This window comes from Aquarana catesbeiana, linkage group LG13 (genome assembly GCF_042186555.1).
Source record: "Aquarana catesbeiana isolate 2022-GZ linkage group LG13, ASM4218655v1, whole genome shotgun sequence".
Classification (NCBI taxonomy): Eukaryota; Metazoa; Chordata; class Amphibia; order Anura; family Ranidae; genus Aquarana; species Aquarana catesbeiana.
In genome coordinates this window covers 45,150,787-45,221,778 of record NC_133336.1, presented here as the reverse complement: position 1 = coordinate 45,221,778, position 70,992 = coordinate 45,150,787, and the positions used below count along the sequence as shown (strand labels likewise).

Below are 70,992 nucleotides of genomic sequence, written 5' to 3'. Positions count from 1 at the left end.
ACAATGAATGTCAGTTTTCCCAGCAGCCCATCAGGAATGCGGTATGCTGGACCAATGATGGATGAAGGGTTTAGCACTGGGATGCACTCTGAAATGTAAATAGTGTATTTTATATACAACTATACAGATCAGAACAAAATGAGGGAATAGGAAAGAGGGACAGAGGGACTTGGTTCCAAATCAGGTACAGTCCCTCAAATCAGGGACAGTTGGGAGCTTTAGTAATCCTATGCTGACCTGGATATAGACAGCACAGGAGGCAACAGCCATCAGAGAAGGTAAGTAAAACCTGTAAGGGGGGAAGGAGGGTGTAACAATTTAGTGTGTGTGTGTGTGGGGGGGTGGGCGGGGGGGGGGGGGGGGCGGTTAATACGTCATACCATATTTATTTAATATTCCTTTTCTGAATGAACACAGTGAGCGATCGGTTACTGATCACTTATGTTGTCCATCCATCACTGAAGCATAGTAAACTTACTATGCTTCAGTTTGTGAATGAACAGGAATCCGCTCAGCACAGCACTTCCCATTCATTCACTGTCCACTGAGGATGCAGGGAAAGGGACTGATGAATCTCTGTCCTCGGTCCCTTTCTCTGTCTCAAATGTGAGACATCAGGGTTCTGTTTAGACCCCTGATATTTCACCAAAGGCCCCCGACAGGGGAGTTTAAAAAATGTAAAAATAAATAAATTAAAATTAAAAAAAAAAAATGTAAAATTAAAAAAGTGATTGTAAAAAAAATGACCTGTTCAAATGTGCTTCGCTCTCTGGAGAACAGTCAGCATTTGAATTGCTCTTCAGAGAGCATTTGACCAGCAGTGACCGCTTGCTTTGACCCCGCATTGATGACGATGAAATTTCTGCCATGGCTGCGAAGCATAGAATCGCACCCGTGGTTTTTTAGTGAAAATATTATTTGATATTTTCAGAGGGAGGGGCGGTGCTGTCAGGTAGGTTGCATGGGGTCCTGTGATTTCTAACACAGCAGCCTAGCAGGGAGAGGGTCACTACAGCCCAGTAATGTATTTAGGTTTTGTGCTGCCCTAGGCCTGACTAAACTCGTGCACCCCCTAATTTAGTTATGACCCACCCCTTCCTGTCAAGGCCACGCCCCTTGCTGTTTAAGACCCGTCCTGAAATTTTCGAGTGGGGACACTAGTTCTGAGGGCCTGGGGGGGAAGGGGTGGGCAATGGATTCCGTTAATTTGCATAGATTTCATCTCACTTCCTGTTTGGCTATGGGGCAGGAAGTGAAGGGAAATCTCTGCAATGGGACAGGGATGGTAAAAAATAAACTGACAGGGGCTATAACCCTCCCTTACTCTATCCAAAATGAAAAAAAAAAGTGTTTCCTATAGTTCTACTTTAAGCACAAATTTCTGATAATTTTATGGAGAGGACTAAGAAGATATAACCATGCCAAGGGTGCAGCAGAAAACATATAGCACAGTGAGGAAGGTTTGTGGTCCAGGATGATAGGACATCAACATTAGAAGCAGCGCCCCCCCCCCCAGTTGCGGAATGCCGGCCGCCCGCATATCGGGAGCAGTGAGGCCGCTTTATGGGGCCCTAGACTGATTTGCCTCTCAGCCCAGTCCGCCCCATAAGACTGGTGCTACACTAACAGTGTAGCGCAAGCCGGCGGGGACTCTTTCCGTGCTGCTCCCCTGCAAAGTGCTGCCTTAGGCCTGGGCCTTGTTGGCCTAGGCCAGGATACAGCGTTGCTACAGCCGTTTTTACGGGAACAGTTCATTAAAACTGTACACAGGGAGAGGATCCCTACAACCGTGTAGAACCCTCTAGTGTGCTAGAGTAGGAAATGTTAGGTTTTTGTTAGTGTAGGTAAAATGTTTTGGCCTGGCTGGCAGGCAAGCCTGTGTCTGGGTCGGGTGAGTGATCGAGGGAGGGCGGCTATGATACCTCCCTCTACTTCTGGAACTTGCTGGAAACTTCCAAAAGAATGGGAGGGAGGTTAGGAGAAGCTTCCTGGAGTATTAATGAGGGCCCTGACCAATCCCCAACAGATGGGTTGGCAGGGGGCAGGCCTCCTCAAATACTTAAGGTCAGCCCAGCTGGGCAGTAGAGTTCAGGTGGAAGTTGGAGATGGAGTGCTAGGAGGCTGTCGGTGGGCCCTTGAAGGTAACCCCCTAGTCTGGAGAGGGGGGACCTCTGGTCTAGGAGCTTGAGTGCAGGAGGGATCCTCTGATATCTCAAGGAGGATTCCTGTCTAGTGGCATGGGAGCAGGTGTGAGGATAGCAGGAGCAAGTGAGAACGTCCGGCAGATCTCCAAGGGAAAGATAGACAGGTGGGCTGGTGAGTGTTACCGTCGGGGAGGACTGAGAGGACTGGGTGTGAGCAGTCCAGGATGGATGCAAAGTCAGTCTGGGAGGAATGTTAAAGTTTAGCGAGGAGGGCTAGAGAAAAGGGGCAGCTGCAGGACTGTTTCTTGATTCAAGAGTACTGTGGAAAATTCTGTGTGCCTGGCTGTGCAGGGTGGGGGGATGCCTTATTCACTAGCAGCTCCTGTGGGGGGAAGCGCTACAGCCGTATTCATGGGTGCAGGTGACTACAGCTGTACACAGTGAGAGGGTCGCTACAGCCATACACAAGGAGAGGGTGGCACCAGCCGTACACAAGGAGAGGGTCGATACAGCCGTACACAGTGAGAGGGTCCCTACAGCCGTATACAGGGAGAGGGTCGCTACAGCCGTACACAAGGAGAGGGTGGCACCAGCCGTACACAAGGAGAGGGTCGATACAGCCGTACACAGTGAGAGGGTCACTACAGCCATATACAGTGAGAGGGTCCCTACAGCCGTAGACAGGGAGAGGGTCGCTACAGCCGTAGACAGGGAGAGGGTCGCTACAGCCGTAGACAGGGAGAGGGTCGCTACAGCCGTAGACAGGGAGAGGGTCGCTACAGCCGTAGACAGGGAGAGGGTCGCTACAGCCGTAGACAGGGAGAGGGTCGCTACAGCCGTAGACAGGGAGAGGGTCGCTACAGCCGTAGACAGGGAGAGGGTCGCTACAGCCGTAGACAGGGAGAGGGTCGCTACAGCCGTAGACAGGGAGAGGGTCGCTACAGCCGTAGACAGGGAGAGGGTCGCTACAGCCGTAGACAGGGAGAGGGTCGCTACAGCCGTAGACAGGGAGAGGGTCGCTACAGCCGTAGACAGGGAGAGGGTCGCTACAGCCGTAGACAGGGAGAGGGTCGCTACAGCCGTACACAGGGAGAGGGTCGCTACAGCCGTTCACAGGGAGAGGGTCGCTACAGCTGTTCACAGGGAGAGGGCCGCTACTTCCGTATACAGGGAGAGGGTCGCTACAGCTGTACACAGGAAACAGAAGAAAACAACTTTTGCTTGAGAATATTAGCGGAAGATCCCTGAGTAAAGGGGATACAGCTGAGTTTCAGCAGAGCTGGGTTTAACCACACAGGAAATGCGATGTGTGTGTGAGTAATGAGCCGGTCACCTGACTGCATCTGCGCTAATTACAGATGTGGATAAGCAGCGAGATTTAAAGGGATAAAGCAGGGCGTGTGAAGCATTGTATTAGGGCTGTCTGTGTTTTGAGGCATCTACAAAAGCACGGGGGGTAGCCTTGTTTTAGCGCTGGTAAATCTGACCTTTCTCAAAGTTACTGAAAAGTTTCAGCAGAAAACAATACTTTGTGTGATTGTGCATTCAGGTTTCGTTTTTATGATTTCACTTCCAAAATGTAGTTTTATGACCATGTGCTGCTTGCCAAAAATCACCCTGGTTTTGTAATGACTGATTGTTCCTCTGGCCGCCTATCTGACACAGTCAGTTAGGATTTTTTTTTTTCATCTTTTTAATTTACAGATTTTTCTGTTTTTACAGTAAAGCATCACTGGATGAGAATAAAGCCATAGCATAATAGAAAGCAGAGCACAGCAAATTTACTATGAAATGTAAAACAGATGTACAACAATAGGCGTAAACAATCACAGTTTATTTACACTGAATTTCCTGCTCCACCCAAAATTCTGAATGGAATAGACTACTGGTGGTGTATAGAACAAATAACTAGGCATTTATTCATAATGCAAAAAGTGAAATATTGCACATGTATATTATGTAATCTTCTACCAGCCATTAGGTGGCGCTCTAGCCTCCTTTTCGCATGTTTCTCTTCACCAGCCACTCTAAAATGCTTGTTGTTTCAACAGCTCAAGCTGAAATATAAAAAAAAATAAAAAGGGTTATCCATTCCTTTTTGGATGGATGGGAAAGAAGCAAATAAAACTCCAAAACTGTCAACAAAATTGCCAAGTGTATGGATAGCACAAGGGGTGCAGCTTACCTGGAACCCGAGCAAAACTCCCAAATTTTTGAGATGGTGACACCTTTTAGGGCCATGTCACACTAACATTCCCATCACTGACTGAAACTCATCCACAACAGAACCACTCACAAAGAGAAATGTAGTGTCGATAGAAAGATACAAAACAAAAGAAAATGTCCCTAGCAGGCATCATCCCAACAAGTATTAGTATAGTACCAGATAGAATATGTGAGGCTGTAACTTTGCACCCCTGGGAGTATCCAGTATTGATAGATAGCACAAAGGTATCAGTCAAAAAGTAGCATTTGTATTATACAAAATGTATTAAAAATCCACCAAAAAGCGATTAACAATAATAGATAAAACTCTTGTAACATCAAGAAAGCTATACAGTCAATATACAACTCAGTCTACACGTTTCGCTGTGTTTTCTGCTTCTTCAGGACTAAAACAAAAGCATTCCTGTACAGAATAGTGAAAGATACAAATTAATCTCACACATGCATTAGATGCTAACAACACATAAGAGCAGGCATGATGGTTGACCCCCCCCACCACCGTTTTCTATCCCCGGCCTGTGGGGGGGACACTGCAGGCACTGGAATATATAATGAACTCTACTCACAATTTGGAGATATAAAAACCCATAGGGGTAATGCTGGACTTCCAGGGCACCACATGTCAGGATGGACACACAAGCCATAAATAGAACATATGTCCAACTGGGATCCTATTTGCAGGTTAATCCAGAGGCACCCCTTGCTCATCCAGCTCAAACATACAACACCTGGGTGGGCGACCATCAAGACAGAACACTTACCTGTGGCCAAACCTGCTTCCTCACCAGAAGAACAACTCCGGCCGTTCTAGTTTTGGACACACTTGAGAAGCGTAAATACTTGTCAAGATTTCATTGCTGTCTATAAAGTTGGGTGACAGCAGGGCAAAAAAATAGGGGAGCAGTTGTCACTGGGACAGGAAGGCACAGGCAGTAATAATAAACAGACAGAGGTTCTAACCCATTCCCATTGTACAGAGAACAGAAGACCCTTACTAAAATTTAAGCCAAGGTCTAAACGCACAGATGTTATCTTCCGATATCTTCAGATTTCAGTACCCAAGCTAAATCCATTGAACGTTTCTGTTCCATAAAATATTCTGACAGATACCAAACTGGATTTAAGCGATGCTGGGCATCACCCAACAAAATTAAAAAAAAAGTAGTTTCCTGCAAAAGAAGGGGTATTATACTTACCTCTCTGGCCATTGATATTCACTCCACTGAAGCACTACAGACTCCATCAGAATCATCAGACTTTCTGGTTTCCAGGGGTGCTGGATGCCTGCGTCCCCTGCCTCATGCCATGGTTCCTTCCACTGGCCCCTTACATCAGTATAGGACACAGCAGTGACATAGGTGTCAGAGGAAGGAACCACAACATGCAGCAGGGGGCGCAGCCAATCAACCTTATCAGAAATGTTCTGTAGCACTTCAGCAGAACCAAGATCAGAGGCATGGGCTGCTGTTTTTAAGATTTATTTTGGGTGACAACTGTGTATTTTTAAAAAGCAGTTCAATGAAATATCAGACCATCGGTATGTTTAAATATATCCATTGCATGCAAAACTTAGTTCCTGTTTAAACAGGAAGATGACTGCTGGGCTGTGTATCAGTGAACCAATTAATTTATTGTAAAAATGATCGCATATAAATGGAAAAACATCATGGGACAGTTTTTTTTTTTTTTATAGGTTTTTTTAAGTTCATACATTTTTAAACTGACGTTTTATATGCTTTAACACGTTAATTTAATTTCAGAAGTCATTTTCTATGTTTTTAAATCTGCAGTTTTCATTAAAATAATATCTGCTTATCCTGTCATAAAGGGCCTTGTTTAGGTACCTCTTGTTATAGGGTGACAACACTCTGCCCCCATCTCCCTGTAGTGCTCCTAAGTTGTCACCCTGCCACACAGGCTTCAAATGGAGACTACAAGGGGGCATTTCAACACAAAATACACATGCATGGTCCACTGTTGTCACCATCCGGAAATCTGCACTGACAAATGCGATCACTGGGGTGCATGTGGAAATAAAGTGGCTGTTATGTGGATGCAGGAGATCAGCAGCGCTGAGGTGCAACAAAAGATGAAAAAAAGGTGAACAAAACCTTTTCTTTTAAAACACGGTGATTCATGTTGGAGACCTTCCTGGTAAATATAAATAGACCAAGGGGTCTCACTTAATTAGCCCCAAGGTTAAGGAGGCCGTGTGACATGTTTGTGTTTTATCACAGCAGGCAAAGGTCAGGTGGGAGGGAGGTATTTGTATTCTTGTGTCAATAAAAATTTGCTGAAGTTTACACAGAACCTCCCAAACCGAAGACATTCATGTCAGCGATGATCCCAGCATGGCCGGTGACCCTTCTCTGAACAACAGTGAGGTTTCAACTAAGAAAAGGCAACACTTAACTAAAACTGGAATGTTCCATAAGAAGTGTCAAACCAAATAAATCATTCATCAAGAAAACAATGCAAATAATACATCAAACATATTGCATCATCAAGTGATGGCAGTGAAAAATCAATAATTGCTAAAGTCCATAATGTGCAAATTATTGGTAGGCCATCCCACGCCAGATTTATTTCCCATTCCAATAAAACGTGGCTGAAATAGCAATCTGCTGATCATACAGTATATCCTTAAAGTTTATATAAGGAATCTCTGCACATACAGTGGGGCAAAAAAAGTATTTAGTCAGCCACCAATTGTGCATGTTCTTCCACTTAAAAAGATGAGAGAGGCCTGTAATTGTCATCATAGGTATACCTCAACTATGAGAGACAAAATGTGGAAACAAATCCAGACAATCACATTGTCTGATTTTTGGAAGAATTTATTTGAAAATTATGGTGGAAAATAAGTGTTTGGTCACCTACAAACAAACAAGATTTCTGGCTCTCACAGACTTGTATCTTCTTCTTTAAGAGGCTCCTCTGTCCTCCACTCATTACCTGTATTAATGGCACCTGTTTGAACTTGTTATCAGTATAAAAGACACCTGTCCACAACCTCAAACAGTCACACTCCAAACTCCACTATGGTGAAGACCAAAGAGCTGTCGAAGGACACCAGAAACGAAACTGTAGACCTGCACCAGGCTGAGAAGACTGAATCTGCAATAGGCAAGCAGCTTGGTGTGAAGAAATCAATTGTGGGAGCAATAATTAGAAAATGGAAGACATACAAGACCACTGATAATCTCCCTCGATCTGGGGCTCCACGCAAGATCTCACCCCGTGGGGTCAAAATGATCACAAGAACGGTGAGCAAAAATCCCAGAACCACACGGGGGGGACCTAGTGAATGACCTGCAGAGAGCTGGGACCAACGTAACAAAGGCTACCATCAGTAACACACTACGCCGCCAGGGACTCAGATCCTGCAGTGCCAAACTTGTCCCCCTGCTTAAGCCAGTACATTTCCGGGCCCGTCTGAAGTTTGCTAGAGAGCATTTGGATGACCCAGAAGAAGATTAGGAGAATGTCATATGGTCAGATGAAACCAAACTAGAACTGTTTGGTAGAAACACAACTCGTCGTGTTTGGAGGATAAAGAATGCTGAGTTGCAACCAAAGAACACCATACCTACTGTGAAGCATGGGGGTGGCAACATCATGCTTTGGGGCTGTTTCTCTGCAAAGGGAACAGGACGACTGATCCATGTACATGAAAGAATGAATGAGGCCATGTATCATGAGATTTTTAGTGCAAACCTCCTCCTATCAGCAAGGGCATTGATGATGAAACGTGGCTGGGTCTTTCAGCATGACAATGATCCCAAACACACCACACAGGCAACGAAGGAGTGGCTTCGTAAGAAGCATTTCAAGGTCCTGGAGTGGCCTAGCCATTCTCCAGATCTCAACCCCATAGAAAACCTTTGGAGGGAGTTGAAAGTCCGTGTTGCCCGGCGACAGCCTCAAAACATCACTGCTCTAGATGAGATCTGCATGGAGGAATGGGCCAACATACCAGCAACAGTGTGTGAAAACCTTGTGAAGACTTACAGACAAAACTTTGATCTCTGTCATTGCCAACAAAGGATATATAACAAAGTATTGAGATGAACTTTTGATATTGACAAAATACTTATTTTCCACCATAATTTGCAAATACATTCTTTCCAAATCTTCTCTGAGAATGCCTGAGAACTGAATCGCGGTATTTTACCGCAGTTTCATAAAAGGACACCCTAATTGGTAAATAGAGTCCATCTGTGTGTAATCTAATGTCAGTATAAATACAGCTGTTCTGTGAAGCCCTCAGAGGTTTGTTAGAGAAATGTAGTGAACAGACAGCATCATAAAGGCCAAGGAACACACCAGACAGGTCAGGAATAAAGTTGTGGAGAAGTTTAAAGCAGGGTTATGTTATAAAAAAATATCACAAGCTTTGAACATCTCACGGAGCTCTGTTCAATCCATCATCCGAAAATGGAAAGAGTATGACACTACTGCAAACCTACCAAGACATGACCATCCACCTAAACTGACAGGCTGGGTAAAGAGAACACTAATTAGAGAGGTCAGATGAGACCAAAATTAAACTTTTTGGCATAAAAGCGAAACGCTATGTGTGGCGGAAAACCAACACTGCACATCACCCTGAACACCCCATCCCTACCATGAAACATGGTGGTGGCAGCATCATGTTGTGGGGATGCTTTTCTTCAGCAGGGACAGGGAAGCTGGTCAGAGTTGATGGGAAGATGGATGAAGCCAAATACAGGGCAATCTTAAAAGAAAACCTGTTAGAGTCTGCAAAAGACTTGAGACTGAGGCGGAGGTTCACCTTCCAGCAAGACAATGACCCTAAACATACAGCCAGAGCTACAATGGAATGGTTTAGATCAAAGCATATTCATGTGTTTAAATGGCCGAGTCAAAGTCCAGACCTAAATCACATTGAGAATCTGTGGCAAGACTTGAAAATTGCTGTTCACAGACGCTCTCCATCCAATCTGATAGAGCATGAGTTATTATGCAAAGAAGAATGGGCAAAAATTTCTTTCTAGATGTGTAAAGCTGGTAGAGACATCCCCAAAAAGACTTGCAGCTGTAATTGCAGTGAAAGGAGGTTCTACAAAGTATTGACTCAGGGGGGCTGAATACAAATGTACCCCACACTTCACATATTTATTTGTAAACAATTTTGAAAACCATTTATCATTTTCATTCCACTTTACAATTATGTGCCACTTTGTGTTGGTCTATCACATAAAATCCCAATAAAATACATTTACGTTTTTGGTTGTAACATGACAAAATGTGGAGAATTTCAAGGGGTATGAATACTTTTCAAGGCACTGTAGGTGCCACCCCACCATCACACTGTCTATGTTATACTTATCGGTATTGTGTGTAAGTTGCACAGTGTTGGTGTCATTATTTTGCACTGGTGAGGTTTAGTCATTTATTCTTCCTGTCCCATTTCTCTAGAGTCACACACACACAAATTCCCCACATGTATTAAGGCATTTTTCTCATTAATTACTGTACTTTATGCTGTCGCAGTGAAACCCCAGCCTATTTAAAAAAAATTGAGTAGGATAAGGAGAGTTTTTTTATTATTATTATTATACAAGATTTATATAGCGCCAACAGTTTACTCAGCGCTTTACAATGTATAAGGGGGACAGCACAATTACAGTACAGTTCAATACAAAAGGTGCAGGAGGGCCCTGCTCGTAGAGCTTACATTCTAAAGGGAGGGGGTGGTGGTACAAAAGGTAATAGCTGCAAATAGCTGTTTTATCGCTTTTAATGTCCCCACATCTGTTCAAAGTAAGGGCAAATCTGGTGGATTTTCCCTCACTTCCTGTTCTGGTGACAACCCTGAATTTTGGATTTCCTGCCACTCACCCAATGACAATAGTCCTCAAAACAAATAGTAAAATGACACAGACAGCTATAGAAACCTGACATAGACTCTAACCTCTCTCAACTGTGCCCAAAATAAAAATAAAAACATTTTTGAATTAAGATTTGCTTTAAATCTGAGCTCCGAAAAAAGAAACTGTTATTAAAAAATATATTCCTCAATAGCCATAAATTATATAAATCCTTTTTGTGTGCACCATATGCCTTTGCTGAGCTTGTAAAAGTAATGGTGACTTCATCACTGTGCTATCCACAGCATGTGCAGAGAGCAGAAGTGTGGGAGGGACCCAACTGGCCCAACCCACTACAGGCTGCCTGCAGAAATCTACAGGAAGGGGGCGGCGATAAGACCAGTCACCGTGGACAAGGAGAGAGAGCAGCAGTGAGCGGTCTTTATTACAGGAAGTTCCTGCACAGAGGGAAAGTCTCACACTGGATTACTGCACAGATCTGGAAGAAATACACAAATCACTCACACCAAGATTCAAGAAGAATACGCATGACTCTTGTATATAAACAATATTTTTACATCCTGGAGTTCAACTTGGAGAGTTTCTACTTGAGCAATATTTTACTGACAGTAACATCTTTAATTTCAGAGAAAAATCAGTTTTGTTAAAATCCTTCTACTCACATCCAGTACTGAGGATCTATAGGAAATAGAAAGGTGTATTGACGCTTTAAGAAAGATTGTCTGACCCGGGTTGTAATGTGCACACACAGATGTGAGTGAGGCCTAAATCTCTGAGATGTATCATGTATTTATTTGTTTTGCATAGAGATAAATTTTCATTATTATTATTATACAGGATTTATATTGCACCAACAGCGCTTTACAATTTAAAAGGAGACTGTACAGTTTCTTATTGCTTATGGAGCTTACAATCTAAAAGGGAGGGGGAGGCCATACAAAAGGTAATAGCTGTGGGGGATGAGCTAATGGAGGGGGTCAACATACAGTTTTTAGGTGGAGGTGGGCATAACTCCCAACTGTCCCTGATTTCGAGGGACTGTCCCTGATTTGGAGCAATGTCCCTCTGTCCATCTTTCCTCCTCATTTGTCCCTCTTTTAGGTCTGATCTATAGAGTTGTATATAAAATGCATTTTTTATCTTTCAAAAAGTGTTTCTCAGTGCTAAACCTTTCCTCCAATTTCTAAATTGCTGCATTTGTAAATTTTAAAATCCAATGCAAAGGAATAATAGTGGTAAAAAAAAAATCCCTTGTAGATTTAATTAAACTTTGTTTGGTTAATTCTCCTTTAATGGGGTGTGACAGGGGGCGTGTCCTCTGCCTACATACGTTTGCTAGTGGGTGTCCCTCATTCCCATCTCAAAATGTTCGGAGGTGTGGAGGTGGGGTAAATAAATGAATAAATTAGTTTTCAGGGATCTCCTAAGGGTAATGGGACATATTGGGGTAGGGAGTTCCAGAGAAGGGGAGGGGTTCTGGAGAACTGTATACAACTTAGGATGGCTGGAGTGTGATAGGCAAAAGTAATAGGCAACTTGCAGTAACCAATCAGAACTCATCGTTGGGTGATATGGCTTCAGTACGTTAACAGTTTGTTTGGAGCACTTTGTACATGGTCACTGCTCTTTACACTGCCTTTTTGAACCAGCCATGTTCACATGGGAACATTGAAACCGTCTTTCCGTTTTTCACAAGATCTAAGTCGATCAATGCACAGTTGTTCCTGCAGCTGCTGCCCCATCTCACGGCTCTGACGTGGTGCGGCCGGGTGAATCACTGGCTTGTAGCTGGCAGCAGTCAGGAATAAACTGGCAGTGTGAATGGGAGCTGCCAGCAGGATTATAACTAACGTGAGACTGAACTATGAGAAAACAAGTTTAACGCTTCTTCAAATTACGAATTGCTTAATTTATTGACAATGTGCGATTGATTTGTGTGTGGTGGTGGTGGTGGTGGTGGTGGGGGGGGGGGGCTTGGACGGTTGCCTCCGCCCTTTTATTTTTTTTAAGTACGCTTGCTTTTGAACCATAAAATCCTCATTGGCTCGTGTCAACCACTTTGCACCTGCCACCACTTGTATAAAGTTGAATGAAAGCACAGAAATATGGCTGGACTAAAACTCATTTTATAACCCTGCCAGCTCAAGGCCAACATAATTCCTTGTACACAATACTTACTTTCTCTCTGTGGCTTATCATGCAATTGCTTTGAGCTCAGCAGCCGTTTAGCAAGGATGCTGAGTGCAAAAACATACAGCTACATACTACAAGGAGAATATGTAGATGCATGTATGAAGTATCATCACAAAAATATGACACAGTCACCATGTGCGTATGTCAAATGTCAGGTATACTATCCAATAATACATACTTTCTGTAAATGGGATTTAAAGCTGAACTCCGGGAGAAGCAAATATTATCTGAATACAAGAGTCCTGTGTATTCTTCTTGAATCTTGGTGCGCTTTGTGTAATTCTTCTAGATACGTGTAGTAATCCAGTGTGAGACTTTCCCTCTGTGTATGAGCTTCCTGTAATGAAGACCGCTCACTTCTGCTCTCTCTGTGTGCAGGGTGACTGGTCTTGTCTCCGCCCCCCCCCCCCCCCCCCCCGCTTGTTTTTTTTTTTTTTTTTGCAGGCAGTCTATAGTGGGTGGGGCCTGCTGGGCCCCTCCCACAGCTCTGCTCTCTGCATAGGCAACGGTGATGATGTCACTCCTACTTTTACAAGGTAAAAACTTTTATAAAAGCATTTGGTGCACACAAAGGACATTAGGCTATTGAGGAATATATTCAAATGAATGTTTATGTGATTGGAGTTCAGCTTTAAATTGTACTCATTCAGCTGCTTAGGCAAAAATATTTTTTTTTAAAAGTTCTTGTTTGGAAATAAAAAAAAAGTTCTACTTTTTAAAGCTGAATTCCGGGCAGATGACTATACAAATTTTACTTACACTATTACATCCTTAAATGTATTTTTTTTTAAATACAAGCAGTTTAAGCATCTAATTTTGACCTGGCAACACCTGCCTTACTGCAACACACCTGTTGTCCCTGTGCAGCACAGCTCTGGCTTAGGCAGAAGAGAAGCAGCACAAGGAGCCAATCAGGTTTGTTGCAATGCAATAAGTATGATGATAGAAGAGAGCACAATTACAGAATGTTAAAGTATAACTTTGCTTTATGTCCTCCTCGCCCACCAATCATTCCCCCCCCCCCCCCGCTTTACCACATTTGGCAAATTACATTTTTTTGGGCACCCGCTCCCACCTCCGCTTGGATCGCCTTCCGAGAGGAAGTTCGGCCCCCCTTCTGGGACACGTCACAGATCCCAGAGGGCTGCAGGACCATTCACAAAGCACATCGTGGCTCGCGCATGTGCAGTGGGAAGCTGGCTGTGAAACCGCAACTGGCTAGCTTCATGTGTGCAGTCATAATGGAACAGGAAGGGACCATTCCCAAACTGTTCCCACAAAGTTGGAAGCATGAAATTGTCCAAAATGTCTTGGTATGCTGACGCCTTAAGAGTTCCCTTCACTGGAACTAAGGGGCCAGGCCCAACCCCTGAATACCAACCCCACACCATAATCCCCCCTCCACCAAATGGTTTGGACCAGTGCACAAATCAAGGTCCATAAAGACATGGATGAGCGAGTTTGGGGTGGAGGAACTTGCCAGGCCTGCACAAAGTCCTGACCTCAAACCGATAGAACACCTTTGGGATGAATTAGAGTGAAGACTGTGAGCCAGGCCTTCTTGTACAACATCAGTGCCTGACCCCACAAATGTGCTTTTGGAAGAATGGTCAAACATTTCCATAGACACACTCCTAAACCTTGTGGACGGCCTTCCGAGAAGAGTTGAAGCTGTTATAGCTGCAAAGGGTGGGCCAACTCAATATTGAACCCTACAGACTAAAGCCTCATACACACGATTGGATTTTCGGCAGGGAATTGTGTGATGACAGACTGTTGGCCTAAAATCCGACCGGTAGTACGCACCATCAGGCAATTGTTGTCCAACATTCCGCCAACAAATGTTGGATGGCAGGCTAGTAAATTTACCATAGACAACGGTCTGTTGTCAGATTTTCCTATCGTCAGTACACAAGTCCATCGCACAAAAGTTGAAAGTACAAACACGCATGCTCAGAATCAGTGCTCACCAAACACAACATTAGCAGAAGGTGCCCAAAGGGTGGCGCTCAAGAGCTGAAATTCCTCCTAGTACATCACTATTTTTGTGTTTGTTGGCCTACAATTATGTACTGTTTGTATGCAAGACAAGTTCTTGGCCAACGCCCTTCGGACAAAAGTCTGAAGCTTTCTTGGCCAACAATCTGATCGTGTGTACGAGGCTTAAGACTGGGATGCCATTAAAGTTCATGTGTGTGTGTAAAGGCAAGGTGTCCAAATACTTTTGGTAATATAGTGTATGTAAAGCACTGCGTAAATTGATGGCGCTATATAAGTACCTGTAATAATAATACATTAAAAACATAAACTGGGGCACAAGACACAAAATAAAAGCCAAGGGCTTCTTTTGCTCCTTAAGGCCTGGTTCACACCTATGCAGGTTGCAGTTTGCATATTCCAGGTGTATTTTGCGTTTTTGAATACAGGTTTTTGATCCATTAAAGTCTATGGAACCAAAAAACAGAAAAAGGTCCCTGGCCCTTTCCATAAAATGCACAGATGTGAACTACATCCATAGGAAACCATGTAAGATGGACTGTAGTGTGTTTCTGCAAAACTAAAAACCGTGCTAAAAAATGCATAGGTGTGAACCAGGCCTTACCCCAATTATTCTATCCCTATCCTCAGCGATTTTCCTGGATCCAAATATAAATACATCATCTTCATAAATGATTTGCAGGTGAAGACAGCCACTCTCTAGGAGCTGAGCAATACAGCCAAGTAAAGCTCCCCGCTCAGTGTTTGGGAAGGCTGAAGTCCTGTGTATGGCAATCAAAGTGGATAAACACTCGAAATCCCCTGACTGTGATTTCATCCAGATGCTTAACTATTCAGATCCCTTTACTGTATTTGTTAGAAGACAATTCTGCCCAGATAGTATAGGATTAGAAGGCCGCTGTTCCGATGATCTCTAGCAGGGTGCCATAGATGGATCCTTACATGGATTGATCTTTTCAATGACTCAGGTCATCAACGGTACTTAAAGGGAATGTCAGTCCACTTCAATGTTTTGGTTTATTTTTAGGATTAACATGATAAAGAGATCAGCTGGATAGAAATAATCTTATCAGTATGTGCTAATGTTTTGAAAACCTTGTTTTTATGTAATGATTTGTAACTATATATGTAGATTAGGGGTAGACATATTTGCTCATTCCATACTCAGGCTCTGCTCCCTGCTTTGTAGTGTTACACAAGGGTTGTTATTTATTGATTCTTCTCTCAATGCAAGTCTTAAACCTACATAGCTCCCAACTGTCCCTGATTTCGAGGGACTGTCCCTGATTTAGAGCAATGACCCTCTGTCCCTCTTTCTGCCTCATTTGTCCCTCATTTTGGTCTGATCCATATGTTGTATATAAAATGCACTTTTTATTTTTCAAAAAGTGTTTCCCAGTGCTAAACCTTTCATCCAATTTCTAAATTGCTGCATTTGTACATTTTAAAAACCATTATAAAGGAATAGTAGTGGTAAAAAAAAAGCCCTTGTGGATTTAATTAACATTTTTTTGGGGTTAATTCTCCTTTAAGGGGGTGTGGCAGGAGGCGTGTCCTATGCCATACATTTGATAGTAGGTGTCCCTCATTCCCATCTCAAAATGTTGGGCGGTATGAACCTAGTACACATGGGCCGAATGACGGGTGGCATCGGCCGGTTCAATAGAAACTGGCTAACATTCTGCCCGTGTGGACCGCAGTCGGTCCGACAGAGGACAGACATTCAGTCGGTTTCTATCGAAGGGTCATGACTGAAAAAGGTCTGTCGACTGGCTCCCGATCAGTGCTCTCGGCCAATGGTTGACTGGAGTGTTCTGGCGGCGGGGGGTGGGGTGGGGTGGGGGGTGCCCCCCTGTGAGAACACAATAGCACAGCAGGGGAGATCACTGTGCTAACATCCACTAGTTAGTACAGCGGCTCCTCTTGGGCTGTCAGTTTTTTTTTTTTTTTTCAACATGCTGGGTTGAACGGAAAAAAGAACTAGTATTGTCAGCAAACCAACATGGAGTATACAGAATGTTACAGTACAGTGTATGGATTTGGAGAAGACCAGAGTGTGTCACCTATAGCACAGTGTACAGAGTTTGCCAGTCTGGAGTATGCCACTTACAGTACAGTTCACAGAGGGGCAAACCAGAGTATGCTACATATAGCACTGCATATACAGTGCGGCATTCCAGAGCATGTCATTTACAGAACAGTATACCGAGTGAGGCATAAAGTACTATGTCACCTATAGCACAGTTTGATGAATGAGGCTGCCTGGAGTATGTCCCCTATAGCAGAGTGAACCGAGCAGAGCAGCCTGGAATATGTTGCCTATAGCACAGCGAACAGGGTGGGGCAATTTGGAGTATGTCACCTATGGTATAGTACACAAAATGGAGCGGTCTGAAATGTCACTTATAGCACAGTGAACAGAGTGGAATAGTCTGGAATGTCACCTATAGCACAGTGTACTGAGTTAGGCTGACTGGGACATGTCCCCTATAGCAGAGTAAACAGAGTACAGCAGTCTGGAATATGTCACCTATAGTAGAATGAGCTGAGTGAAGCAGTCTGGAACATGCCCCCTATAGCACAGTGAACAGAGTGGGGCAGTCTAGAACATGTCCCCTATAGCACAGTGAATAGAGTGGGGCAGTCTAGAACATGTCCCCTATAGCACAGTGAATAGAGTGGGGCAGTCTAGAACATGTCCCCTATAGCACAGTGAACAGAGTGAGGCAGTCTGGAATATGTCACCTATAGCACAGTGAACAGAGTGAGGCAGTCTGGAACATGTCGCCTATAGCACAGTGAACAGAGTGAGGCAGTCTAGAACATGTCACCTATAGCACAGTGAACAGAGTGGGGCAGTCTGGAATATGTCCCCTATAGCACAGTGAACAGAGTGGGGCAGTCTGGAACATGTCCCCTATAGCACAGTGAACAGAGTGGGGCAGTCTGGAACATGTCCCCTATAGCACAGTGAACAGAGTGGGGCAGTCTAGAACATGTCCCCTATAGCACAGTGAACAGAGTGAGGCAGTCTGGAATATGTCACCTATAGCAAAGTGAACAGAGTGGGGCAGTCTGGAATATGTCACCTATAGCACAGTGAACAGAGTGGGGCAGTCTAGAACATGTTACCTATAGCACAGTGAACAGAGTGGGGCAGTCTAGAACATGTCCCCTATAGCACAGTGAACAGAGTGGGGCAGTCTAGAACATGTCCCCTATAGCACAGTGAACAGAGTGGGGCAGTCTAGAACATGTCCCCTATAGCACAGTGAATAGAGTGGGGCAGTCTGGAATATGTCCCCTATAGCACAGTGAACAGAGTGGGGCAGTCTGGAACATGTCACCTATAGCACAGTGAACAGAGTGGGGCAGTCTAGAAAATGTCCCCTATAGCACAGTGAACAGAGTGAGGCAGTCTGGAATATGTCACCTATAGCACAGTGAACAGAGTGAGGCAGTCTGGAATATGTCACCTATAGCACAGTGAACAGAGTGGGGCAGTCTGGAATATGTCACCTATAGCACAGTGAACAGAGTGGGGCAGTCTGGAACATGTAACCTATAGCACAGTGAACAGAGTGAGGCAGTCTAGAACATGTCACCTATAGCACAGTGAACAGAGTGAGGCAGTCTAGAACATGTCACCTATAGCACAGTGAACAGAGTGGGGCAGTCTGGAATATGTCACCTATAGCACAGTGAACAGAGTGGGGCAGTCTGGAACATGTCCCCTATAGCACAGTGAACAGAGTGAGGCAGTCTAGAACATGTCCCCTATAGCACAGTGAACAGAGTGAGGCAGTCTGGAATATGTCACCTATAGCACAGTGAACAGAGTGGGGCAGTCTAGAACATGTTACCTCTAGGTGACTGGATCACACGAACATTACTGAGATCTGTCACATATCTTGGAGGGATAGGGTCGTGTATAGCAGTCTTGCATGTGCCTGATCTCTGGCAGAATCATCAGCTTTATGTTTTTCCAACACAAGGGGAGCGAATCCCTTTCTTTGAAGTTTGCTTGTACTTTCATAAATGCAATTAACTTATTGACCTATTTTTTTAATGAAGGAAACACAAACTCATCAAAGCAACACAGAACAAAGGATACGAGACTAACAGAGTGATTTATAATATCTGTGCCGTCTAGTGCTTTGTTTTATTTGGTACCATTAACATGCTACACTTCATCTTCAATGTATTCTATCAATTGTAGAAAAGTGAAGAAAAAATACCATTGGGATTTTGGAAGCACATCATGTTTACATAAATATTCATTTTTTATTAGAAACATTTATAAAACAGTATACATTTCATTGTGATATACAAATCAACCACTCTTCGAATAGTACATTCATATCACATGATCTGAGTTTTCAATGCCCCAATGCGTTTCATGGACGTTATCCACTTCCTCAGGAGAAAACGATATTTAGTACCATTCAGGAAATTATCTAAACAAAAACATAATAGAAATAAATAAACAAAAAGCGCAGCATTCCAATATATTCCCACTAAGCTGTCATGTCAAGTGGATGATCGTTAGAGAAAGAAGCCACTGATGGTGACTCAAAGGGTAGGTATACAGTCCAGATAAAACTTCTAGGGTAATAACACAATTATATTATACAAACCTAGTGTGCTTATTACCTTGAAAGTTACTGTATACCTGGACCGTATACCTACCCTATTTTGCTCTATTTGATTTGTATTCTATGTGGGCTCTTCTTATCTCTAACATGATACACGTATTTGGATGGCATAGTATAAATGTATGGCTTATCCACTATTTTGGGCAAATTTAAAGCAGAACTCCACCGAAGGATAACAATAATAAAAGAATAGCCAAAAGATAAAATAGAAAACACCTTTTGTTGCAATATTCATCATCAATCCAGAGCCCCCCACCCCCAGTACTTTTTTTCTTCTGCCACAAGATGTCCTCAGTCTTCTAGTTTGAATGACAGCCAGCATTATTCAAATCATTCCTCTGAGCCCAGGCTGTCATGTCTCCACCCCAATCATGTCACTGGACAGTGAAGGAAAAAATGGATTTTTAATACAGCTTACCTGTAAAATCCTTTTCTTGGAGTACATCACGGGACACAGAGCACCATAATAATGACTAATTGGGTTATACGCTACCTTTAGGTGATTGGACACTGGCAACCAATAGTAGGATGTTTCCTCCCATATAACCCCTCCTATACAGGAAATACCTCAGTTGTGTAGCAAGCAATGACGATCCCAGAAAAGAGGGGAGGGCCCTCTGTGTCCCGTGAAGTACTTCAAGAAAAGGATTTTACAGGTAAGCTGTATTAAAAATCCATTTTTCTTTATCGTACATCACGGGGCACAGAGCACCATAATAATGACTAATTGGGATGTCCTAAAGCAATGCAGCTGGGGGGGGACACAATATCCCTAAGCCCAAACGGGCCAGAGACTATAAAGCTGCCTGCAACACGCTGTGGCCAAAAACAATCTCTTTTTGAGATCTAACATCCACGTGGTAAAACCTGGTGAACGTATGAACTGAAGACCAAGCGGCCGCTTTGCAAACCTGAGCCATAGACACCTGTTGGCGTACTGCCCATGATGCACTAACCCCTCTAGTGGAGTGTGCTTTAAATCCCAAGGTGGAACCTTGCGCCCTAATCCATTTGCCTGGATAATAGTCTGGCGACTCCACCTAGATATAGTTGAACTTGTTGCCGGCTGTCCTTTTCTAGGTCCTTCTGGCAGGACAAAAAGGCAGTCAGTCTTCCGAAAAGAAGCTGACATCTTTAAGTAAACTTTGATCGCCCTCACCACATCAAGCGAGTGAAGCGACCTTTCCTCCCTAGTTTTAGGGTTTGGAAAAAAGGAAGGTAGAATGATAACCTGATTCAAATGAAATTTGGAAACCACCTTTGGTAAAAAATCCGGACGAGGCCGCATGACCATTCTGTCCTGATGAAGCATCAAAAAAAGGTTCTTTGCAAGAAAGGGCGGCCAATTCTGACACCCTTCTAGCCGACGTTATAGCTACCAAAAAAAAAAATTTCCTGGCTAATAGGACAAACGGAATCTGCCCAATAGGTTCAAACGGTTGACTCTGTAAGGCTGACAGCACCAAATTTAGGTCCCAGGGACATAAAGGCGGTTTAACCGGCGGCCTCAGATGCGTTACTTCCTTGACAAAGGTTCATACCAAAGAATAGGATGCAATTGGTCTTTGGAAAAAAAACGATAAGGCCGAAATCTGTCCTTTAATTGTCCCTAAAGCCAGCTTCAAGTTTACTCCTGCTTGAAGAAAGGAAAGAACTCTTCCAATTGTATACCTACGAGGGTCCCATTTCCTTTCCTCACACCAAGAAATGTATGACTTCCAGACTCTATAATAGATAGCTCTAGAAACTGACTTTCTAGCGTTTATCAGAGTAGACAAGACTGAACCCATAATACCATGGTCTTTCAATACTCTGGTCTCAATTGCCATGCCATCAAATTCAGCAACCGTAAAGAAGGATGGAATATGGGTCCTTGAGACAACAGGTCTGGACGGCACGGAAGGACCAATGGGTCCCCCACTGCCAACTTCACAATCTCCGAGTACCAGGATCTCAGGGGCCACGCTGGGGCCACCAGGATCACTGGCTTTCATTCCTCCTGTATTCTGCGTAGTAAGTGCGGCAGAATTTGGATCGGAGGGAAGGCATATATCAGAGAATACTAATCCCAATGAACTACTAATGCGTCTATCCCTACAGCAAGCGGATCCTTGGTCCTGGATACAAACCTGTCCAGCTTGACATTGAAGCTGGATGCCAGCAGATCCACATCTGGGGTTCCCCAGTGTTGGCAGATGTGTGGAAAAACCTCGGGATGCAGGGACCATTCCCCTGGCAACAATTTCTGGTGACTTAGGAAGTCTGCCTGCCAATTGTCTACCCCCGGTATAAACACTGCCGAAAAAAACAGCACATGCTTTTCTGCCCAAGTCAATATGTAATTTACTTCTCTTTGGGCTGCCCGACTCCTAGTACCTCCCTCGTGGTTGATATATGCCACTACCGTGGAGCTGTCGGACTGGACTCGGACAGGGAGACCCCGTAGCCTGGACGTCCAGAAGCGCAGAGCCAGACGAGCTGCCCGAATCTCCAATAGATTGATGGGCAAGGTCCTTTCTGCCTGGGACCATATTCCCTGGACAGACGCCTCCTCCAGGACTGCTCCCCAGCCGAGACGACTGGCATCTGTAGTTACCACTCTCTAGGCTGCTGGTGGAAAAGATTTTCCTTTTCTCAAATTGCTGGTTTTTATCCACCAAGAGAGGTTCCATTGTACCTGTGGGGACAGAACCATAGGATGATCTAAGGTTCGAGCAGACCTGTCCCAGGCTTCCAGAATACTGTTCTGGAACACCCTGGAGTGGAACTGTGCATATGGAATTGCGTTAAGGGATGACACCATTTTCCACAGCAACCTCATGCACAGCCGAATAGAAGGTCTTGGTTCTTTTTTCACCTTCTGGACGAGTTCCACTATGGAAACTACCTTTAAGGGGGGGTAAAAACATCCTTTCTTGGGCGGTGTCCAAGACAAGACCCAGATATACCAAGGCTTGGGTCGGACTCCACATTTTAGAATCCAACCTAGGCGTTGTAAAACCCGCACTGTTCTTGACACTTTTTGGATCAGGATGGGGCAAGAGCAATCCCTCAGGAGAAGATTGTCCAGATATCCTACCACGGAGATCTTCTGGGACCTTAGGGATTCCAACACTGGGGCCAGAATCTTTGTGAAAACCCTGGGGGCCGTGGCTAGACCGAATGGCAGTGCCACGAATTGAAAATGACGACCCTCTACTGCGAAACACAGAAACCTTTGATGTGGACCGAAGATCGGTACATGAAGGTATGCGTCCTTGATATCTATGGATGCTAAATAATCTCCTTTTCTCAGAGATTTTATTATTGAACGAACCGACTCCATATGGAAGGACCGGACGTTTACAAGAGGTTGAGAGCCTTGAGGTCCAAAATGTCTTGGACCAGATATTCCCATGCATTCAAAAACAGCCGAAGCCTGCCCCCCACCCGTGAGAGCGGGGGCGTCCCTTCACAAGGTTGACTTGGAGTTGGACTTGGCTGGCTTTTGGTTCCAGGGCTTCCTCTGACCCTGAGGTTTTTTTAAAACCAGACGGCTGAGGCCGTCGATACCGCTTGGGGGAAGAAGCACTAGGTCCTGGAGCATTGGGAATTTTATAAGATGGTTGCTTACCTCTCCTTTTAGTAGGGAGAAGGGCATCTCTTTCCTCCAGAGATCTTTTAGATATATTTATCCAGATCCTCGCCAACAAGCGTTCTCCATGGAATGGAAAAGCTGCAAGTAGCCTCTTGCATGGCGTCTCAGCAGACCAGTTCTTTAGCCACAAAACCCTGTGTATATGTATGGACAGTAACGCAAAATGAGACATCCGCTGGATTGAGTCTTTCATTGCGTCCACTGCAAAACATAAAGCATGAGGAAGCTCTGACAATTCCTCGGTAGGTTCCTCCTGACAAGGCTGTTTTTTTATTAACCTTTTAAAATGGTCTTTTAGGGATTGGCAAATCACAATGGCTGCAACTGCTGGCTGAACTGCTGCACCGGCCACCGCAAAAGAGGCTTTTAATAAAGACTCTAGCTTTTTATCGGCCGAATCCTTAAATACCTGGGCATTATCCACTGGCAGGTTAAACTCTTATTCACTGAAGAAATGGCGGCGTCCACCAAAGGTGTACCCCATCTCTTCCTGAACTTTTCCTCCATAGGATATAAGATAGAAAACCTTTTTGGAGGTAAGTATATCCTGTCAGGATGATCCCAGTCTGCGTAAACAACCTGCTCCAACAATGGATGCAAAGGGAACACTTGGGAACCTTGCTGAGGTCGCAAGGATCCCAAAGTAGAACAGGAGAGTCCAGACTCCTGAACCGGGGGTCACTTAGGTGTCCTTTTATGAAACTGAGATCAGCGGCGATCCCGAGTCTCACTGCTGATCTCAGCTAATTACCAGTTTATGAAACTGAGATAATCAGCGGAGAACATGTTCTCAGCTGATTATCTCAGCACAGTGAGAATTTGTAACTGACTTCACAGAAACGGCCAGTTTATGAAGGTGCGATCTCAGCACCTCACTGGCGATCTGTGGCAGAATTCTCACTTTCTGATTCACCATTTCAGAAGTGGAGAATCAGAGTGAGAAGCCTGAAACTGGCTGATATTCTGGAGAAAGCAAGAAGTCTTTTGACTTCTTTCTTTCACCAAACAGTCAGAGCACACCTTCCCCACCATTACACACCCCAAAACCAACAGGATAGGAATTTATAGTGTATATATATATATATATATATATATATACGTATATATATATATGTGTGTATATATATATATATATATATATATATATATAGCTATATATATATATATATATATATATATATATATATATATATATATATATATATATATATATATAGCTATATATATATATATATATATATATATACACACATATATATACGTATATATATATATATATATATCTATATATATATATATATAGATATATATATCTATATAGCTATATAGATAGATATATCTATATAGCTATATAGATATATATATATATCTATATATATATCTATATAGATATATATATATATTTTTTTAGATGTTCACCTCTCTGGCTGGGTTCACACTTGTGCGATGCGTGAACCAGCGTGATTCCTGTGCGGGCTTTCACATCGCACCTACATTGACATCTGCGCACCACTGCGGGTGTCAATGTAAAGTTAATGACACCCCCAGATCATTTCACAGATCGCAGTGCGAACTATGTAATGGTGCAGGAATCGGATCGCATGGGTGTTCACACCCATGTGATCCGATTCCAGTGCGGACCAAATAAAGGGTCCTGTACCATTTTGGTGCAAATGCAATATGATTTAGGGCCAGTTCCCACTGCTGCAGTGTCCGAGATCGGATGTGATTCGCACCGCATTGCAGTGCAAAAATCACATCCGATCTCTGTGCGATGCGATTTCAGCCATACAGATAGTATTGCTAAATTTGCATTGCCCTCGGACCAAACTCTTACAGGACCCTTTTTTTGGTCCACAGCAGAATCGGATCGCATGGGTGTTCACACCCATGCGATTCGATTACTGTCCGAGTTTGCAGATCGCACTGCGATATGCGAACTGATTTGGGGGTGTTAACTTTTAGGCCCAGTTCACACTTGTGCGATGCCGGACATCGCACAGGCATCGCATGTTATTCGCAGCACACTGCCATTCACATTACATGCGATGTCTGTGCGGTGCGATATCAGCTGTACAGATAGTATGGCTGATATCGCACCGCATTCGGTGCAAACACGCACAGGACCCTTTTTTCTGTTCGGACCAGAATCGGATCGCATGTGTGTTCACACATATGCGATCCGATTCATGTCCGAACTGTCAGTTCGCAGTGCGATATGCAAGCTGATCTGGGGGTGTCGTTAACTATGTATTGACACTCCCCAGCGATTCGCATATGGCAGTGTGAACTGACATGCGAGTCGGTGCGATGCGGGAACCCGCAGTGGAATCGCAGTGTTCTCGCATCGCACCAGTTTATCAATTTTTATGTTTATCTATAATGAAATATATTTTATTTTAATTTATTAATAAATATTTATACTTGTATACTTTATTAAAATTATTTTTTTAATGATTATAAATGTATTTTGCATTTATATGAATGGTGTATAGCTGCATTACATATGTGCATTACATTCATTTACTATACACCATTCACATTTAAATAGGGACATGTATGATCTTTAAATATTGATAAAAATAATGTTTTTTTTTATAATTAGGTTAATGTATATTGTGTAGGGGGAATTTATCTTTATTATTTTATTAATATGTTGGGGAATAATGTGTGCTGATTTGTGTTAAACTTTTGTATTTTATGGTTCCTCATACTGTAATCCCGCTACATCACATGAGATTATAGTGAGAGGAGCCATTCTCAGGAGTTCCCGGCGTTTGTAGATCGCTCCTCAACTCAACATGAGAAGCGATCTACATACTTTCATAAACAGGCACTCAGAGGAGAGCGATCTCCTCTGAGAATGCCTGAGAACTGAAAAGCGGTATTTTACCGCACTTTCAGAAAAGGACACCTAAAACCCAACTCGTACCATCTCAATCAGAGATCGGATGAACAATTTCTGGGAATGGGAGGCTGAAAATTGGCTCCTCTGAACCTGAGTCCTCAGCTGAGGACTCTTCAGCCTCTCCTTCCTCCCGGTCTTTTATAGCCACCTCCTCCAAATCCTCTGCCCCTCTGGTTCCAGATCACCTGGACCCATCTGACTATAAGAGTCCTGGTGCTCTAGTGATTCTCACTTGTCCCGGGCTCAGGGGAGGGAGATCTATTACGCTTCTTCCCTCCCTGTGTTAAGAAGCAATCATGCCAGCTATTTTGCCTTCAAGGCCCACTAATGCAGATGCCAAATCATCCTTTGTAACATAAGCCGAGGCAGGAATATTGGTAGTGGCCACTATGCCTGACAAATGCAATGGCTCAGCCAGGCCAGATGCCGCAGGTCTTTCAGGGGAGACTGAGGCTGCATCAGCATGGGGTTGGTCTCCTGTTTTTAAGGGAGGTACTCTTACCCCTGTGCTTGCCCTGCTCCCTGTACCTTGTTTTCTGGAAGACATTGCTTACATACGAGGAAAAAAAGTACTCCCCACAAGCTGTAACCAGCGTTTAACCTGTCGCAATGGTGTCCAACGGTGTCCAACAACCTCGAGACTCACGTGCCCAAGTATCGCTCTGTGCTGTCCCAGCGCACGCCAGGAGCTCCAGCTCCTTATAAAGCCTAACCTGGCAGTGGACTGAGCGCCTGCCCGCTCGACCAGCGGCATGCACGGCGCACGGCGCATCTGCCGTGCCCAGATGCATACCGCGCACGCCGCGCATCTGTGACGCGCACAGCAGCGTTGCACATCGATGGCGCGCACACCAGGGGCGCACACGCACTCCCACGCACGCCCGCCATAAGTGCGCGCCATACCGGCCATCTGTAATTTCCAAACACAAGCATTTTCCAGTGGAACAGAGGGAATATATATATAAAAAATTCCCAAAGGGAGTACTCACCGTCCCAAGCAGCAGGGCCTGTTTTACCAGGCCCAATCTTCCCCCATGACGGCGGGTAGCGCCTCTGAGGACCTTCAAGGACCGGATCCCCCATTCTTTGGGGTCCACACCCTTGGACCTGTAAGGCACCCTTCTGGTTTACCTTGGGCAAGTTATGACCAGGAATACCAACTTAACAAGGGTCCAGCGCCATATAGGACACATTACAAGCAAAACCTCGCTCTTGAACCGAGGCTCGGGTACCATCCACTTTAGCTTTCTTATGCAATCCGAATGGATCTGATTATAACATCCTCACTGGGACATTATTTGAAGAATTTTGAAGAACTTCAACAGCCATGACCATCACCTTCAAAACACTGGCGAAAAAACTGAGGTATTTCCTGTATAGGAGGGGTTATATGGGAGGAACCATTACTATTGGTTGCCCCCCCCCCAGCTGCATTGCTTTAGGACATCCCAATTAGTCATTATTATGGTGCTCTGTGTCCCGTGATGTACGATAAAGAAAAATGGATTTTTAATACAGCTTACCTGTAAAATCCTTTTCTTGAAGTACTTCACGGGACACAGAGGGCCCTCCCCTCTTTTCTGGGATCGTCATTGCTTGCTACACAACTGAGGTATTTCCTGTATAGGAGGGGTTATATGGGAGGAACCATCCTACTATTGGTTGCCAGTGTCCAATCACCTAAATGTAGCGTATAACCCAATTAGTCATTATTATGGTGCTCTGTGTCCCGTGATGTACGATAAAGAAAGTAGCACAGTGATGAGCTCATGGTGGTGAACTCTGCTTTCTCCTCCTATCAATGTGCTCCTTGTCAACACATGAACTGCCTGGCTCCTTGAGCTGCTTCTTCCTCCCACACTCCAGCTCTGCTGTACAGGTACTGCAAAAAGCTGATCTGGGAGCTGGTCTCATCGGCAAGAGTAACAGCTGCTACATCCCCCTCTAGCCCCACCACTGGCTGTGGCGAGCGGCCTTCAACAGAACTTTACCCGGCTGGCCTGATATGCACCACTACAGGCTGAGCATACACTATATTACAAAAAGTATTGGAACCATTCTTCCAGAAGTGCATCTGGATCGCAGTCTCCACTCGAATTATTTCCCAAAGATGTTCTATCAGGGTGAGGTCAGGACTGCTGTCCTGCAGGCCAGGCAAATTTCTCCAGTCAGTGTCTAACCTCACAAATGCGCTTCTGGAAGAATGGTCAAACATTCCCATAGACACACTCCTAAACCTTGTGGATAGCCTTCCCAGAAGAGTTGAAGCTGTTATAGCTGCAAATGGTGGGCCAACTCAATATTGAACCCCATGGACTAAGACTGGGAACCCATTAAAGTTCATATGCGTGTAAAGGCAGGCGTCCCAATACTTTTTGTAATATAGTGTGTGTGTCATTTTTTTTTTATGCACAAGATTTCTGCACTTTTTTTGCTTTTGCCAAATTCAGGTTTTTACATGTAGCACCCTGGTGTTTCGACGGGGTTGCTAACAAATTTAGTTTGCCAGGTAGTAATTGTCCTGGCTCATTGATAAAAGATCCACTGATTCCTCCCTAAAGTCTGGAATTGCTGTACCTTTTCTCTTGTCACTAGGTGGCACTTTGGCTGATGATATTAGATCGACAAGGGCTTAGCAAGGTCAGATCATGAATGGATGGGGTGTCTCAGCCAATTGGCGGGGGTTTATTTTAGTCCCTTGGCTTGCTGGGAGAGCCTGTTTATTTGAGTGGAGTCAGGTGATCCGGGTTCTGTGCCACCTGGACGGCTGTCTGGGTGGACGTGTGTTATAACAGTGAAAAAGGAGGATGATTCATGCGCTACCCAAAAGAAACAAAACCAGCTGCTACAAACCATGTGACAAGAAAGGGAAAAATATGAAATAAATTGTAGCGCTAAAAACACACATATATTGATAGTAAATGAAAAGTTCAAAGTGCATATAAATGTAATGTCCCAAAAAAAGGAAGAAGAATTATGTAATCCAAAGGAACAATGATCCACAGTGAAAATTAAAAATCTGTGTATCAATCCTGTCTGCTTCCCAACCGTCAACTTATATATCATCAGCTTTAGCGAATAGATGGAATACGCTTACCAGAGAGGTTGGATTCTACTGCCATAAGCATAGAATCAATGGAGCTTGATGCCACCCAGGGCGAAGTGGTGAGGAGTTGGAGGCAAGGGTAGAGCCTCTGTAAGGCCAGGATGTCCCCTCTTTGTCCACCGAGGCAGAGTCAAAAATGGATTCCAAAAAGCAAAGTGGTTTCTCGCATATTCCCCTGTTGAAGGTCATTGGACTGAAACGCGTAGGATGACTTTTCACAGACCCTATAAACTGCTTTTTACTTTGTGATCACTTTTTATGTATTTGTGGTTTTTTTATGAATAAAAATACCCAGAGTTACACTACGTGGAAGCATTCCTTCTTTTTTCCACATATCCTGGGGAACTGAGAAACCACTTTGCTTTTTGGAATCCATTTTTGACTCTGCCTCAGTGGACAAAGAGGGGACGTCCCGGCCTTACAGAGGCTCTACCCTTGCCTCCAACTCCTCACCACTTTGCCCTGGGTAGCATCAAGCTCCATTGATTCTATGCTTATGGCAGTAGAATCCAACCTCTCTGGTAAGCGTATTCCATCTATTCTCGCTAAAGCTGATGATATACAAGTTGACGGTTGGGAAGCAGACAGGATTGATACATGGACGTGTGTTATGTCGCCCCGGGTTGCTAAGCCGGAAGCCCGAGGCCTATCCCGGGGACACCAAGGCTGCTAGGCTGCCTGAGGCCTATCCAGGAGCAGGAGAAGCAGTGTAGGGTTGGGACTGCAGGATTGGAGTCCAACTGAGTTGTGAAGATTCAGCCGGATGAGGAACCAGTTGTTGTAGGAGGTGGAGGGGAAGCTGTCGCCACTAAGGGACCATCTACCTTGTTACCAGAGACCACTGTGAGTAGCTGAAGCAAGTACCTAAGCAGTCTTCTCACCAACCAGGGATGGTGAAGAAGTGGGAAAGCATCAGCAAGTGCCAAGTCAGAGACCCAGCAGGATAGCGGGGGTGACACTTAAGGATTATATAGTGGGATAGCTGTGGAAGAGTTCAGGGGATCCAGTGATGACTGGGATGTGGAAGTCTAGTGAGAGACTGGGAGCTCAGTAAGTGAAGATCTACAGTGGGATAGGTGAGATGAGAGAAGAACTATTCTGTGTTACCAAAAGTTATGTACAACTACCTTTAGTAAATGTTGCAAGATTGGTTGCCGTAGGAAACAGCGGTCCTACCTATGCAGAAGTGTTACCCGGCTGGAGGCCTTCCACTGTATAGCTGTCTACTTATAGAAGTCTCGGAGTCTGCCAATTATAATTGCATCTACTCAAGGGTGTCCTGGCCCTAACCCTCTCTCCCACAGTTAAGAGACAATAAATCTCTTGTTCGCATTCAAAAGTGACTGGCGCCCATCATTTCTTCTTGCATCACATCCACCATGCCTGGTAACCCACTCTACAAGGAAGGATGTCAGCTCTCCCTAACCCTTGAGGTCACCATTAGGCCTCTGTGGTCCCAGGACCTTGCTACATACACGTCTAGCATTAAAACAAAATACATTTAATGATGTTATTATCAAACTGCATTTGTCTTTTACATATGCCAGGAGTTCAGGAGCCTTTGAGCTAAGTTTTATCCAAATCTTTTTTAGTTTTTAATGCAGCAGGAAAGGCTTAGATCCTCATTCATGTAATATTGCTGTCCGGTTCCATCTTTAGGTAATTTCCTCTTCCTCGTAGTGTTGTCACCTGGGCAGGAAGTGATGGGAATCTTCCAGCCTGCCATTAAAACAGAGATTACATCCCTTCCACCCTCTTTGATGGGTAACACAGTTTCTATCTATGTATTTCGACTGTGTATTACCCTGGTTGGCTGGAGTTCAGCTAAAGGACTTTTCTGAATTCAAAAAAATTTTGCAAATCTTGGTTTTGTGCCATAAATAATAATTGCCCTATTGGTATAACATATACAGCAGAGCAGGTTGTCATACCCAATCTGGCCTTGGGGTGTACCATAATGATATGCTGATGAAGATTTATCATACTGAAGAAGAGGGATGGGCAATCTAAGGCAAGTGTGCCATGACGGGCATGGTCACCCAGGAGATGATCACGTGGCATGTGCACAGGCTCGGACTAGGCCACCAGTGTTCCTCCTGTGAGCTCCCGCTACCTACAAGGATAGCGCTGCTGCTATAGGCTGTAATTTGTAGGTCAATAGGCTTTTAGGTACAAAGCTTTGTCTTCAGCTCTGCACCCATGGCTCAACCACCTCCATGATGTTTCACATGTCACTGACATTCAGGTGTTGGCCCTCCTCACCGTACCAGCTCCAGTCTGCCTGCGGTTGTATGTGTTGTTACATGAAGAGGCCTCCTTCCCTCTTCCTCCTCTTAGTGGTATCCAAGGTGTTAAGGTGCAGGAATTGGGGTGATCTGAGGTGTGAAGGTGTAGGAATTTGGCTGACCTGAGGTGTGAAGGTGCAGGAATTGGGGTGACCTGAGCGGTGAAGGTTCAGAATTTGGGGTGATCTGAGATGTGAAGGTGCAGGAATTGGGGTGATCTGAGATGTGAAGGTGCAGGAATTGGGGTGATCTAAGGTGTGAAGGTGCAGGTATTGGGGTGATCTAAGGTGTGAGGGTACAGGAAATGAGGTGATCTGAGGTGTGAAGGTGCAGGAATTGGGGTGATCTGAGGGGTGAAGGTGCAGGAATTAGGGTGATCTGAGGGGTGAAGGTGTAGGAAATGGGTTGATCTGAGGGGTGAAGGTGCAGGAATTGGGGTGATCTGAGGTGTGAAGGTGTAGGAATTGGGTTGATCTGAGGGGTGAAGTTGCAGGAATTGGGGTGATCTGAGGGGTGAAGGTGCAGGAATTGGGGTGATCTGAGGTGTGAAGGTGCAGGAATTGGGGTGATCTGAGGTGTGAAGGTGCAGGAATTGGGGTGATCTGAGGGGTGAAGGTGCAGGAATTGGGGTGATCTGAGGTGTGAAGGTGTAGGAATTGGGTTGATCTGAGGGGTGAAGGTGCAGGAATTGGGGTGATCTGAGGGGTGAAGGTGCAGGAATTGGGGTGATCTGAGGTGTGAAGGTGTAGGAATTGGGTTGATCTGAGGGGTGAAGGTGCAGGAATTGGGGTGATCTGAGGGGTGAAGGGGCAGGAATTGGGGTGATCTGAGGTGTGAAGGTGTAGGAATTGGGTTGATCTGAGGTGCGAAGGTGCAGGAATTGGGGTGATCTGAGGTGTGAAGGTGTAGGAATTGGGTTGATCTGAGGGGTGAAGGTGCAGGAATTAGGGTGATCTGAGGGGTGAAGGTGCAGGAATTGGGGTGATCTGAGGTGTGAAGGTGTAGGAATTGGGTTGATCTGAAGGGTGAAGGTGCAGGAATTGGGTTGATCTGAGGGGTGAAGGTGCAGGAATTGGGTTGATCTGAGGGGTGAAGGTGCAGGAATTGGGGTGATCTGAGGAGTGAAGGTGCAGGAATTGGGGTGATCTGAGGTGTGAAGGTGTAGGAATTGGGTTGATCTGAAGGGTGAAGGTGCAGGAATTGGGTTGATCTGAGGGGTGAAGGTGCAGGAATTGGGTTGATCTGAGGGGTGAAGGTGCAGGAATTGGGGTGATCTGAGGAGTGAAGGTGCAGGAATTGGGGTGATCTGAGGTGTGAAGGTGTAGGAATTGGGTTGATCTGAGGGGTGAAGGTGCAGGAATTGGGGTGATCTGAGGGGTGAAGGTGCAGGAATTGGTGTGATCTGAGGGGTGAAGGTGCAGGAATTGGCGTGATCTGAGGGGTGAAGGTGCAGGAATTGGGGTGATCTGAGGGGTGAAGGTGCAGGAATTGGGGTGATCTGAGGGGTGAAGGTGCAGGAATTGGGGTGATGTGAAGGGTGAAGGTGCAGGAATTGGCGTGATCTGAGGGGTGAAGGTGCAGGAATTGGTGTGATCTGAGGGGTGAAGGTGCAGGAATTGGGGTGATCTGAGGGGTGAAGGTGCAGGAATTGGTGTGATCTGAGGGGTGAAGGTGCAGGAATTGGTGTGATCTGAGGGGTGAAGGTGCAGGAATTGGTGTGATCTGAGGGGTGAAGGTGCAGGAATTGGTGTGATCTGAGGGGTGAAGGTGCAGGAATTGGGGTGATCTGAGGGGTGAAGGTGCAGGAATTGGTGTGATCTGAGGGGTGAAGGTGCAGGAATTGGGGTGATCTGAGGGGTGAAGGTGCAGGAATTGGAGCTAAACTGACATCTACAGAGTACTATTCACTGAGACATTGTATACCGGATCCTATTTTCACAAAACACTACAGGAAGTAACATTTTGTTTTATAAATAGAATGATTCATTCTCTGTGATGGCTTCACTAGGAGTCATTTCCACATGAGTTCTCTGCAATACATTGACGCATCCAGATCGTTGGGAATCCCCCGTCCACAGAAATGTGAAAGGCCCCCCAACACAACCTACACTGATGTGAAGAAGAAAATAGATGGAATATTAGGGAGCTGGTCTCAGGCCGGGGAAGTTGTCAAGCAGTAAAGGTGTGCACAGTGCACACAAGGGTGAGGAGACCTGATTTCTCTTAAATAATATACTGTAAAACCAAGTTTATGTCATAATAAATGGTGTTTTTAATACTTCGAATTCCATGATTTCTATTCAAATAATACCTGGTGATCCTGCCATGAAAGTCCTGGTCCAGGCACTTCCTGAAGTGAGGTGATAACGCACTATCCCTGCCTCCCAATTTATTTTCCTGCGATATCACATGGTCACAGGTCCTCCTAATAGGGAGTGCAAGTGGCTTTTCCATCACACAGGCATCATACGGTCCACTGGTGTCACTAATAGGAAAACCACGCTGAGAACATTGGAGTGCATGTAGACATGAAGTAGGTGCAAAGGAGCTGCAAGAGATCAGTAGCACTGTGCTGCAACAAAGAATAAAAAATGTAAAAATGGCACATAAATGACAACTGTTTATGATACATAGAGACTACTGCTAATTTCAAAAGCTGTCCTTCTAGGTTTATGACCAGAGCTGGAGAATTATAGACATAATGGACTCTCTCTCTCCCAGCCTGTGTGCTGATGTATAGGGGACTGAACCGGAGGCTGATACCAGGTCAAATTCAAGTACTTTTCAAGGTACAAAAAAAAAAAATACAATAATGAATACAGAGCTAAATTGTATGTGTTAAATCTCTCTAGAGTTCAGCTTTTGTATGTCTAAATGGTTCTTTTCTGTAAGAGCTGTGAAAATGTGGAATGTTCTTCCAAAGGGAACTTGATCCACCAATCTTGGTAGATTGCTTTCAAAAAAATGGATAGATGCATTATTAAAAGCTCAAAAGAAAAAAGGTTATGTATATTTAAAAGAAATACATAAATGGTTGAAGAAATTATCCATGTCTTTGGGGATGAGGAAGGAATTTTTTCTTGTTAAAGCAAATAGCATAATTTTTTTTTTTTTTTTTATGGGTATCTTGATGATCTTTTATTAACATTTATAACTTACTGAAAGAGAAATTCCGGGGGAAACAAATACAATTTGTGAACTGCTGATATTGTCCAGTAAGTGTTGCACATGTGCTAAAGTATGTCACCCCTAGAGCTACCTTTAAAGTATTACATATTCCATTGCAGGCAGATTATGTAGGCTTTTCACAGTGCTCTTGATAGAACTGACACTTTGTCACATGACCCCCTGGCTGTTCAGCCCTTCTCTCCAATGGGTGGTGAAGGGAGATTGGGGACAGTAGGCCCCTATGTGCTCATGGGTAGATTGAGGGATGTTCAGAAGATAAGGATACCTGGAGCTAAAAAAACTGTGTGTGTGTGTGTATATATAAAAGCCAAAATTATTGGGACACCTGCCTTTACACGCACATGAACTTTGATGTCATCCCAGTCTTAGTCCGTAGGGTTCAATATTGAGTTGGTTCTTGTTATGGACCTTGCTTTGTAGCTATAACAGCTTCAACTCTTCTGGGAAGGCTGTCCACAAGGTTTGGGAGTGTGTTTATGGGAATGTTTGACCATTCTTCCAGAAGCGTATTCGTGAGGTCAGGCACTGATGTGGACGAAAAGGCCTGGATCGTAGTCTCCACTTTAATTCATCCCAAAGGTGTTCTTTCGGGTTGAGGTCAGGACTCTGTGCAGGTCAGTCAAGTTCCTCCACCCCAAACTTGCTCATCAATGTCTTTATGGACCTTGCTTTGTGCACTGGTCCAAATCATTCGGTGGGGGGGGATTATGGTGTGGGGTTGGTTTGCAGGGGTTGGGCTTGGCCCCTTAGTTCCAGTGAAGGGAACTCTTAAAGCGGAGTTCCACACAAAAATGGAACTTCCGCTTTTCGGAACCCTCCCCCCCTCCGGTGTCACATTTGGCACCTTTCAGGGGGAGGGGGGTGCAGATACCTGTAGGTATTTGCACCCACTTCCAGCATAGACTCCCATGGGAATCTACGCCTCTTCCCGTCCCCACCGCGCTTTCTCCTGGGAAACACACAGTCCCAGGAGAGAGCGGGGACCACTTGGGACGCGCAGCGCGACTCGCGCATGCGCAGTAGGGAACCGGGAAGTGAAGCTGCAACGCTTCACTTCCTGATTCCCTCACCTAGGATGGCGGCGGCAGCTGCCGAGAACCGAGCGGGTTCTCGGCGTTGCCTGCCGACATCGCTGGACCCTGGGACAGGTAAGTGGCCATGTATTAAAAGTCAGCATCTGCAGTATTTGTAGCTGCTGGCTTTTAATATTTTTTTTTTTTGGCAGTGTGGGTGGACCCCCGCTTTAAGGCGTCAGCATATCAACACATTTTGAATTTCATGCTCCCAACTTTGTGGGAACAGTTTGGGGATGGCCCCTTCCTGTTCCAACATGACTGAGCACCAGTGCACAAAGCAAGGTCCATAAAAACATGGATAAGCGACTTTGGGGTGGAGGAACTTGACTGTCCTGCACAGAGTCCAGACCTCAACCCGATAGAACACCTTTGGGATGAATTAGAGCGGAGACTGCAAGTCTTCTCGTCCAACATCAGTGCCTGACCTCACAAATGCACTTCTGGAAGAATGGTCAAACATTCCTATAGACACACTCCTAAACCTTGTGGACAGCCTTCCCAGAAGAGTTGAAGATCTTGTAGCTGCAAAGGGTGGGCCAACTCAATATTGAACCCTGCGGACTAAGACTGGGATGCCATTAAAGTTTATGTGCCTGTAAAGGAGGACGTCCCAATACTTTTGGTAATATGTATGTGTACAGTTGTGCTCATAAGTTTACATACCCTGGCAGAATTTATGATTTCTTGACCATTTTTCAGAGAATATGAATGATAACACAAAAACTTTTCTTTCACTCATTGTTAGTGTTTGGCTGAAGCCATTTATTATCAATCAACTGTGTTTACTCTTTTTAAATCATAATCACAACAGAAACTACCCAAATGACCCTGATCAAAAGTTTACATACCCCAGTTCTTTATACCGTGTATTGCCCCCTTTAACATCAATGACAGCTTGAAACTTTTGTGGCATTTGTGGATGAGGCTCTTTATCTTCTCAGATGGTAAAGCTGCCCATTCCTCTTGGCAAAAAGCCTCCAGTTCCTGTAAATTCTTGGGCTGTTTTGCATGAACTGAATGTTTGAGATCTCCCCAGAGTGGCTCAATGATATTGAGGTCAGGAGACTGAGATGGCCACTCCAGAACCTTCATTTTATTCTGCTGTAGCCAATGACAGGTCGACTTGGCCTTGTGTTTTGGATCATTGTCATGTTGAAATGTCCAAGTACGTCCCATGCGCAGCTTCCTGGCTGATGAATGCAAATGTTCCTCCAGTATTTTTTGATAACACACTGCATTCATCTTGCCATCAATTTTGACCAAATTTCCTGTGCCTTTGTAGCTCACACATCCCCAAAACATCAGCAATCCATCTCCGTGTTTCACAGTAGGAATGGTGTACCTTTCATCAGAGGCCTTGTTGACCTCTCCAAATAAAGCGTTTATGGTTGTGGCCAAAAAGCTCAATTTTGGTCTCATCACTCCAAATGAATTTGTGCCAGAAGGTTTGAGGCTTGTCTCTGTGCTGTTTGGCGTATTGTAAGCAGGATACTTTATTTGTGTAGCAATGGCTTTCTTCTGGCGACTCGACCATGCAGCCCATCTTTCTTCAAGTGCCTCCTTATTGTGCATCTTGAAACAGCCACACCACATGTCTTCAGAGAGTCCTGTATTTCACCTGAAGTTATTTGTGGGATTTTCTTTGCATCCCAAACAATTTTCCTGGCAGTTGTGGCTGAAATTTTAGTTGGTCTACCTGACCGTGGTTTGGTTTCAACAGAACCCCTCATTTTCCGCTTCTTGATCAGAGTTTGAACACTGCTGATTGGCATTCTCAATTCCTTGGGTATCATTTTATATCCCTTTCCTGTTTTATACAGTTCAACTACCTTTTCCCGCAGATCCTTTTACAATTCTTTTGCTTTTCCCCATGACTCAGAATCCAGAAACGTCAGTGCAGCACTGGATGAAGATACAAGGGTCTGTCAGGAGTCCAGAAACTCATTGACCTTTTATACACACACACTAATTACAAGCAAACAGATCACAGATGTGGATGGTTACCTTTAATAGCAATTCAAACCCCTTTGTGTCAACTTGTGTGCATGTTATCAGGCCAAAATCACCAGGGTATGTAAACTTTTGATCAGGGTCATTTGGGTAGTTTCTGATGTCATAATGATTTAATTTAAAAAGAGTAAACACAGTTGATTGATAATAAATGGCTTCAGCCAAACACTAACCATGAGTGAAAGAAAAGTTTTTGTGTTATCATTCATATTCTCTGAAAAATGGCCAAGAAATCATAAATTCTGCCAGGGTATGTAGACTTATGAGCACAACTGTATATATATAGATATCCATATATATGGATCCTGTGTACTATGACTTTACATTTTTAAAGCAAACTTTTCTTTTGGCATTTATGAAAACCACTGGCAGATATGAGTATTTTAGCTTTTTAACAACTCGCCGGGCTTAATCACTGTAAAAAGCTCTGCTCCAGTTCCCCAAAAGGTGTAGTTACTCCCCATTTGCACGCTACCACCTTGCCTCTTGCATTGCATAAAGAAGGTGAACAGAGGTTGTCAATCACAGCCCATGTGTCTAAGGGCTCATCATACACAGGGTGTAAAATGTTGTTTTCAGTTCCGTAATTTATACAGATTTGAATACAGTCATATTGTATGCTATCAGTTCTTTCACGCTGCTCTGTTTTGGCCTGTAGATCAATGGTTGTCAACATGTTGGCTAAAGGGGGCCTCAAATGCAGCCTCTGACATCACCAAAGGGCCACACATAATGTTCAATATATGTAATGCTTGAGAAGACTGTCAGAAACTATAGGCCTAATAGAGGAAATGAGGGTTAGAGAGTGAGGACGGGATACATTGTTGGCTGGGAATATGCTGGTGAAGGAAACTGGAAACATGTTACATGAGGTTAGTAGAGATCAATGCCATTACCCTAATCAATGTTCCCAATACAGACTGCTGAGGTCCGAGGGCCGCACATAATATACCAAAGGCCTCGAGCCACAGGTTGGGCTGTAGAGTCTAGCCGTGTAAACCAAAACAGGAAAATTGCACGTACATGGTCTGATTATTGCCATATTTTACAGCTGTACATTGTAAATAGACCATCAACACCACTGCCAGGACCGATATGTAAATAAAACAATGTGTAGTCAGCAGCACAAGCACAGACTGACTTCGGCCTTCACACATTCCGAATAACTGAAGGCTGAGCTCATTCCGCGCATGCATTGCCACCTCTGGCAATAAATTGATGTCCACATCTGCCCTGAAATAAGCCATCCACGTGGCACTACGGTGGCAACGGTGCATACCCAAAATGACCTTGGCCATCCGTCATTTAGAAGAACTGAAGGCCAAGGTGATTTTGTGCCTGTGCCGCCGCCACCACCAGTGAATGACTTACTTAGGGTGAGATGTCAATAGGTACATGTGCAGAATGTAGGACACATTTCAACTCAAACATAGGCTGTGTATTTCCTTATAAGTTGAAAGGCAGTTTGGACCACTTTTTTAGTTGGTTGCAAGATAATGCTTAAATGGTATACCGCCATGTGCATGGGGCCTTAGACACCTCTGACCTTCCTCCAACAGCCTGATGTCAAAGTTCTCCTCAATGTCAGTGGCCTGGTAGAGGATTTAAAGATGGAGGTGAAGGCTTAGCTGTTGACTTTTGATGAAAAGTCAAAATTTGCATATCTGTAGCAGCTCGGTTTAATCTGCATAGGATGGGGAAAGAAGGAAAACTGCCACTGTAAAAGCCGATGGGGTGGATTATGAAGATTCTACTAAATATTCGGGGAGTGGAAAGGTTCACTTTAAATCGATACAGTACCGCTGCATTTTAATCGCTAACGAAAGCACAAGGAAAAAAGGACGAATGTTGTAATGTGAGACAAAGAATTTGTTGTGCGATCAGTTAAGTTTTAATCCAGATGTTCCCCTCGTGTAATGAATCAGTCTGAGTACAGGGATTACTATGTATAAACTGAACTGGTTACTGGGACATTAGCATGGCATCCATTAGGCCCTGTCACTGGCTTCAGCTTCACCGAGGAGAGAGAGGAAATATTACATCCTGTCATGTTAAATGTCCAAAGTAAACCAAGATGTGTATAAATAGCACAAAAATCTGCGATTGGGCACAAATATTTGAAAAGATAGTGAGGCTGATCTACTAAATAAAATAAACACTGAATTGTGTGCCTGCATATATGAGTTCACGTGCTTGATGGCGATCAATAAACCTATCTAGCCGACTGAAGTCCTCGTATGTCCTGCACATGAAAGATGCAAATAACTTTCCTGTTATGCTTACTGTATCCCAAGTTGCAGCACAAAATTTGAAAATAAATTGAATTAAAACAAAAAGTAGCCTGCCAAATATGTGTTGTAGGCCCCACCCATGTGGCAGAGGGACAATGTAGGAGCACAACAGGAAGACAGTGTTGTCACCCTATGACAGAATGTAACTGAAGGACCTTCACATCAGGTCACCTGGCATTATCTTAAAGCCCCCGCTTTGTGAATTTTACCTACAGGCAGGGCTTTTTTTCAGCAGGAACTAGGGGGAACTCAGTTCCACCACCTCTTGCTCAGGTCTTCTGCTCCCTGCTCACCACTATCACTTGGTAACACTGAAGTCCAGCTTCTGCGTTTACAAGTGATAGCTTATCTCCCAGTAGCTCCCACAGGTCAGATCTCCTGCACAGATCCCACTGAGTGCCTGACAGGGACAAGGGAGATACAGAACAGGTGCACCCTAGGTGGTCTCCATTTTTTTACCTGGTGACCAGTTGTTGATGCTCCTACTACATGATCTCCCCTGCAAGTGACTGTAGTATAGTATAGTATGCTGGGAGGTACAACAGCCGGATAGGTTCTTCAGCTTAGTATTGCAACAAAGGTAAGACATATGACAGATGGTGGAGCTTTTAAGGAGGGGGGAAGATGAGGGCAGTGGAGGGAGGGGTTGTATGCAGAGGGAAGAGCTACCATTTGATGCCATTTGGCAGGTATGTGTGTGTGGCGGGCATGGTTGAGTTCCTGCACCTTTTCTCTGAGAAAAAAAGCCCTGCCTACAGGTAAGCCTAAATTAAGGCTTACCTGTAGGTAAAATTAATATCTCCTAAACCTGTACAGTTTAGGAGATATTCACCTTGCATGAAGCCGCTGACGTCAGCGGTGCATAAGCTCTGAAGGTCCGGTGGAGCCGCGAACCCAGAAGAAACACAGAGGGAACATGTCAGCTCCCTCAGCGGTGACCGGGAGGCGGTACGGGGGCTCCGTTCTAAGGTGAGTATTTCATAATGAGCTAGTATGCAATGCATATTAGTTCATTATGCCTTTGCCTTACAGTTTTTTTTTGGTCGGGCATACAACCGCTTTAAAGCCCATCTATGGGAATAAAAATTTCATCCTCAACCTTCCCACCCACCCACTTCTATTTTGTTTTTTTGTTTTTTTTTTTAAAGCCCTTTTTTTTCTACCTGCCTCTGCTGTCATGTGTCCCTAGCTGTAAAAAGTCTAATAAGAGTGTCTAAACAAAAGCCAAAAAGTTTAAAATCTTTTAATAACGAAGTTAGTACACAGCAAGAAAAAAAAAAAAAAAAAAAAAAGCTAACACGTTTCTGGGGTCAAACGCCCCCTTCTTCAGGGCTCGCATTTAAATAGACTTTAAACATGGTATAGTAACCAGGGATAATTGTTAAAGTGATACTAAGCCCTCTTTTTTAGAAGAGGAGGTCACACATACCTATTATGTGTAGTCATCTTCTTCTCTGTTTGTCTCCTTAGCTAATGAAGTGCTAAGGAGACACCCATGTGTGCTCCCTCACTAAGTTGGGTGGTCCAAAGACACAGACAGCACCCGATAGTCATCCCCTGCTTCCTGCTCCCCCCTCCAAGCAGTTTGACTGATGGCAGCAGAAGCCTACCACTCTGCTGCCCTCAGTGTCTGCTGAGGATCCAGGACCCAGCGGCTTTAACAGTGTTTGGGGAAAGGGGAAAGTATAAAGTATGTAGCATTTAGAACTACTTTAATAGTGTTCAAGTCATAGAACACCATAACTCTGCATGGCATGAAGATTTGAAATGTTCCATAACTTGCACACCCCTAAAACAAATAGGGTGTGACCATGTACCGATTTTGAACTTTTGGACATTTGTTTTGGTGCCCTAATTACACACATGGAATCTCAGCTATGGATGACCACCATTCCCAAGGGGTGTCCCTGATTTGTGGAGAGCTGCTGAACCAGAGCTATTGCTATATACTAATTTAGCTTGCCCACCTGCTGCTTGAGTCTTACGAACCTGTAAGGTCCCTCCAATGGATAGTCATTGGGAAGTGTTAAAGTTGGCAGGTGGCATTGTGGACAGCTCAAGAAGGATTTTGGACTCTTGGACATTTATTTTGGTGCCATGATTACACACATGGAATTTCAACTCTGAGTGACCATCATTTCCAAGGGGTACACCTAATTTGTGGAGAACTGCTGAACCAGAGTTATTGTTCCCAGACTTGATATGTCTTCGTATTAAGGCAACCCATTGACATCAATGGGCTTCTGAAGCACAAAAACATCTCCAAAATTGGACATCACAAAATATTGGGATTGTAAAGTCTCAATGTTTTTCCATCTAATGCATTCTATGCATTAAGGTGAAAAACCTTCTGTGCTGCAGCAGCCCCCCAGAGCCCCCCGTTTGCTTACCTGAACCCGATCTTTCCAGTGACAAGAATGAGCACAGCAGCTGTCTCAGGTCCTCATTGGATAAATTGATGTCAATCAAATCCAGTGACACGGGAGCCGGGGGGGGGGGGGGGGGGGGCGTGGCTGAGTCCTGCTATCTGTGTCATTGAATGCGGCTCTTCGTGGGAGCACTCGAGAAGAGGAGGAGCCAGGAGCGCCACTGAGGGACCGCAGAAGAGGAGGATCGGGGCCACTCTGTGCAAAACCCTTGCACAGAGGAGGTACGTATAACATGTTTTTTTTTTTTTAAACAAACCTTTAGTATCATTTAAGCCTGGTACACACAATGAGGTTATCGGACGAATGAATATCCGGTTTTTTTTTTTGCATGCTAGTCTCATATCGAAAATGAAGAGGTTAATGAAGTTATGAAAATTCTCATACAAGTGATGTAATGTATTGTATTGTATTTTTGGATTAACCGCCTCGCGTCCATGCTATAGCCGAATGACGGCTACAGCGCTGACCTTAATTGCCAGAAGGTCATCATATGACGTCCTCCCATACGTGAACTGGCTGCGCGCCCCCTGCGCGGCGTGTGCGACGCGCTATGTGGTCACTGAGTCTATGAGACGATGATCCCGGCCCCTTAATAAGTGATCAGCTGTCAGCATGAGGGGAAACAAAACCCAATCACCGGCTTCTGTCAGAGGGACATCGGTCCCTCACACAGAAAGCTCTGGCTGCCTCATCTGTGCCCACAAGTGCCACCTGCCAGTGCCACCTATCAGTACCCACCAGTGCCACCTACCTCTGCCCAACAGTGCCACCTATCAATGCCCACCAGTGCTTCCAATCAATGCCCATCAGTACTTCATCATCAGTGACACCGATCAGATCTGCCTTTTAGTGCCACCCATCAGTGATCATCAGTGCCACCTATCAGTGCCTCTTTATCAGTGCCCATCAGTCCAGCCCATCAGTGCAGCCCATCAGTGTCCATCAGTGCAGCCTATCAGTGCAGCCTATCAGTGCCCATCAGTGCAGCCTCATTAGCGCACATCAATGAAGGAGAAAAATTACCTGTCTTCAAAATTTTATAACAAACTATGAAACATTTTCTTTTCTTTTTTTTTTAATTTTCGGTCTTTTTTCGTTTCTTTAGCAAAAAATAAAAAACCCAGCAGTGATTAAATACCACCAACAGAAAGCTCTATTTGTGTGAAAAAAAATGATAAAAATTTCATTTGGATACAATGTAGCATGACCGCGCAAAAAAAAAGCACTGAAAGCTGAAAATTGGTCCGGGCAGGAGGGGGGTTTAAGTGCCCAGTAAGCAAGTGGTTAAATGAAAATCGTACTATCTGGTATCATACAAGAAAAATGTTCACTTTTGTCCCATCAGATATTTTCGCACAAACTGTTGTGATTGGCCCTTGAAAGCTGTGTACTAACGATCAGATTATCGGTATTCTGATTCTGAGAACTGTATTTTTCATATGGTTTTCTGATTGTGTGTACGGATGAGGCTTTAGTGTGTTGGGATGCTATTGAAACTGAATGGCACCGCAATGCATCAATGCATTTAACGTGCATGCACTTCCACAACGCAACGCAATCTGCCCTCAATGAAAGCTGCAACTTATTTGAGATTTTAGTGATTGGTTTACTTTTAACCATTTTTCTATCAACCACCATTGGGTACTTGAAAAGGGTTATAAAAAAACCTTTAGTGTGGAAAGCATATGAGCATATGTGACTCCCTCCCCCGCTATTATTCTGCACTCACCGGGTGATGGATGGGTCATTCCATCTGTATTGAGTTACCAGAGAATATACAGTCACCCCATGACTCATGATGACCAGCAAGACATTCTGCTGTTTTTTTTTTTTTAATACGTTGTCTTTGAAGCCCCCCCCCCCCCCTCCAGTGTTTTTAATCAGCTACATAATCACATCCATGGACTAAAAGGACCTATTGGACAGAATATTTAAAGCTTTTTTTTTTTTTTTTTAATTTTATTTTAGAAAATCACAACCTTTTTCATAGAAGAAAGGAGTAGAATGCTAAAAATTATTTAAATTCCTCAGATGTTACTATCCCATAGATCAGTGGTTGTCAACTTTCCTGATATGGGGGGCCGCAAGTGCGACCCCTGACATCACCAAAGATGCCACACACAAAATACAGTAAATATTCATTATCAGAGACAGCAGACATACAGCAAGATACAGTCAAAGACTATGAGCCTGATACAAGAGATCATCAGAGACTGCGGACATAGTATATAAGATGGTCAGAGACTGCAGACATGATATATGAGATGGTCAGAGACTGCTGACATGGTATATGAGATGGTCAGAGACTGCTGACATGGTATATGAGATGGTCAGAGATTGCAGACATGATATATGAGATGGTCAGAGACTGCTGACATGGTATATGAGATGGTCAGAGACTGCGGATATGATATATGAGATGGTCAGAGACTGCAGACATGGTATATGAGATGGTCAGAGACTGCAGACATGGTATATGAGATGGTCAGAGACTGCGGATATGATATATGAGATGGTCAGAGACTGCAGACATGATACAAAAGATGATCAGAGGCTGCAGACATGATATATGAGATGGTCAGAGACTGCAGACAGGATACATGAGATGGTCAGAGACTGCGAACATTATACAAGAGATGGTCAGAGACTGCAGACATGGTATATAAGATGGTCAGAGACTGCAGACATGAAACAAGAGATGGTCAAAGACTGCAGACATGGTATATAAGATGAACAGAGACTGCAGACATGATACAAAAGATGGTCAGAGACTGCAGAAATGGTATATGAGATGGTCAGAGATTGCAGACAGGATACAAGAAATGGTCAGAGACTGCAGGCATGCTGCAGGAAACTGCCGGATTGTGAAAAAGCTATAGGAGTTGTTGAAGAATGGGGATATGCTTAAATTGGATGTGAACCCAAAACTTTTGTTGTTGTTGCTACAGGAACAAGTGGTAAGGGGATCTTCCAATGCTGGCACTTGGTCTAAGGAAAACTGTCCAAGAGGAGATATCCCTTTATTTTGAAGACATTTCCTTTTACTTCCTGTTGTGTTCCTCTGGGACAGATAGTGGAAGAAATTTTCCCCAAGGGGACACATATGTGAAAATACCTGACAAGTGTCTTAATCCTTCTCTTTTCTACTCAAACAAAAGCTTTGGCTTCATATACAATTTAATACACTCATAATATTATTTATACGTAACTAACCCCTGTCCTGTGTATTTAAAAAAAGAAGTCTATGGAGAGCCTACAGTTTGTCTTTAAAGCAGAGTTCCCCCCAAAAGTGGAACTTCCTCTTATCTGATCCCTCCCCTCCTCTGGTGCCACATTTGGCACCTTTCGGGGAGGAGGGGGGAGCGGGTACCTGTTTTTCACAGGTACCCTGTCTCCACTTCCCGGGAGACCGGGCCGCGGCGAAGTACGTCAGCAGTTATGCCCCCCTCCTCCTCACTCCTCCCTCCCCTTCTGCCGGGCCAGTGAGAGAGCGCAGCAAGCTTCGCGCATGCGCAGGAGGGACCCGACCTTGAAACCGAAAGGCTACACTGCCGGGTTCCCTTACCAGCAATGGCGGCGGCAGCACCCAACATCGCTGGACTCCAGGACAGGTAAGTGTCCTAATGTTAAAAGTCAGCAGCTGCAGTATGTGTAGCTGCTGACTTAATTTTTAAAGGGGCGAGCGGAACTCCTCTTTAACTGCTGCCAGTTTACAAGCAGACATGCAGTAAGACACAGCTATTGTGTGTTTTATAATTGTTCTCATAAAGCTTCTCTAATGGTTACTGGGTGCAAGGTGCTGTCAGATAAGACAACTAAGATACAGATCATTTACACTTTTTATGGACATCACTGTTCATCTTCTACATTGAGTTAGCAGACAACAGCTACTGGATCTGGAAGCAATCTTATTTCTAGATTTCACCATTGATCTGTACAGACAACCAATCCCCACCCAATGCCATCCCCAACCAACCGACCTCTGAGGACTGGATTTTTCCTAGACAATGATTCTTGTTCCCCAGATAGAGCTGTTTATGCTGCATTGGCATAAATATGCTCACCGTGTCAATTTATAAGTGTACCTAGTGGCGTCGCTAGGGGGTGGCTTTTGGGGCTATAGCCCCGAATCTCAGGCCCATAGTCCGAGTCTCTGCAGAGGTCCCCAAGGGGTGGGGAGGCTCTCTGGGGACCCTGATGCAAAGGGGAGGCTCTCTGGGGATATATACACACACATACATATATTATATACATGTGTATGCCCGCCCAAGTGTATGACTTTCTTTACTACGTTGCTATGGGCTCTAGCCCCAGATCTTTTGTAGACCTAGCAACGCCCCTGAGTGTACCTAAATCAGCTAGTACATCTAACAGTCTCCTCCTCCCAGGCTGACAATGCTGCTACCCAAAGGTGCTCCCTGTGCTCCTTCATCCAGAGTGGGCACACTCTAATACAGGAGTTGTGCTAGTGGCGAGATCACCAAGTGAAAACAGAGGGAAAAGTCTAAAATAAAAAAAAAGAAAACTTATCCAGCCACCACATCTAATAATTGGTAAACTGCAATATACAGTGTCTTGAAAAAGTATTCGTACCCCTTAACATTTACCACATTTTGTCATGTTACAACCAAAAACATAAATGTATTTTATTGTGATTTTATGTGATAGACCAACACAAAGTGGCACATAATTGTGAAGTGGAAGGAAAATGATAAATGGTTTTCCAAATGTTTTAGAAATAAATATGTTAAAAGTGTGGTGTGCATTTGTATTCAGCCCCTCTGATTCAATACTTTGTAGAACCTCCTTTCACTGCAATTACAGCTGGAAGTCTTTTTGGGGATGTCTCTACCAGCTTTGCACATCTAGAGAGTGACATTTTTCCCCGTTTTTCTTTGCAAAATAGCTCAAGCTCTGTCAGATTGGATGGAGAGCGTCTATTAACAGCAATTTTCAAGTTGCATAGTAGGTGAGGTTGAAAAAAGACACAAGTCCATCAAGTCCAACCTATGTGTGTGATTATAAGTCAGTATGACATTGTATATCCCTGTATGTTGCAGTCATTCAGGTGCTTATCTAATAGTTTCTTGAAACTATCGATGCTCCCCGCTGAGACCACAGCCTGTGGAAGGGAATTCCACATCCTTGCCGCTCTTACAGTGAACAACCCTCTACGCAGTTTAAGGTTAAACCTCTTTTCTTCTAATTTTAATGAGTGGCCACGAGTCTTATTAAACTCTCTTCTGTGAGAGTTTTATTCCTATTGTGGGGTCACCAGTACGGTATTTGTATATTGAAATCATATCCCTTCTCAAAGCGCCTCTTCTCCACAGAAGACTTGCCACAGATTCTCAATTGGATTTAGGTCTGGACTTTGACTGGGCCATTCTAACACATGAATATGCTTTGATATAAACCACTCTATTGTAGCTCTGGCTGTATGTTTAGGGTCATTGTCCTGCTGGAAGGTGAACCTCCGCCCCAGTCTTTTGCAGTATCTAACAGATTTTCTTCTAAAGCCGCGTACACACGAGCGGAATGTCCGACAGAAAAAGTCTGACGGAAGCTTTTCATCGTCTATTCCGATCGTGTGTAGGCCTCATCGGACTTTTTTTTTCGAAAATTCTGATGGACCTAGAAATATTCTAAATATTTCTGATGGAACCAATTCCTATCAGGAAAACCGATCTTCTGTATGCTGTTCCGACGGACCAAAAAAGACGCATGCTCTGAAGCAAGTACGAGACGGAAGCTATTGGCTACTGGCTATTGAACTTCCTTTTTCTAGTCCCGTCGTAAGTGTTGTACATCACCGCGTTCTTGGCGGTCGGACTTTGGCCAGACTTTGGTTTGACCGTGTGTAGGCAAGACCGCTTGAATGGAATTCCGTCGGAGTTCCGTCGGAGAAACCTTCAGAGTTTGTTCCGACGGCAAAACCGGTCGTGTGTACAGGGCATTAGGTTGCCCTGTATTTGGCTGCATCCACCTGCCCATGAACACTGAACAGTTTCCCTGTCCGTGCTGAAGAAAATCATCCCCACAACATGATGATGCCACCACAATGTTTCTCAGTGGGGATGGTGTGTTCAGGGTGATGTGCAGTGTTAGTTTTCTGCCACACATAGCATTTCTGCTTTCAGGCAAAAAAAGTTCAATTTTGGTCTCATCTGACCTGAGCACCTTCTTCCACATGTTTACTGTGTCCCCCACATGGCTTCTCGCAAACTGCAAACGGGACCTCTTATGGCTTTCTTTCAACAATGACTTTCTTCTCTTGCCACTCCTCCATAAAGGCCAGATTTGTGGAGAGCACAACTAATAGTTGTCCTGTGGACAGATTCTCCCACCTGAGCTGTGGATCTCTGCAGCTCCTCCAGAGTTACCATGGGCCTCTTGGCTGCTTCTCTGATTAATGCTCTCCTTGCCCAGCCTGTCAGTTTAGGTGGACGGCCATGTCTTGGTAGGTTTGCAGTTGTTCCATACTCTTTCCATTTTCGGATGATGGATTGAACAGTGCTCTGTGAGATGTTCATAGCTTGGGATGTTTTTTTATAACCAACCCAGCTTTAAACTTCTTGACAATGTTATCCCTGACCTGTCTGGTGTGTTCCCTGGTCTTCATGATGCTGTTTGTTCACTTAGGTTCTCTAACAAACTGTTCACTTAGGTTCTCTAACAAACCTCTGAGGGCTTCACAGAACAGCTGTATTTATACTGAGATTAAATTACACACAGGTGGACTCTATTTACTAATTAAGTGACTTCTGAAGGCAATTGGTTCTACTAGATTTTAGTTAGGGGTATCAGAGTAAAGGGGGCTGAATACAAATGCACGCCACACTTTTCAGATATTTATTTACAAAAAATTTTGAAAACCATTTATCATTTTCCTTCCACTTCACAATTATGTGCCACTTTGTGTTGGTCTATCACATAAAATCCCAATAGAAAACATTTACTTTTTGGTTGTAACATGACAAAATGTGGGAAATTTCAAGGGGCATAAATACTTTTTCAAGGCACTGTATTACATTTTTGGTTTTGGGTTTAATACCACTTTAAGCCCCAATTTAAAATCCAGTGTGTATTCCTGTATTTACCTGAACTAGTTAATCTCCAGTAAGAAATGCATTTTAGGAAGCAGAGTGACCCCGTGGTTGGGTGTCCAGATGTTCTCAGGAAGGAAATATGGGCCATTTATACACAAAGAAAAGCTTTGGGATGGCGGAAGAAATTCCAAGTGAGAATGAAATGAACAAAGTTGAGTGAGATAGAAAATCCTCCAAGTTTTGTTCCTAGAGATTGTCAAAGTCCATGGCTTAGTTAGGCTTGTGTGATGCCCTCCAGTTTCCAAGAATTTGTCATGGGAAGATGTGGGGCCAATAAAAAGTATAAAAATGTGGTAAAAAGCAGACCGATTGGTAAATAGAGGAAAAAATAATAAAGGAATGCAGTAAGATTAGGGGAAAAATTAATGTTGATGCTTTTATTATTGTTCCTTCTTTCACTTCCCCATGATGACAGCAGAGGCGGCTCTAGGCTTTGTGAGGCCTTAGGCAAATCTTAGACATGAGGCCCTACTTGGGATGTGTGTCGGGCCAGTACCGGAGTCAGAGATCCGCGGTGCACGGCAGGAGGGAGGAGCCGGGGGAGAGGAGTACATGGTAGCAACCCACTGACCCTCTGACCTCGGGAAGTGGTCAGTGACAGTCCGCTCCTGGGTGGGGAAAACGAGTTGCGGCCCCGGACGCAAGACGGGGACACCGACCGGGGGAAATTCCCTGCAACTCCCACACACGCGTTAGGCATATTAAGCGGCCCAGAGGCCCCTGGGAGTGCGAGGCCTTAGGCGCCCACCTTATTTGCCTAATTAGAGAGCCGCCTCTGGATGACAGTATTGGATTGTAGCAGGTTTAGGGTGGAATAAGTTTCCAGGAAATTTATGATTAAAAAGGTTCAGTTCAGCTTTAGCCAAAACATTTTTTTCCCTCATTTTTTATTACAACAGGAACTGATAGGGACACAGACAAAGCCCCAAACACATTTAAGAGTTAGGATTGTTTAGAACTTCAAAATTTATTTTTCTAGCTGTTTTTTTATGTATTTCTGTTCCCATGTTTCCCTCATTTTCTGCATGGGTGTCACAGGGACAGGAAGTAAGGACACATTTCCCTAATGGGGTCACAGACATTCATTTTCTGTCTTCTAATGCCGCGTATACACAGCCGGACTTCCCGACAGAAAAAGTCCGATGGGAGCTATCGGTCGGACATTCCGACCGTGTGTATGCCCCATCGGACTTTTCCTGTCGGCATTTCCAACTAACTCATATATAGAACATGTTCTAAATCTTTCCATCGGAAATGCCGACGGAGTTTAGACCGTTCGCAAGTCCAGCTCTTTTTCAGTTTATCCAAAACTAATAAAGTTAAATTATGACTTATCGAATATAAGATAAGTCATAATCCTCAAAGTAGAAGTAGTACTAAGGCTTTGGGGATTGTGTGAAGGGTGAATGTAATTGTAAAGACTGCAATGAAGTGCTCAGGACTTGACTAAGTTGGTGGTGTGGACCACCATCAGTTGGACTTGAGTAAACCTGTGACCCTGGCATTTGTGCAGGAATACTGTGAAGGTGAAGGGCATGTTGATGAAAAATATGCATGCATGGCACTTATATGACTTTATTCCTAACCTTTCAGCATGCAACTCCTGTGCTTTCTATGCTCAAGTTCCCATTTGTTCCATTATTGCGCACAGTATCCACTTGTGGTTTTCATTCACATGGTTTCAAGGACACCCACTTGATGGTTACATGGCTGGAATTAATTTCATTGGGGTTTCATTCACATGGTGCCAAGGTCAACCACATCAGTGGGAAGGTCCACTCCTTAACAAGAGAGGCCCTTTTTCCACCAAGCACATTGTTACTGTTCTACCCCAAAGAGCTCTGAGCTAACATTTGCTTTGGAAATCAAACTCATAGCCTTCAGATTTCACATTCACCGCCCTACATGCTGCGCCACAAACCTAAATGCTCAAGCCCGACAGCAGTGGCCATACATACTAAATTCAACCAAGATTCAAGCTGCAAAGTGTAGTAACTCATAGCAACTGATATGAAGCTGATTCAAAAGAAGATTTGTTTCTATTGGTTTCAGCACAGTGTTAATAAATAAATCTGGAAAGGCGATCAGCGGAGGATTTGCAGTCATAACCATTTTGAACGTCAGATCACCAACATACCCCCAAGGCTATAGTCTCAGATGCTGGGTGTTGTCCCAAAGCAGAGTTGTAATATCATGACATACCATATGATCAGTGGTTTAATGTTCAAACATTGTACTAAATTGCCATCATCTAACAAAAACTAGTCTCCCAGTTGACTTTCCAAAGGACATTACCATCTGGTAAAACTGTATTTTCAAGAATACGTTTACTTGAGCATTATCTTAATTGCTGCTTACAAAGCACAACAACCCAAAGCAACCAGAAGGAAATAATACCTAGTCTGAAAGTTGTTTGGTTATTATGGGCTTCTTCAGTTTATGTAACTTTATTAAATGAATCATGAAAAGGTGGTTGCTTGAGGATTTGAACTTGCAAGCTTATCGTTTCTGAGATCAGCAGCAGCATACATGCGGGGCCATAGTCTCAGATGGTGGGTAGAGCTTAAAACTAGAGCTTTAATATTATGAAAAAACACATGACTAAGGGCTTAATATTTGAGTATTTTACTTAGTTGCTACCATCAGACCCTAGACTAGTCTGCCACTTGGCCTAGAGGTAATTCACATTTGGTAAAACTGTACTTTCAAGAGTCCATTGCCATGAACCACAGGGCACTATCTCAACTGCTGCCTACAAAGTGCAATAACACATAGCAATTACCGTATTTATCGGCGTATAACACGCACCCCAAGTTTAGGAGGGAAGTTTAAGGGAAAAAAAATTACATTTAAATGCCCATCAATGCAGCCTTATCAGTGTCCATCTGCAGCCTTGTCCATCATTGCAGCCTTGTCAGTGTCAATCGCAGCCTTGCCCCTGTGCATTTGCAGACAGTCTGTACTGTCAGTACCTTGCCATTTAAAAATGGCGTCGCCGAAATACAGAGACGGATGTCCTGTATATCTTGGCGGCTCTCGGCCGCTCTCAGCTGTTCTCGCGGGACTGCGAGAGCGGGCGAGAACGGCCGAGAGCGGTCAAAAGCGGTCGAGAACGGCCGAGAGGCTCACAACCGGTGGGGGATCGGTGTATAACACACACCCATGATTTCCCCCTGATTTTAAGGGAAAAAAGTGCGTGTTATACGCCGATAAATACGGTAATAAGAAAGGATAAGTCCTTGCAACTTTAATAAATTAGTCTGAAAAAGTGATCACCTGGAGATTCCAACTTGCAACCATTTTACTTGCTAGCCCAGTGTCTTTCATACAAGGCCACTGCCACAGATTGTGGATGGTGCTCACAACTTGACCTTTAATTTAATAACATACCGTATGACAAACCACAGGGCACTATCTCAACTGCTGCCTACAAAGTGCAATAACACATAGCAACCAATATGAAAGGACACCTCGTCTCATTGATTGGTTGCATAAGGTTTCTGCAACTTTATTAACTAAATCTGAACCGGTAGCCATCTGGGGATTCAAATATATAACCATTTAGTTGTTAGCTCAGTGGCATACATACAAGGGCATTTCCTCTGATGGTAAGTGGTTAATATCATGGAATACCATATGCCATTAGCCATTAATATTCAAACATTTTACTACCATCAGACCTAGACTAGTCTCCCACATTGCCCCCTCCTAAGTGCACTTCCAAGACTCCATTGCCTTAAACCACAGGACGCCAGCTCAACTGCTGCCTACAAACAACGTGCAGTAGCCCCCTAGCAACAAATTACCTAGTCTGAAAGCCAATCAGTTGCTATGAGTTTCTGTAACTTTAATAAATAAATCTAAGCAAGTGACCACCTCAGGATTCAAACTCACAAGCATATCATTTACATCACCACTGCCATACACACAACACCAGGACAAAGATGATAGGAGAGTCTAAACCAGTAGTTGCATTATCATTACATATTATCATATTAGTGGCTTCATTTTTAAAAATTGTACTTAATTGCTTTCCCCAGATTTAGACTAGTCTCCTACTTGGTTTACTAAGGGATCTTCTCATCTGGTAAAAATGTAGTTTTACCAGGCTATTCTCTTGAACCACAAGGCACACTCTCAACTGCTGCCTAAATGTTCCAATAACAAAAGCTGAAAAGGTGGTTAGCTGGGGATTCAAACTCACAATCCGTGGCTTGTGACAACACCAGTATACTCTCAATGCCACGGCCTCAGACAGTAGGTAACCAAACTATACTAGTCTTTCACTTGGACTACTAAAAGATCTCCTTTGCATCTGGTAAAACTCTCCTTTCAATAGTAAATTCCCTTGAACCATAGGACACCATCTCAACTGATGCCGGTATCTTTAAGATCTTTCACCAGACATAATCTCCATATCTACTCCATCAACAGTCTCCAGCACTGAACTGGTTTACTAAGGGATCGTCTCATCTGGTTAAACTGTAGTTTCAACAGTCCATTCTCTTGAACCACAGGGCACAGTCTCAACTGCTGCCTAAAACTTCAATAAAGAAGTCTGAAAAGGTGGCTAGCTGAGGATTCAAACTCACAATCCTTTGTGTGTAAGAACCCTGGCATACACGCTATGCCACAGCCCCAGACAGCAGGCAATCTTTTTGCGACTAAACTTGACTAGTCGCTCACATAACCTACTAAAAGATCTTTGTATCTGGTAAAACACTCCTTTCAAGGGTCAGTTCACTTGGATTTTAGGACATCGTCCCAACTACTGCCATTATTTCAAGATCTTTGACTCGGTTTTAAACTCACAACCCTTGGTGTATAATAAACACCAGGATACGCTCAATGCCATGGCCTCAGATGGCAAGTGGGCTTGTTGTGACCACACTAGACTACTCCCTCACTTGACCTACTAAAAGATCTTTGCATCTGGTAAAAACCAATTCCCTTGAACCATAGGACATCGTCCCAACTGATGCCATTATCTTCAAGATCTTTCACTAAACATAATCTCCGACACTGACCTGTTTTACTAAGGGATCTTTTCATCTGGTAAAAATGTTGTTTCAACAGTTGATTCTCTTGAACCACAAGGCACAATCTCATCTGCTGCCTAAATCTTCAACAAAGATGTCTGAAAATGCAGTTATCGGGGGATTTGAACTCACAACCGTTTGCTTACAATACCACCGGCACGCGTTTATTGCCACGGCCTCACATGATAAAAGAACTTGTTGTGACAAAACTAGACTATCTACTAAAAGATCTTTGCATCTGGTAAAACACTTTTTTCAAAAGTAAATTCCCTTGAACCATAGGACATCATCTGATGCCATTATCTTCAAGATCGTTCACTACACATGATCCCCATCTCTACTCCATCAACAGTCTCCAACTCTGACCTGGCTAGAGACTAGAGAAATATGTGATCATCGCAGTTTTTATAGTTAAACAGATACAATGGGTGAAATAACTGATGTCATATCTTGCCAAAGTATATCACTTTATGGTTTGCTGATTAATTTAATTAAAGCGGGGGTCCACCTAAACCGCCAAAAAAAAAAAATATTAAAAGCCAGCAGCTACAAATACTGCAGCTGCTGACTTTTAATACATGGCCACTTACCTGTCCCAGGGTCCAGCGATGTCGGCAGGCGAAGCCGAGAACCCGCTCGGTTCTCGGCAGTTGCCGCCGCCATCCTAGGTGAGGGAATCAGGAAGTGAAGCGTTGCGGCTTCACTTCCCGGTTCCCTACTGCGCATGCGCGAGTCGCGCTGCGCATCGTAACTGGTCCCCGCTATCTCCTGGGAGCTGTGTGTTTCCCAGGAGACAGCGCGGAGGGACAGGAAGAGGCACCTGGAGGTATCTGTACCCCCCTCCCTCCTGAAAGGTGCCAAATGTGACACTGGAGGGGGGGAGGGTTCCGAAAGGGGAAGTTCCATTTTTGTGTGGAACTCCGCTTTAATTTACCAACTAACACTTTACCTTTTTGACATCCGGCTTTTTGCCTTGTTTATGAGTTGGGACTGAACTGTCCAATGCAGCCCAACACAGTAGATTAAACGAGCCCCAACCCTATTTTGTTTATTCGATCATTATTATTGCAACGATCAGTTATTTTACATTTACTGTTGTTTCTTTTCCCATTGATCTATATGCATGTAGCCAAAATTGGCAAAATGTTACTGACTTTTTCAGAAATTTCAGGTAACTAAACCTCACAATACCTCAGTCTTAAGCCCCATACACACGGGCCAAGAGCCAGCTGTCTGTCCAGGGATCTGGGTGAATCTGACATTAAAGTCGGGATCCCTCCAGAGACTAGACCGGCTGAGTAACGTCAACCGACTGTGGGATTTAGCCTGCTGTTGACTGAATACGAGTCACAGGAGTGCAGAATGAATTGCATTCCTGTGACCCACAGGAGAAGTAGGACCAAAAAAAGCTTTGGCCCTTCTTCTCCTTTAACCCACTTCATGTTCCAGGGCAGAGATATGCAATTAGCGGACCTCCAGCTGTTGCAGAACTACAATTCCCATGAGGCATAGCAAGACTCTGAGAGCCACAAGCATGACACCCAGAGGCAGAGGCATGATGGGACTTGTAGTTTAGCAACAGCTGGAGGTCCGCTAATTGCATATCCCTGTTCTAGGGCAATGGTCTTCAAAAGTGCGGCCTGGGGGCCAGATGCAGCTCTTTGCCCTTTGCTTGCTTTTATCCGGCCCTTGGGGCACTATTACATCCTCTGATACCAACAATGGGGCATAATTCCCCCCCCCCACTGACACCAGTGAAGGAGGCACAATTCCTTCCAATAACACCAACAATGGGGCACAATTCCTCCCAATGACACCAACAATGGGGCCCAATGACATCAACGATGGGGCACCATACCTCCCATTTACACCAATAATGGGGCACAATTACGCTCAGTGAAACAAACACTGGGGCATTATTTTTCCCACAGATGTCGGGACCTTTTTTACTCCCACTCGCCACAGTCAGGCCCCTGCAAAGGACAGTAGACTGGCCCCTCGTTTATAAAGTTTGGAGACCTCTGCTTTATAGCATTTCTTTATACCTGCCTAAAACTTTTGACAGATAGATATATATAGATATATATATGTACAGTATCTATATATAGTATATATATATGTAATGTATCTATATATATATATATATATATATATATATATATTCACTATATTGTCAAAAGTATTGGGACGCCTGCCTTTGCACACACATGAACTTTAATGGCATCCCAGTTTTAGTCCGTAGGGTTCAATATTGGGTTGGTTCTTGTTATGTTGTTATGGACCTTGCTTTGTACACTGGTGCTCAGTCATGTTGGAACAGGAAGGGGCCATCCCCAAAATGTTCCCAAAGTTGGGAGCATGAAATTGTCCAAAATGTCTTGGTATGCTGATGCCTTAAGAGTTCCCTTCACTGGAAGCCCAACCCCTGAAAAACAACCCCATACCATATCATATTCCCCCCTCCACCAAATGATTTGGACCAGTGCACAAAGCAAGGTCCATAAAGACATGGATGAGCGAGTTTGGGGAGGAGGAACTTTACTGGCCTGCACAGAGTCCTGACCTCAACCCAATAGCACACCTTTGGGATGAATTAGAGCGGAGACTGCGAGTCAGGCCTTCTTGTCCAACATCAGTGCTGCCCTCATAAATGTGCTTCTGGAAGAATGGTCAAACATTCCCATAGACACCCTCCTAAACCTTGTGGACAGCCTTCCCAGAAGAGTTGAAGCTGTTATAACTGCAAAGGGTGGGCCAACTCAATATTGAACCCTACGGATTAAGACTGGGATGCCATTAAAGTTCATGTGCTTATAAAGGCAGGTGTCCCAATATAGAATAGGTATGTACAGTATATATACTGTCTCTCTCTCTCATATATATATATATTAGGGTTGTTACTGATTAAAATTTTCGTGTTCGATTAATAATTTTTTCTTTAAATCGATTAATCGACTAATTTCGATTAATTATAACGCACATACAGATCCAACTACTTTTAGCTGATTTAGCACTGTTGTTATGGCAGCGGCCGAAGCCGGACATAGCGGGGCATGGCTAAGACGTCACACGTCAGAAACTCAGTCTCACCATGTCCATAATCGCAGCCTTACCGTGCCCATAATGCAGTCTCACCGTGCCCATAATCGCGGCCTCACCATTCCCTTAATGCAGTCTCACTGTGCCCATAATCGCAGCCTCATTATTCCCTTAATGCAGTCTCACTGTGCCCATAATCGCAGCCTCATTATTCCCTTAATGCAGTCTCACTGTGCCCATAATCGCAGCCTCGCTGTGCCTACAATCGCAGCCTCGCCGTGCCCATAATGCTGTCTCACCGTGCCCATAATGCTGTCTCACGTGCCCATAATCGCAGCCTCGCCGTGCCTATAATAGCAGTCTCACCGTGCCCATAATGCTGTCTCACCGTGCCCAAAATCGCAGCCTTACTATGCCCATAATGCAGTCTCACCGTGCCCATAATCGCAGCCTCGCCGTGCCTACAATCGCAGCCTCGCCATGCCCATAATGCTGTTTTACCGTGCCCATAATCGCAGCCTCGCCGTGCCTATAATGGCAGCCTCACTGTGCCCATAATGCAGTCTCACCGTGCCCATAATCGCAGCCTCAACGTGCCCATACAGAACACTGCGTCTATCACACGAGCTGATCTAGGAGGAGGGCGGGACTTTTCTCACAGTGCGGCCAAAGTTTTCACACTCAGCTCGGAGACACATAGCGGGAGATGCCCGCAGACTGTGTATGACATATAGTGGAGGAGGAGGAGGGAGGAGGATGGAGGAGGAGGGACGCTTGGCCCAAAGCGGCCCCGGGGCAGGCAGCCTACCGATCAAAAAAATTTACGATTAATCGAGGAATTAATCTTTAATTTCCACAGCCCTAATATATATATATATATATATATATATCACGTGAATATATTTTAAATGAGCATACAAAACACGGTTTGTACAGCAATGGGAACTGCTCATCTGTGATGGCAGACATGACATCATAATGAAGAAAGAGACAGCTTGGCTGCTTCCCCCCATCTTGAATATGACTGCTGCAAATTCCCATTGGAATTCCATCTAAATTCAGTATTGAAAGTTTAAGAAGAGACAGATTGAGAGCACCAGATGGTATTCAGTTCTAGAATGAGGTAATAATAGATGAGAGGAGTGTATAGTGTGGAACAAGCAGAGTACAGCCATTGACTGGTCAAATGCTGCAAGCTATGCACCATGGCTGGATCACTGCTGATCAGAGCACACCATCAGTGATCGGGCAAGCCTTCCTAACTTGAGGATTATTTATTTCTTCAGAAAGCCGCAGTGCCCCATAGGCATTAAAGCAATATTAAACTCAAAACCAAAAATGTATTATATTGGAGCTTACCATACATTAGTTGTGGCGACTGCACCAGTTTTCTTTTTTTTAGGCCTTTTCCTGTCTGTTTTTCACCTGGTGATCAGGACAGTAACACACTTCCTGTATTAGAGTGCCCCCCACTCTGTATGAAAGAGCACAGGGGGGCACCTTGGGACAGAAGTATTGTCAGTCTGGTGGGAGGGGAATGTTAGATGTACTAGCAGATTTAGATGCACTAACATTGAACTGAACTCCAGCTAATGCTTTCTAATCCATATAGCAAACAGTTTTTTTTTGTTCTTTAAAGTTTTAACATAAATAAAAGCTGATCATTGTAAGCACACCTGACAGTGGTAAATAGTTTGTATCATCTCTGTAACTGATGCATTTGCAGGGGAGTTTGTTCTGTTGGAAAACAACAGATTTACTGGCCAGATCACCAGGTGAAAATAAGGGAAAGAAAGCCTAAAAAAGAAAACAAATGCAGCCATCACTAAGAAATTGTAAGCTGCAATATAATTGCTGTCGTGTTTAACCCCTTGCCGACCGACTCACGTCGATATACGTCGGCAGAATGGTGCGTACAGGCATATTAGCATACCTGTACGTTGCTCTTTTAGACGCGGCATTGTGGGCGTGCGCACCCGCCCGCCGCGAGCTCCGTGAGCGTGATGGTGTGTCCCGTGGACTCGATGTCCACGGGGATACCCACGATCATCTCACGGAGAGGAAGAACAGGGAAATGCTGATGTACACAAGCATTTCCCCATTCTTCCTAGTGACAGGACATTGATCACAGCTCCCTGTGATCGGGAGCGGTGATCAGTGATCAGTGTCGTGACACACGTAGCCCTCTTCCTCACAGTTAGAACACATCCCTAGGACACATGCCAGTCACATTTACACAGTAATCAGTGCATTTTAAATCGCACTCCCTCAGTTTAGGCCGATACGTATTATTCTACATATTTTTGGTTAAAAAAAAAATCGCAATAAGCGTTTATTGTTTGGTTTGCGCAAAAGTTATAGTGTCTACAAAATAGGGGATAGTTTTATGGAATTTTTATTAATAATGTTTTTTTTACTAGTAATGGCGGCGATCAGCGATTTTTATCATGACTGCGACATTATGGCGGACAGATGGGACACTTTTGGCGCTGTTTTGGGGCCATTCACATTTATACAGCGATCAGTGCAATTAAAAATGCATTGATTACTGTGTAAATGTGGCTGGCAGTGAAGGGGTTAACCAGGAGGTGGCGCTGTAGGGGTTAAGTGTGTCCTAGGGAGTGATTCTAACTGGGGGGGGGGGGGCTATGTGTGACATGACACTGATCCCTGTAATCGGGAGCTGTGATCAGTGCCCTGTCACTAGGAAGAATGGGGAAATGCTTGTTCACATCAGCAATTCCTCCGTTCTTTCTCTCAGTGAGACGATCATGGGTATCCCCACAGTATCCCCACAGACATCGAATCCCTGGGACCCGCGATCACACTCACGGAGCTCGCAGCCGGCGCGCGCACCCACAAGCCGCGTCTTAAAAGGCAACGTACAGGTGCGTTAATATGCCTGTACGTGCCCTTTTGCTGACGTATATCGGCGTGAGCCGGTTGGCAATCGGTTAATAAAGTATGGCTTGTTATTGGACTTCATAGAGTGCTAATTGACCAACCAGTTTTCGCTAAAATCATGGGAGGTGGCAACACACAACATGGTTAACAGGTGCTCTGTGTTGTGGGAGAGCTGCCCCTGGTCTTTCTTAATACTCTACACTGATGTAGCACTCTCTAGTGTGTGAAACTTGAAGTGAGGGTAGGCAAACTATAGCTTGGCCCATTGATAAACCTGAGTCACTGAATCTGGGTCAGGGTTATTAGAGGCCAGGGCTGGGTGACTCATCCTGGCAGCTCTCTGGTGCCTGCCACTGTTTCTAGAATGTTGGAGAACATTCTAGCAAATAGTGGGCAGAAGCTAGGAGGGGTTGCCTTTAATATTTAGGGGCCTTTAGCCATTCCTCAGGTTGGGGGCCTGACAGGGAGCTAAAGAAGCCCCTAAATAGAACTGAGCCATGCTAGCAGGGGAGTTGGGTGGAAGATGGAGAAGCAGTGCTGAGAGAGGCTGTTAGTGGTCATTGAGGGACCCCTTACCGGGGAGGGGGGGGGGGGGGTTTATCTCGGGCTAGAGCTTGGGAGGCTAGTCTGGAAGGATCCCCCCCACAGGAGGCAGTTGGAGGAATTCAATACGGAGAGGCAGTGGAGAGAGCAAGGAGAAACAGGGAGTAGATCAGCACGGTGCAGGGACAGACAAGGAGAGAATGCTAGCTGTAGCAATGCTCTTTTGTGGACAGCGTTGTGCCAAGTCTTCGTCAAACCTTGCCCTAGGGAATCTCCATGTGCATGTCATTCAGGAGGACTGGGAACAGGAAAACAGCCAGATACGGCTGGTGGCAGCCAGGTGGGCTAGCAACTTCTGCAAGCAGTGGAACTGGGATCGTTGGCCACAGGGAAGCAGAAGGTGAAGTAGTGTGCCGTTCACTCCTTATGTGCTACTTTGCCAAGGGACTGAGAGTTCTTGCCTGTAATGGGCCATTGCTGGACTGACAATAGACTGTTAGTTCCCTCAGGAGCGGGACAGCAGAAGCTGTACAAAGAGGAACCAAGTTTGTGCAGCTGGAAGGAAGAAGAGGAGCCTGTAAATAGGGATGAAGTGTCCCTGAATTATTGTTGTTATCACACTGGGCATCCCATAACCCCTTACCCTATCCAAATTATCATCCCCTAATAAAAACTTCAAAAACAAGCCAAGGGACTGATTTCTGTTTCCGGATGAAAGAAGGAAAATGCTGTGTGACTGGCTGTGTAGCACTGGGGAACCCTGACTTCAGCAACTCCTACAGGGGTATTGCTATACTGACAAAAATATGTCATCCCCTTCAAATTATCCAGTTATGCTGCTTTTTTTTGTAAAAGGTGATGTTAAGGCTACAGTATACAAAGATGTTTACAACAATTGCGTGCTTCCAACAGTTTGGGGAAGGCCCCTTTCCTTCCAGCATGACAGAGCTCCATAAAGGCATGGTTTGATGGGTTTAGTTTGGAGGAACTTGAGTGTCCTACCCTGACCTCAACCATACGGAACACTTTGGAGTGAATTGGAACGCCAATTGTGAGCCAAGTCTTCCCATTCAACATCAGTACGTAGTTTCAAAAATTCTCTTTTGGCTGATTTGGCAAAAAATTCAGACACATAATCCTGTGGAAAGTCTTCCAAGAAGAGTGGAAAGGGGGGGGGGGGGCACTCCATATTAATGCCCATGGTTTTGGAATAGGATGTCTAACAAGCTCATATAGGTGGAATAGTCAGGTATCCACAAATCTTTGGTCATATAGTATATCTTACTTGGCTCCTTCCCTAGTCAAATATTGTTTTATAACCAACTTACAATCGCAAATAAAACAATATCCCTGTAGTGCTATTTAAATGCACTCGTTTATGCAAAATGCCTGTGATAGTACTGTCATTAGATGAGACAGTGAAGACCACAGGCAAAATACACAGAGCAAATCAGAATGGCTCTGTGCCTTGTGATTGCTGTGATGGCCAATCACAGTGATCACAAATGTAAACACTACCAACATGTTTCTTCAGTTGTACAAAATTGTGGCAGAAAATATCACCTTAGGCTGTCCTCTTTGCAAAAAAAGAACATTTTCGGGAACTTTTGTACTGTCCTGCCAATTTTATTTGATGTGTTTTACAACAGAAGATATTTTTTATATTAAAAAAGAAAAAAAAAGAAAACAGGGGTTATTAAGTACCACCAAACAAAGTTCTATCGGTCTCAAAAATGATATAACACAAAACACCACTATTTTTTCTAATTTCTTTGTCCCCCCCTCTATACCATGCTACTACCCATTTTTCCCCTTACCTTGTGAATCCAGATACAGTCATGTAAGCCCCGCCTTTAGGTCCCTCGCCAGTTCCAGGTTCAGGGGACTGTGAATCTAGGGGTGCAAATTGAGCCCAAGATCACTGGTTCCCTACGGTCCCACTTTGATGAAGATGTCCTCGTCGGGATCCTGTGAGAACCTTGCTGCTGGATGACCAATTGGAAGTCTCCACATCATACAGACACTTAAATGTGGGTACAGTTATGTTATGTGACTTTTCATTAGTAATTGATGATGAGTAAATGTCAAACTATCGCAGTACTGAAAACTACAAAATTGTAATGAATGGGGAATTATAGCCTGGTACTGAAGCGGTTAAACTATATCTATGTTTTAATTGGCCTCAATTGGCCTTGACTGTACATATATTTACATAGACTACATGCCCCACCAGATTCCTGACTTCATCCCAGGCTGTGTGTCCTTCCATGGGTTCTTACTCATAATCCTACGAAGAATAGAGATAATATATTCACATGATGATGATAACGAGGACAAGGAGGATGTGAAATGACTGTTTCCTTATTTGTGTCTCAAAATGAAAGTCTCTGAACTGCTTTTGACATTCACTGTTCATTGTAAGGTTCTAAAATAGCAGCCTTATAATTAGCTCCCCCGGGAATGTACCATCCCACCATGCCGACACCTAGTTTATCACATGAAGATGAAGTATGGTACCGGAGCTACTACAAAGGAAATCAATTATTATACCAAAAACAGATAAACATTGCATACTGCACTAAATTACTAAACAAGGGATCTGGTCTACAGGAAGCTGCAGAGGATTCTGGGATTGAATGTAAGAAAGGAATATTAGGTAACGGAACATTATGGGTGGTGTAAGAAAATGTGTTTATATCCAAATGAAAGTTAGCATGCAAAATAGAGTACATGGCTCAGCATTGCATGTGGGTGTTACCTAGCGAAGTTTGCATGCAAACACAACCTGCCTAGGAGCACCCACTCCACCAAACTGACACCCACCCATCAAAGCATTTAGATATTTACACCTCCCGAGAACCAGCCCAATGCTTGCATCATTGCTGAGGGCTCTGTAGAGGAGTACTGAGGCAGGTGCTGATGTTTCGGGAAGCTATGTACATCGCCCTGCTGACCCCTCCCACCAGCCACAATTTGCCTGCAATCCATAGAGAAGCACAGACACCCATTGATGATGTTACTGGGTCTCAAAATGGAAAGCTTTTCTTTAGAGACTAAGGCCGGCCAGCAAGAACCGGCCGAGATTAGAGCAGGCTGAATGTACCAAGTTGACTGAATTATCAACTTGGGTATAACCAGCCTGCTGGATTCTGGTGCTCAAAATTTTTGGGGGGGCGCAAACAAACTGAAAAATTCTGAAAAAAACCCCATCAATTGCAGCCTCACTGTACCATCAACTGCAACCACTGTGCCATCATTCGCAGCCACTGTGCCATCAATTTCAGCCACTGTGCCCATCAAACGCTGCCTCACTGTACCATCAATCGCAGCCACTGTGTCATCAATTGCAGCCACAGTGCCATCAAATGCAGCCACTGTGCCCATCAATTGCCGCCACTGTGCCATCAAACGCAGCCACTGTGCCCATTAATTGCTGCCACTATGCCATTAAACGCAGCCACTGTGCCCATCAATTGCCACCACTGTGCCCATCAATTGCTCCCACTGTGCCCCATCAAATGCAGCCACTGTGCCCCATCAAATGCAGCCACTGTGCCATCAAATGCAGCCATTGTGCCCATCAATTGCCGCCATTGTGCCCCATCAAACGCAGCCACTGTGCCATATCAAATGCTGCCAGTGTGCCCCCCGCCAGCCTGCCATCTGCACCTACCTGTCTTGGTGGGACAGCTCCACGATGTCTTCTCCCATCCACCCGTCCTCTGCTATGATTGGATGCCTGGCGTCCAATCACAGCGCCTGTCGTTTCAGCCAATCAGGTGACGGGTAACAGATCCGAGCCAGAACCTGATTGGCAGAGAGGCGGTTTAGTGTTAGGAAAGCGAATATTCATTCACTTTTTTAACACATCTGAGTGAAGGTCACCTTTTTTGATGCATATTAGAGCCTATGGCTCTAATCAGGTGCTTCAAAACCACCCCCTGCCACTGTAATTCAGGCGCCCTGTGCCCGAAAAGGGGCCGGGCACCTGAATAGGGGGTGGCAGCAGCGGCCATAGATAGATTCATGCAATGCATGAATCCATCTTTTGGTGCTAGAGGGGGGTGGCAGGAGAGAGGGGGCGGGGCCCATGCGCCCTTATGGACGCACTGCCACTGCTTGTGATTATCACTAGCAGCTGCTATAGCCGTTAGCGATAATCACTGTTTTTATCCCCCCTGCCGGAAGCAGACAATTGCTCGGCAGGAGGAATTCCCCTAACAGCACTGTCTGTATTGATAGAGGAATCATGCAAATTTCTTTCCTGCAAACTGTGGCTGCAGGAAAGAAAATTCGCACTCTGCATGGCCTGCCTACGTCATTAAAATAATGAATGCACTTATATTTGCAGGAAAAAAAATAAGCATTTATTATTTTTTGCTTAGGAGCTTGAAAAACACGGCACCCATGATCTCTAGATCGCGGGTGGGATGCCACGCTCCTGCAAACTGTTCCTCCAACTAACTATCCACAGGGAGATACGGACTTTCAGTTGGAGAGCTGGAGGAAGTGTCAATGTACTACGAATGCCGTGATCACCACACTCGTGTTTTATTGACAACTAAAAAGTTGTGGTGGAAGCTGGGACTTGTAGTTCATTTATTCACAGATCCCCGCACAGCCATGCCGATTTCAAAAGTGACAGATGCTGCAAGGGGGTAGAAGAAGAAAGAGGGGGGGGGGGGGTTCTCCTTTGCACCATGTTTCATGTAACACCCTAAATACAGGCGTAATATATAGGGTTGCCACCTCATCCCTTTATAACTGAACACATATTAATTACACAGGTTCTGCGGCTGATTAAGGTGGTAATTAACACCACTTAAGGACCAGAAGGATTTAACCACTTCCTGACCAGGCCATTTTTTGCGATACGGTATTTGATCACCTCTGCAGTTTTTATTTTTTGCGCTATAAACAAAAATAGACTGACAATTTTGAAAAAAAAATTAAAAAAATTTACTTTCTGCTATAATACATACCAAAAAAAAAATCTAAAAAACAAATTTATTCATCAGTTTAGGCAGATATATATTCTTCTATATATTTTTGGTGAAAAAAAAAATGCAATAGGTGTATATTGATTGGTTCGCGCAAAAGTTATTGCGTCATGCTACAAACTATGGGATAGATTTAGGGACTTTTCGATTTTTTTAATTGTTTGTTTTTACTGGTAATAGCGGCGATCAGCGATTTTTAGCAGGACTACGAGATTGCGGTGGCTAAATCTGACCCCAAATTACACTTTGTGGGGACCAGTGACATTATTACATTGATCAGTGCTATAAAAATGCACTGATCAATGTATAAATGACACTGGCAGGAAAGGGGTTAACACTAGGGGGCGATCAAGGGGTTAACTGTTCCGTCAGCGTGTTCTAACTGTAGGGGGGATGGGCTGCCATGGACATGACAAAGATTGCTGTTCCCGATGACTGGGAATAGAAGATCTCTGATATGTCCCCTGGCAGAATGGGGATCCGCCATGTTTATAAAGGCAGATCCCCTTTCTGCCTCTGTACACCATGATTGCGGATTGCGGATATCGAGTCTGCTGGACCCGCGGGTGCGCTCCCGTGGTGTTCAGCGGGCACATGCACCCGCTATATCACTTAAACGAGCCGATGTACAATGACAGCGATTCGCGGTATCCTGCCACCTTGCCCCAGTACAACGGTAACGGGTGGTGGGGAAGCAGTTAAACTCACTGGGTGCCTTATCTGCATTAAATTATCCTCAGAACCTGTGTATTTCACATGTGTTTGGGTTTAAAGGGATGAGGTGGCAACCCTAGTAATATGGTGCAAAAGGTAGAGTTGGCTTTTAAAAGTTTTTATTATGTTGGCAAGGAGAAGAGAACCATGGAAGGCAAAATATAACCAATCAACTTCAGTTTAAAAGTCCTCGGGTCCTACTTTTTGCCGGTGTACAGTATTGCCTACATTGCTATCAGTGTAATATTCCCTACGATAAAGGATATTACAGGAAATACTTTATAGATAACACAAGCGGCGGTTAGGTAAAGATTTCACTTAGGCGTGGTTGTATTTAAACAGCTGAATCAAAGTCTAGAGATAAAATGTTGCAGGGATCAGTACAATCGGCAAACATATGTTGGTCTACTGACTGCCAAAAGACGTTCAGTATAAAGGAGAGTTAAAGACAAGGACAAATAAAGAAATATGCTGTCAATAGATTCTTGTATGTGTCTGGGCTTTGATTTTAGATGCTCTACTTGGCAGTGAACCAGAACACAGCCCTGTACTTCTGGGTATGGGGAACACATGACACTTCAATTGGTAATGTACGGGCCAATCTCCACATCCGATCGCAGTTAAATGGAGGGTGTGTTAGAGCACGCAGGTACTTTACATTATTGAATATTTTTGGAAATTGCTGCCAAAAATGTTAGGGTGGTGCTGAGGATATGGGGACGGCAGTGGACAGTATGCTAAGGATACCTTTAGGCACTGCAGGGTGCCTAATTAACAGCGAGTTTGGGTTTGTAATTTAGTTGCAGATTTTCTTTTATGCATATCTAACTCCAAAAGCAAAAATGGAATATATTTCAGCTTATTAGTGCTTGGAAGTGGTGGCTGCATTCGTTTTCATTTTTCAAGCTTTTTCCAAAGCTGGTGATCCTGCCAGTAACACACTTCCCATCTTAAAGTGACACTGCTCACTTACTGTACTTTATGGAGGAACAGCCATGTCACCTTAAAGGGTCTGTTAAAGCGGTGTTCCGCCCAAAAAAATAAAAATAAAATAAAAGCCAGCAACTACACATATCCGACAGCTGTTTCTATCAGCTGTCAGGTGCTGCCGCCGCCATTGTAGGGAAGGGTACCTGGCATTGTAGCCTTACGGCTTCACGCCGGTAACTCTACTGCACTTACTACAATGCATGAAGGTGAAAATCCCTAATGCCACGTACACACGAGCGGATTTTCCGTCGGAAAAAACTTGGATGGTTTTTCCAACGGAATTACGCTCAAGCTTGCCTTGCATACACACGATCACGCAAAGGTTCTCTGACGAGCCGAGAAAATGAAGTTCAATGCTTCCGAGCATGCGTCGAATGGTTTCCGAGCATGCGTAGGAATTTTGCGTGTCGGAATTTGTACAGACCAACGCATTTTCGGGTAGGAACTTTTTCCGACCGAAAAATTGAGAACCTGCTCTCAATCTTTTGCTGGCGGGAATTCCGCCAGCAAAAGCCCGATGGAGCATACACACGGTCGCATTTTCTGACCAAAAGCTCTCATCGGTCTTTTGCTGGCCAAATTTCCGATCGTGTGTACGCGGCATTAGTCTTTGAACCACTTTATGAGTAGAACATGTGTCAGGACTACAGAACGACGAGTTTGAGGTATTGATTTGGCCTCCAAATTCTCCAGATCTCAATCTAATTGAGCATCTGTGGGATGTGCTGGAAAAACAAGTCTGATTCGAGGAGGCCCCATTCTGCAACTTACACTTGGTGAACCTACATCATGCGTTCAAAGGAGCTGATCGTGCAAATGAAACAGACCATTGTAAGGCTTCAAAAATGAGTTACATTCTGAGGAAAGAAGAAAGCACTGGTGAGGTCAGCAACATAAAAAGGCCTGGATGTCCACGGAAGACAACAGTGGTGGATGATCACAGGATCCTCTATGGCAGTGATATGCAATTAGTGGACCTCCAGCTGTTGCAGAACTACAAGTCCCATGATACATAGCAAGACTCCGACAGCCACAAGCATGACACCCAGAGGCAGAGGCATGATGGGACTTGTAGTTTTGCAACAGCTGGAGGTCCGCTAATTGCATTTCCCTGCTCTATGGTAAAGAAAAACCCATTCACAACATCCAGACAAGTGAAGGACACTCTCCAGGAGGTGGACGTATTATTGTCAAAGTCTACAATCAAGAGAAGACTTCACAAGAGCAAATACAGAGGGTTCACCACAAGGTACAAACCATTCATAAAGCTGAAGAATAGAAAAGCCAGATTAGACTTTGCCAAAAACCATCTAAAAAAGCCAGACCAGTTCTGGAAAAGCATTCTTTCGACAAATGAAACTAAGATTAATCTGTACCAGAATGACGGGAAGAAAAAAGTGTGGAGAAGGCTTGGAACAGCTCATGATCCAAAGCACACAACATCATCTGTAAAACATGGTGGAGGCAGTGTGATGGCATGGGCATGCATGGCTCCCAGTGGCACTGGGTCATTTGTGTTTATTGATGATGTGACAGAAGACAGAAGCAGCCGGATGAATTCTGCAGTGTTTAGAGATATACTGTCAGCCCAGATTCAGCCAAATGCAGCAAAGTTGATTGGACAGTGCTTCACAGTACAATGATCCAAAACACACTGCAAAAGAAGTGGAATATTCTGCAATGGCCGAGTCAATCACCTGATCTCAACCCAATTGAGCATTTAATTTGCTGAAGGCAAAACCAAAGGCAGAAGGACCCACAACCAAAGAACAATTGAAGACGGCTGCAGTTCGAGCCTGGCAAAGCATCAGAAAGGAGGAAACCCAGTCTTTGGTGATGTCCATGGGCTCCAGACTTCAGGCAGTCATTGCCAGTAAAGGATTCTCAAAAAAAATATTCAAAATTAACATTTCATTTATGATTATATTCATTTGTCCAATTACATTTGAGCCCCTGAAAATGGGGGGGGACTGTGTATAAAAATGGTTGCAGTTCCTAAAATTTGTACTTAATATTCTTGTTTAACCCCTTTAATTAAAGCTGAAAGTCTGCACTTCAAATTCATTTGGATTGTTTCGTTTTAATTTTATTCTGGTGGCGTACAGAGCCAAAAGTATGAAAATTGTGCCTGTGTCCAAATAGATATGGACCTAACTATGTATATGTATATATAATAATTACACACCGTATATACAGTATATATAGCGGAGCTTTCCTTTAAGACTATGCATGACACACTGGACTGAAGGTTACTATGGTGCCTGTAAATTGTAGACAGCAGCAGTACTTGGTAGCAAGTCATTTCTCTCTGCTGTGTTTTTATAGCAAGCTCAGCACAATTGTACACCTGGCCCACGTCTCACCGCCCTCCTGGTAGAAGACTGGATCCATGCACTGTAGTACGAAGTCCAAATCACGTGTGATATAACCACAAGCCAGCAAAGCACTTTTTTTCTCTTTGTCACAAATAATTCTACAACTTCCTGCTCCTGCACTGATGTGAAGTCAATATACTGTATACCGTCGCATTATTATTTTATGAACTGCCTCGTAGGGGCATTGCTATCTATTTTGGCTTGTGTCAATGTTTTTGCATCGTGTCTGGCCTAATTAGACTTGTAACATTTACACTATAGAAAAATGTTGGTGCTTCACTTGCGTATTCACTCCCTGTTTGTGTTGGGCTTCCTCCCACAATTCAGAAGCATGCTGGTAGAAGTTTTGGTGCTTCAAAAAATGATGTCTAGAGTGTGTATGTTTGTGCTTCTACGGTAGAGATATTAAAGGGGACCTCTCAGTAACTTTACAAGTCTACAGGAGTTAGGGTTGCCACCTGTCCGGGCAGTCCGGGTTTTGAATCATGTGTCCGCGTTTCAGGCGGACTGAAACCCGGACACATTATTGAGACTGGGCTGTGGCTCCCCAAGTAACTAAGAGAGTCACACACATCTATTGCCATTGGAGAGCTGTGGGCGGCTGTCTGGGGGCAGGTGTGACATCACTAGGGGCAGGGTGATGATGTCAGCAGGAGCAATTTGGCTACACCTAATGCTTACTGTGGCAAGCTATGCCAACCGCATTACTACTCTCCTTGGGGCACCCAAAGGTTTCCCAGGCCGCTAAAGTGTTCCGGTTTGGCTTGAAAAAAAAGGTGGCAACCCTAACAGGAGTTAATTCCTAACATGCCAGCACAACTAGATTTGATTAGTAGTCCTTGATAGGGACAGGATGGCTACATAGAGATGCCAGCAATATGCATATATGTGGCAGCACAGCATAAAGCCCACCGTTGCACTGCCACATATGCGTACAACTGGCGGTTAAGGATTTAAAAGAGGTTGTAAACCTCAGACCTGAAATATAAATAAAGCATATCCATCTATAGTGTGTACATGTCTCAATCCAGAGCACTAAGTGTCATTTCTGTCTGACACTTCGTTCCTCTGCTATCTGCATAAGTCACTTCTGACAAGTTTTCCTGACACCAAGAGGTGACAGGGGAGGGAGCTCAGGCACACAACCTGTGATTGACAGTCTCAGCTCTGTGTGTTGTGTGAAATGGGTGTCCCTTCCCTCCAATCAGCTCTCAGACGTTTTTTTTCTGACAACTCAGATAAGCTGTGTAAATTGTGGACCTTGAACATATGTAGAG

General features: G+C 44.3%; 1 long non-coding RNA gene across 1 annotated transcript; it reads right to left on the bottom strand.

The window, feature by feature from the left end:
* Positions 1–18,569: 18,569 nt before the first annotated feature.
* Positions 18,570–62,919, bottom strand: LOC141117306 (uncharacterized). Its single transcript, XR_012237136.1, has 3 exons — positions 62,454–62,919; positions 33,319–33,579; positions 18,570–18,873 (listed from the first exon to the last, which is right to left on the bottom strand). It is a non-coding gene; the product is annotated as an uncharacterized lncRNA (long non-coding RNA).
* Positions 62,920–70,992: the final 8,073 nt, after the last annotated feature.